We start from the raw sequence: 60,791 nt of genomic DNA on the forward strand, positions 1-60,791 counted from the left end.
TATTTGACATCAGAAGTGACATTCACTAGAATAACCCTGACTCACTGAAACATGGTAAAAGTATTGTTTGGGGAAAGGAAGGATGAGTGGATAAGAATTGATGAGCCATTGATGCCTGGATAGCCTCCAAGTCACTCACAGTATAAAGTAACAGCTGTGCTTTGATCAGTTACTAGAGGTAAAAGTTACCAATGGAATTTAGAAATGACAGACCTCACTCCTGAGGAATTGCCTCATTGGATGTATTAAAGTTCTCCAGAGAAACAGAACCAAATGAACGAAATATATACAAACACACACACACACACACACACACACACACACATATGATTTATTATAAGGAATTGGCTCATGCAATTATAGAGGCTGAGAAGTCTCACAATATGCTGTCTGCAAGTTAGAGATCCAGGAAAGCAGGTGGTATAAATTCCAGTCCAAATCTGAAGGATTGAGAACCAGGAGCATCAACGGTATACACACCCTTCCCCACCCCCCCACCCCACCCCCGGTTCAAAGGCAAGAGTAGACCAATGTCTCAGCTTAGTCAAGCAAAGAGAGTAAACTTCCCCATCCTCTGCCTTTTTGCTCTATGCATGTCCTCAACAGATTGGATGGGCCCATCCACACTGAAGAGGGCTCTCTGCTTTACTCAGCCCAAATACTGATCTAAATTTTAATCTCATCTGAAAATACCCTCACAGAAATACCCAAAAATAATGTTTAGCCAAATATCTGGGCACCCAGTGATTCAGTCAGGTTATCACATAAAATTAACCACCACACTTGAAATATAAGGATATGCAAAATAATAAGAAACAAGCTAAATATACAATCTCTTGGTTATTTTATCTGTAATAGCTAAAATGAAAGTAGGGTGTCAAAATAGATTATGACACTGTGCCAACTTTAGATTTCAACTGGTTTCAACTATAACTGCTAGCCTCAGTTCAGTTCAGTTCTGTCGCTCAGTCATGTCCGACTCTTTGCAACCCCGTGAATCACAGCACGCCAGGCCTCCCTGTCCATCACCAACTCCCGGAGTTCACTCAGACTCATGTCCATCGAGTCAGTGATGCCATCCAGCCATCTCATCCTCTGTCATCCCCTTCTCCTCCTGCCCCCAATCCCTCCCAGCATCAGAGTCTTTTCCAATAAGTCAACTCTTCGCATGAGGTGGTCAAAGTACTGGAGTTTCAGCTTTAGCATCATTCCTTCCAAAGAAATCCCAGGGCTGATCTCCTTCAGAATGGACTGGTTGGATCTCCTTGCAGTCCAAGGGACTCTCAAGAGTCTTCTCCAACACCACAGTTCAAAAGCATCAATTCTTCAGTGCTCAGCTTTCTTCACAGTCCAACTCTCACATCCATACATGACCACAGGAAAAACCATAGCCTTGACTAGACGGACCTTTGTTGGCAAAGTAATGTCTCTGCTTTTGAATATGCTATCTAGGTTGGTCATAACTTTCCTTCCAAGGAGTAAGCGTCTTTTAATTTCATGGCTGCAGTCACCATCTGCAGTGATTTTGGAGCCCAGAAAAATAAAGTCTGACACTGTTTCCACTGCTAGCCTCAGAGTCACTACCAAAGGAGAAAAAATATGCTTGGATAGACTCAGCAGTAAAGAATCCTCCTGCAATGCAGGAGACTCAGGCTCAATCCCTGGGTTAGGAAGATCCCCTGGAAAAGGGCATGGCATCCCACTCCAGTATTCTTGCCTGGAGAATCCCATGGACAGAGGAGCCTGGCAGGCTACAGTCCAGGAGTCACAAAGATTCAGACATGACTGAAGCAACTTGGCATGCACCAGATTGTATCTCTACAACCCGTGGTCACCAGGAAGGTAGTGCAGGTGGCAGGGAAGCAAAAGAAAGAAACTATTGACACCAGAGGGTACAGACTAAAGGAGTGTCAAGAGTTTAACTAAGCTGCTCCATAGTTTTGCTGCCTCAGCATCCATTTTGTTTGACCAAGCAGCCTGTGGGGGCCTTAAACTGTCACTAGCTCACTCATGCAAGTATGTACACTGATAACAGCCCACAGAATAGCAAGTAAATGTAAGTTCCTGATATGACTTCCTCAACAGCCCTTGTGATAAACAGTCTCCCCAGCTAGGACCTTCCCCTTGTGTACCCCTTAGATAAGACCCCTGTGGAACTTACCAAAACCCCATTTTTTTTTGTTTGAATTGATCAGTTCAGCCTTAGCCCAGAAACCCTAAAGCACTCTGCTCAACAGACCAGGTCCTGCCTCTCTCTCCACCTGCACCCTGTCTTGATCCACCACCCCCCAATGTGGCCCACAAATGTGTGCCCCCTCCAGGATGTATAAAAAATAAACCTCTTTAATTTCAATTTCTTTATTAAATCTAGGCTTTCCATTCAGCTCCCCAGGCCTCTATTTAACAAATTTTAATTTAACAAAGTCATAACAAGGACTTATCTCATTTTGTAGATCACTATCAACACCTTCCCTTTATGTATCTTACAGATATAAGAAAATTAGGGTGATTTACAAAAGAATGAAGAACTACAATAGGGAAAAGTCAAGGGACTTGTCCAAATAGGATGAACAAGTATCTTTATTTTTTTTTTTTTTTTATTCTTCCAATTTTATTTTATTTTTAAACTTTACATAATTGTATTAGTTTTGCCAAATATCAAAATGAATCCGCCACAGGTATACATGTGTTCCCCATCCCGAACCCTCCTCCCTCCTCCCTCCCCATACCATCCCTCTGGGCCGTCCCAGTGCACCAGCCCCAAGCATCCAGCATCATGCATCGAACCTGGACTGGCAACTCGTTTCCTACATGATATTTTACATGTTTCATTGCCATTCTCCCACATCTTCCCACCCTCTCCCTCTCCCACAGAGTCCATAAGACTGTTCTATACATCAGTGTCTCTTTTGCTGTCTCGTACACCGGGTTATTGTTACCATCTTTCTAAATTCCATATATATGCGTTAGTATACTGTATTTATGTTTTTCCTTCTGGCTTACTTCACTCTGTATAATAGGCTCCAGTTTCATCCACCTCATTAGAACTGATTCAAATGTATTCTTTTTAATGGCTGAGTAATACTCCATTGTGTATATGTATCTTTATATATTAATATATCTTTATATATAAACCTTTAAGCAGTTAATAAGAGGGGACTCAGCCACCTGTTCATGGACACTTCCCTGTAGCAACCGAGGTGTCAGGGCTGGGGCAGGGTGATCTTAGACCTACCTCTATGGCATGACCCTGCCAAGTGCTCACCCTCATCCTTTAGACTTTATCCAGCCCCAGGGGTGGTGCTGGGAGTAAGTAATAGTTGGGATGGCTGCCAGAGTGCTTATACTTGCCAATCCTCGGGTTTGGTTCAGTGATTTAACTCTGCAATAGCACCATGATGCACTATGCACTGTTTTACAGATACTGAAACTGAGATTCACAGTATGTTTTGTAATTGCGAGATGTGGAATAACAGTGGGGCAAAACTGAGTATAGAGAAAAGCAGATGGGACTTGACCTTCATAAGAAATAGACTTTGGGGACAGAGAGAGGGATGGACTGGGAGTTTGGGGTTGGTAAATGCAAACTATTACATTTAGAATGGATAAAAAACAAGGTCCTACTGTATAGTACAGGGAACTATATCCAATCTCCTGGGACACCACAATGGAAAAGAATATTTTAAAAGAATGTGTATATGTATTGTATAACTGAGTCACTTTGCTATACGGCAGAGATTGGCACAACATTGTAAATCAACTGTTCTTCAATTTTTAAAAAATCAAGAAAAAAGAAACAGTTATTAAAATGGGATTAATAAAAGAGACATTGATGGGGCCAAAATCAAGGCATTAATGCAGTTCTATTGGAGACTCTTGTGGACCAGTGTGGCCCTCTGCTTGACAACTGGAGCTGATTCATTAGAAAAGATCCTGATGCTGGGGAAAGATAGAAGGCAGGAGGAGAAGGGGACAACAGAGGATGAGATGGTTGAATGGCATCACTGACTCAATGGACATGAGTTTGAGCAAACTTCAGGAGATGGTGAAGGACAGGGAAGCCTGGCGTGCTGCAGTCCATGAGGTCACAAAGAGTCAGACACAACTGAGTATCTGACACAACAATACACTATAAGAGGAATGCAAGAAATTGTATTCACAAGCAGGCAGACTCTTAGGGCTGACTTTGAATGAGGAGCTGCCAAATCCTACTACCACAAGGATGCTGTCCTGTGAACAGCTCCCTATTAAATATCAGACAGCTACCTAGTTTGCTGATGGTGGTTCCAAAGTGGACAGATAGCACCCTGTTTGGGAGGCTACCACATTACAACTGACTCATAAAAGCTCCAAATGAAGATGGCAAGAACAAATTATTTTCGTGGTTGAATTGCATGCTATTTTTCTTGCAATAATGGAAGAATTGGACAAAGAAAAGAGCCACTGTGTTTGAATTTTTACTGACTAATGGGTAATGGCCAACGGTCTGGCCATGTGGTTAGATAGATGAGCAATAGAAAATTGGACTGTTGAAAGGATCCCCATATGGGGCACAGCTCTATGAAAAGCAATAGGGGAATTTAAATGGTGCTATAAACTAGAACATGTTGATAGCCATCAGAAGAACCTCTTTCCAGGAGCCAAAGGATTTGACAAGTAGATATTGATGTGCTTGCTTGAGATAGCCACCTGGGTCCATGAAATGAGTGGACAAGGAAAAGATACAGCAATGCAAGGATGAACTGATCACTGACATATTCCTCTAGCACCCACTGAGTCACAAAATGTCAACCAGAACTGCCCTGTCTGGCAAAGGAGGCAGAGATTTCAGATGACTATACATCAAGGCTGTATATTGCCACCCTGCTTATTTAACTTATATGCAGAGTACATCATGAGAAATGCTGGACTGGATGAAGAACAAGTCTTGAAGCACAAGACTGCTATGAGAAATATCAATAACCTCAGATATGCAGATGACACCACACTTATGGCAGAAAGTGAAGAACTAAAAAGCCTCTTGATGAAAGTGAAAGAGGAGAGTGAAAAAGTTGGCTTGAAACTCAACATTCAGAAAACTAAGATCATAGCATCTGGTCCCATCACTTCATGGCAAATAGATGAGGAAACAGCGGAAACAGTGGGTGACTTTGTTTTTTGGGGCTCCAAAATCACTGCAGATGGTAATTGCAGCCATGAAATTAAAAGATGCTTGCTCCTTGGAAGAAAATTTATGACCAACCTAGACAGCATATTAAAAAGCAGAGACATTACTTTGCCAGCAAAGGTCCATCTAGTTGAGGCTATGGTTTTTCCAGTAGTCATGGATGGATGTGAGAGTTGGACTGTAAAGAAAGCTGCGCGCCTAAGAATTGATGCTTTTGAATTGTGGTGTTGGAGAAGACTCTTGAGAGTCCCTTGGACAGCAAGGAGATCCACCCAGTCCATCCTAAAGGAGATCAGTCCTGGATGTTCACTGGAAAGACTGATGTTGAAGGTGAAACTCCAATACTTTGGCCACCTGATGCAAAGAGCTGACTCATTGGAAAAGACCCTAATACTGGGAACAATTGAAGGCGGGAGGAGAAGGGGACCACATGAGATGAGCTGGTTGGATGGCATTACCAACTCAATGGACATGAGTTTGAGTAAACTGCAGGAGTTGGTGATGGACAGGGAGGCCTGGTGTGCTGCAGTCTATGGGGTCGCAGAGTCAGACACGACTGAGCGACAGAACTGAACTGATGGGAGCAGAGTCCCTGGATGAAGGCCCCACACATAGCTGGCAAGCAGACTATGTCAGACTGCTGCTGATAGTTCCAGGGGGTTATAAATGGATCTTTAATTTTTTTTAAATTTAACTTAAAAAAACTTATTTGGCTGCGCCAGCTGTTAGTTGCAACATTCAAGATCGTCGATCTTTGTTGTGGCATGCAGGATCTTTTGTTGCAGCATGTGGGATCTAGTTCCCCCACCAGGGATCCAAATCAGGCCCTCTGCATTGAATGCAGAGTCTTAGCCACTGGACCACCAGGAACTCCTGGGATCTTTTTTTTTTTTTTAATTGGAGTATAATTGACATATAACATTTATGTAAGTTTAAGGTAGACAGTATGTTGACTTGGTACACATATATTGCAATATGTTACCACCTCTATGGCATCACATTAATGAGTCTTTTATAAATGTGACTTGACAGGAACACTCTACTGGGCTTTCAGTAGTAGAAGCAAATACTCAGAATACTATAAAAGGACTGGAATAGAAGCTACTGTAGCAACTTGGACCACAGTTACATTTTTTTCAAACCTAGGAATACACTTATAGCTATGTGTCACTATAGCTACACTTATAGCTTATGCTGCTGCTAAGTTGCTTCAGTCGTGTCCAACTCTGTGCGACCCCATAGATGGCAGCCCACCAGGCTCCACCATCCCTGGGATTCTCCAGGCAAGAACACTGGAGTGGGTTGGCATTTCCTTCTCCAGTGCATGAAAGTGAAAAGTGAAAGTGAAGTCGCTCAGTCGTTTCGGACTCTTAGCGACCCCATGGACTCCTCCATCCATGGGATTTTCCAGGCAACAGTACTGGAGTGGGGTGCCATTGCCTTCTCCCTTATAGCTTATAATAGTGTCCAAAAATGAGCACAGATATCACATTAAATGAATAGATCATGTTGCCTATATAGCTCAGAGAACTGGTTTGATCAAAAATTGGAATAGGCAGATGTCTAAAATAGGGGGGATAAAGGCATGAAGAGCTGGCTTGCATTCCTTTATGAATGTGTGCTCACATTTAACATAAGGGCCAAGGGACAGTCCCTGCTTGATGTATTCCTCCAATTTTCTGTGAGGTCTGGGGCAGAGAGAGCAAGGAAGATGCTGTTACTACTACACAATTCTTTCCCTCAACACCTCAACTTTCTTCTTTCCAACCTAATGTAGTGGTCTTGGGACCAAGGCTACAACTGCAGGCGCCAGGACCAAGGATGATCCCTAAATGAGAAACTGTAACTCTACCTTTAAACCTTTATGCCAGAATTCCGGAAATTCCCTAGTAGTCCAATGGTTAGAGCTCTCTGCTTCCACCGCAGTGGGCATGGGTTCAAACCCTGGTCTGGAAATTAAGATCCCGCCACAATTTGTAAGGACTTAATGGGATGGATTGTGCCCTTCACCTGTTATATAGATAGGTCAAAGATGGCCTTTACATATTGGCCCCAAAGTTGGTTATTTCTTCACTGCAGGCTGAGATTCAATAGCTCAAAAGCCTATTGATGCCAAACTGAAATGTGTACACATCCAATTATTTTACAAATAGCCCAAACAAGCAGATTTTTCACCATTTAGGGCCTACCTGCTTTGCATGCCCCATGAAACCTCACCCTACCTCTGTTGTCAATAGATAAGGCAAGTCCTGGGCTGTAAAAAACCCAAGTTGCTGCTGCCCTTCAGAGTTCTCTGACACAGAGACTCCCCACTTTATTGCTGAGTGACATCACCTAGATACATTAGCTCACTCTCTTAATCCCCAAGCCCCCAGCAGTTCCTTTGCCCTCCTCTTTTCTTAGTAGCCTCTGCGCGCGCACCTCCTGTTGTGAAGCACTTCCCCAGCCCACAAAGCCAATAAAGCTCATGTGTGCTACTGTCACCTTGTGGTCATGTTTTCTCTTGTTCAGTCGCTAAGTCATGTCCGACTCTGCGACCCCATAGATTCCTTGTCCTTCACTACTCCAGGAGTTTGCTCAAACTCATGTCCACTGAGTTGATGATGCCGTTCAACCATCTCATCTTCTGTCACCCCCTTCTCCTCCTGCCCTCAGTTTTTTGCAGCATCAGGGTCTTTTCCAACAAGTCAGCTCCACACATTGGGTGACCCAAGTATTGGAGCTTCAGCTTCAGCATCAGTCCTTTCAATGAATATTCAGGGTTGATTTCCTCTAGGATTCACTGGTTTGATCTCCTTGCTGTCCAAGGGACTTTCAAGAGTTTTCCACAGCACCACAGTTCAAAAGCATCAATTCTTTGCCACTCAGACTTCTTTATGGTCCAACTCTCACATCTGTACATGATTACTGGGAAAACCATAGGTTTGACTCTATAGACCTTTGTCTTCAAAGTGGTGTCTCTGCTTTTTAATATGCTGTCTAGGTTTATCATAGCTTTCCTTCCAAGGATCAAGCATCTTTTCATTTTATGGCTTAAGTCACCTTCCACAGTGATTTTGGAGCCGAAGAAAATAAAATCTGCCACTGTTTCCATTTTTTCCCCATCTATTTGCTATGAAGTGATGGGATCTTAGTTTTTTGAATGTTGAGTTTTAAGCCAACTTTTTCATTCTCCTCTTTCACCCTCATCAAGAGGCTCTTTAGTTTCTCTTCGCTTTCTGCCATTTTTTCTTTATCAACCCCCAAATACCTCAAACCCCTACAAGTGACAATGAAAAGGGGAGAATTTCTGGGGATGACCCGGAAATAGATATGGACACCACCCAGTCATCAGGAAAATCAATTAGCAAAAATCCTGGATGACCTCAAATGAGTGGAATTCAAAATTTGGGATGCCACTGCATCTGGGGCTGGGGCGGGCAGAGGGGCCTAGTTGTATGGGGTAGGAAGTCAGCCTGCTCACCTGGGAACCCATTAGGCAAATGGTGGATATTGTAAGACCTATGGGCCTGAACAGAAAAGAGGGAGGGGTATATGACTCTGAACTGAGGGAGGCTACCCCTGACCCCATAATGGGCTATAATGAGAGGAGCTCCCTGACACTGGCCAGCGATTCAGGGATAGTCTGTGACAAGAGGACGTCCTCATCACTGGGAGCCACTACAGCAGCTAAACAAGCCTATAAGGCAGAGGCATCAGACCAAGGTTAGTCCCCTAAGTGTTTGCATCTTTGCAAACAGCTAGCCTGACTCTCAGAGAAGGCAATGGCACCCCACTCCAGTACTGTTGCCTGGAAAATCCCATGGACGGAGGAGCCTGGTAGGCTGCAGTCCATGGAGTCGCTAAGAGTCGGACACGACTGAATGCCTTCCCTTTCACTTTTCACTTTCATGCATTGGAGAAGGAAATGCCAACCCACTCCAGTGTTCTTGCCTGGAGAATCCCAGGGACGGGGGAGCCTGGTGGGCTGCCATCTATGGGGTCGAACAGAGTCGGACACGACTGAAGTGACTTGGCAGCAGCCTGACTCTGATGCTATCACACGTGGATCTGCTGTTATCATTCTAGCCCCTCCCTGGAGGGGTATCGAGACCCCAACTTTTGGGTTGAGGCAGCTAAAGCACTACTTAAAGTGACAAAGACAAGGAAATCATCTTCCTGTCTCTCCTACGACTCCTAAACAAGGGGGCATCCTGCTGAACAAGAGAGGCAAGACAGAACTTCAATAACAATTGTCTTCACAGAACAGGATGGAAAAATGAATCCCTGCTAAGGGATCTTGCACAATTAGTGAGGAATGAGGGGTAGGGACCTCCAGAGGCAGCTTTGAACCCTGGTTCACATATACCTTGTTGATAAGGATTTTTTCTATGGAGGGCTACCCACCCAACATGAGGCCTCATAATCACCTGGGCAGGCTGTCAGTGGAAAACACCATCTGAGGCCAAAGATCTCCTCCATCAGCTAGGGATGCTGAAGTGGGCTTATCAGGTAACAGATGGTGTGCAGCAGGATGACTGAGCAAGTGGGAGGAGGGTGGATAGAGTCCTGAGTCCACAGAGTTGTTTCTCAGAGGGGCTCCTGACAAAGGTAAGTCCTCTTTACTGGCACTGATGGTTAACTACGAAAACAGTTCAAAATTCACAGCTGCTCTTCCATTTAATAGAAACTCAGGAAAGACAAACTCAGATACAAGTGTTTAAGCCACCTGGCCTATATCAGAATTACCATCGAGAGTGAAGCTGCCCCCCTCTAAGTCAACAAACCTACAGCTTGGCCTCTGCTTAAGCGTGAACTCTGAGAAAACAAAGGTTATATATTAGACAGAATTCTCCAGTGAAGCAGAACCAACAGGATGTATACATAAAAAGAATTTTTTTTTTTGTAAGGAGTTGGTTCACAGGGCTAGCCTGGCAGTCCTCAAGCTGGAGCCCCAGGAGAGATCATGATGTAGTTTCTGTCCAAAGACTCGCTGGCTGGGGGTCTAGGAAGAGACAGTGTGTCAATCTGAGTCCCAAAGCAGGAAAAAACCAAAGTACCAACTCAGGGCAGTCAGGCAGGAGGAACCGACTTCTTGTGACCCCATGGACTTTAGCCCACCAGGTTCCTCTGTCCATGGGATTCTCCAGGCAAGAATACTGGAGTGGGTTGCCATGCCCTCCTCCAGGGGATCTTCCCAACCCAGGGATTGAACCTATGTCTCTCACATCCCCTGCATTGGCAGGTGAGTTCTTTACCACTAATGTCACCTGGGAAGCCCTTACTTATGGGAGGGTCATCTTTTTGTTCTACTCAGGTCTTCACTGCTTGGATGAGACCCACCCACACAGGGGAGGGGGGGATCTGTTTTACTCAGCCTACCAACTCAAATATTAATTTCATCTCGAACCTCACAGACACGCCCATAATAATGTTTGACCTAAAGTCTTGGCACTCTTGACCCAGTCAGATTGACACATAAACTTAACTATCACAGGTTATATTGAACCCTAAAGGACAAGACAGTTCCACATCAGAGGTTCTCTGATACATCAGTGCAGCAATAGTACTACTTACTAGGGTTAGAGTACAAGCTGTGGCAGGCTTCTCTTCCAGAGGTAACCTCATCTTCAGTACTTACATCTGGTCTCTGCCACTGGCCAGGACAGCCCCCACGCAGGGGTCCAACAGTCACAGAAGTGGGGCCTCACCTGAAGACAGTTGCCCTTGTATCACATTAACTGTAGTTTGGGCTCCAGAACCCAAACACACTGGCTGGCTCTGTTGGACATAGGTGCTCAAACCTTCCTAATCCCAGGGAGCATTCATGCTTTAAAGGCCCCCCCCCCCCAAAAGAGGTGACTGGCTTGAGAGGACAATTAATTAAAAGAAAAATTACCCACTAATATGGATCTTTATAGTCAAAGCTATGGTTTTTCTAGTAGTCACCACTGGGGCTAACTCACCCAAACCCCAGAAATGCCTCCACCCCTTGCTCAGTGGGGACAGGAGGGAAGACAGTCAGCACCCTCAAAACAAGAAAAGCAATTATCTTCCTTTACTGATGGAGTGAGCATGGGGTGTTAAGGGACCAGACAACAGACAGCCACAGCCTATGACCATAAAATCCATACAGGGCACAGACCAAAGCACCCAATGAGCTGAGCAGCATGTAATAGTCCTAGCAATAGAGTATGCCTTTGACAAACATTTCCCCAACGTTCATATTCTACTGACTCCTGGTCAGTGTTCATGAGCTAACTTCTTGGTCAGCACATTGGCAAAATCAGGTATTTGGGATAAAGAGCTATGGGGCTAATTGCCACACTAGCTCCCACTCTGCCTATCTGGGTGCACCATACCTTGGCTTATACCAAACAAGACACAGAGGAGATACCTTAAGATGCCAAGCCTGATGAACTAACTGAACCACCAGAGCAGCTAGGGCTCTGGAAGGAGGGGGAGTCTCCCGACCTTTGAGAGGAGCCACCCCCACTTCTATCAGGGGGCACATGAGAGGTCAGGGCTTTGGAGCATCATGGGGTTATGAAAATGGATTGTTAGAGGAGTCAGATCAGCAGTGAGACAAACCATCAGGGACTGTAGCAGAAGCCAGAAATCTAGACATTGGGCATGCCTCACTGGAGGGAAAATTCACAGAGAAGGAGGGCCACATCAGAGATGGCAAAGTGATTTCACTGGGCCTCCCCAAGGAGCAACAGCAACATATATGTTAACACATGGTTAATAGTGGTGGATACCCACACAGGCCTTCCATTGCTCTCCCTGTGGGGGCCCCAACCTCTGTTAACATTACTGAAGGGTTAACATAGCAGCCTGACAGCCCTTGGGAGTGTTGCTAGTTACACAAATACATCAAGGTTCCCACTGCAAAGCAACAAACAGTGAGTAGTACAAAATCACATTGTGTGAGTTTTCACCTACCCCACTGTCTAGGAAGAATATAATGGTATTTAAAAACAAGGGCTGCTGAGAGAACCTGGAGTAAAATAGTCCCATAAGTTCAAAGGTGCAGTCCTAAGATATGACTGCACTGTATCAAAATTCACAACAAATGGAGTGACCACCCAAGGAGACGTTGTGACCTCTCCTGGTGGGCATGTCCACACTGCACACAACCCAATTACTAGTTTTCATGGACGTGGGAGCCTTGCATGCTGCCCGCAACAAAGGAACATCCACTTGATACTTTCATCTTTTCCCCTTCTTCCTCATAGAAAATCGAGAGCCTAGCAAACACTTCCCCTTTGATCCCGACAGGGACCTGCCATGGACCACCAACTTTGGGACCATACTCAAATGGGAGCTTCTGCTCCTCATCCAATGTAAGCTGAGCAAACCACTCACCACTATCTGGAGAGAAAAGCATCCTAATCTGCTGCCCAAATACTCCACTAAATCTCCATAGAACAACCTTGGAACAGCTCTTGACACCCAGGAGGTAGAATTAGTTACCCCTGGACTGGGTAATACCATTTGGATGATATCCAAGGGACAACCGAGCTTCCCCTGCTTACAATGCAGGAGCTGCAGGAGAGGTGAGTTCGATCCCTGGGTGGGAAAGATCCCCTGGAGGAGGACATGGCAACCCACTCCAGTATTCTTGTGTGGAGAATCCCATGGACAGAAGAGCCTGGTGGGCTACAGTCCATAGGGTCGCAAAGAGTTAGGCATGACTGAAGTGAGGTAGCACAGCATGGCATGGCATGGCAAGGGACAACCAGAGCTTCTACTGCTGCCCACAGATAATCTCTGACCTTCACCCTTACTCTCTTGCTGTACCCCTTCCATATTTGAGGTGTTCCTCCTTTACCAGTGTTGATTACACACCATTGATGGATCACCTTCCCCTGGCAAACTACACTCTAGTGCTGACAGTGTTCAGAAACAACATGCCTCTTACACAAAACAGGGAAACATACAACATGGGTCAGGATTGGAACCATGGGAAGCATGCTATTGGACATTCAGGTCAGTCAGTCCTACTAACATGACCACAGACACCATCACTAAGGCTAGCATTTCTCCTCCCATCTCTACTACTATCTGCAACACCCAATCTTGCTAAGCCAGGCTCTAAGATATGACTTGTGATTCACAGTACAGGTGTCTGTGGGTCAACTCTTACTTCAAATATGTGGCCAATCATGGGCTGAGCCCATAACAAATTGAGCTGACTCAGATGCTGAGTATGAGGTAGATAATATGCAGGTTTGCTTGGCTAGAAATTATAAACTCCTATTAACATCACCTTGAATTGCTCTAAGCTGTACAACTTGCCTTCACAGGAACACAGAATATGGGCAGCAGTGAGAGTCTTGGTGGGCCTGTAAGAGAATCCCTTGTAAAGGGCCTCCCCTATAACAAGCTTCCCCTTGTCCAACACTGGATACTGGGTTTGACTCAAAACTGCAGTAGATATTTACTCAGCAGCAGAACCTCGCAAGGACTTGCCCTCACCAACCACACTAGCCACAACTCTCCAATGCCACAATCTTTCCAAATATTGTCCTGATACTAACCACTTTAGGATCACTAATTGGTGGGTGGAAGGGCAGGAGAAACAGAGTATGTGCAGGACACCATGGCAGTGAAAGAAATACAGCCAGTCATGCCATAGCCACACAACTTAAAGTATCCCAGGAGAAACTGAGAAGGGAGGTAAAATTCACCCTTTTTGTGCTTTCTCAGGCTTGGGGGCAAGCAGAGTTCAGGAGCCTGTAGGAAGGAAGAAGGCTGACTAAAATTTGGTCAAGACAAAGCAGAGGGTAAGCAATAGGTAATTGTGAACACTTAGTGCCCCCCTCATTAAGTCAGACAAAATCTGTCCTTATGGAATAAGAGTTCCTGGGAAGTTGCTGCTGCTGCTGCTTTAGTCGCTTCAGTCATGTCCGACTGTGTGCAACCCTATGGACTGAAGCCTGCCAGGCTCCTCTGTCCATGGGATTCTCTAGGCAAGAGTACTAGAGTACTGACCCAGGGATTGAACCAGAGTATCCTGCTTTGTAGGCAGATTCTTAACCACTGAGCCACTAGGGAAGCCCCATTAGGAAGTTGAGTTAGGTCCAGATAGTTTTCAAGGGGGTGCTGGCCTTCATGTTCTTGTTATTCTTGAAGGACTGTGTGTCATCTGTTGATTGTTCTATTAGGCTGACAGCTGTTAAAGAATCTTGGGCTTCCCAGGTGGCACTAGTGGTAAAGAACCCACCTGCCAATGCAGGAGACATGAGACATTCGAGACAGTTTCGATCCCTGGGTTGGGAAGATCCCCTGGAGAAGGGCGTGGCAACCCACTCTAGTATTCTTGCCTGGAGACTCCCACAGAGAGAGGAGCCTGGTGGGCTACAGTCCATAGGGTCACAAAGAGTCAGACACAACTGAAGTGACTTAGCACGCATGCATACTTAGGAATAAAATAAAATAATAGTTATTAAAGGTTTAATAAGGGAGTAAATCTAAGATTTGATGTTCAGAGAGAACGAGTTGAGAAGATTCCTAGACATTGGGCCTGAAGGGTATTCAGAGAGTGAAGACGACAGTGAAAATCTGAAGAATTTTCTGGAATGTCTGGATGTTTTTGGTGATGGCATAGACATCAGAAAGATTTCAGGGAATACACACACAGCAAAGGCTTCCAATCACAAGTGCCCCACACCAGGATGGTGTCCAATGCCAGATAATTATGAAGATCCACTCACTGGAGTTCCTGTAGTTCTCAGGTAGTGATATTAGTGGTTTTGGTAAGATTATTCACAGTCATGGTTATTTCCTGTAGCAGAGCACAGAAGATGCAGGTGGCCAGATGAACTTCTAAGCAGCCCACACAACAGCAGTTCTAGGCATGCATGTAGCCCATACTTGACTTGCTGCAGCAAGTGTTTTTAGATTTACTCCCAGTCTCTTAGCCTCTTGTTTAAGTCTTCTTAAGTACCTGATGAGACAAGAGCACAGCCTCCTTCTGGGGCTTGGATTTTGCCTAAGCTTGTAGTTGTAACATGTTTCATAGACTTTTGGCTCATCTAGTGTCTGGAAAACTTAAATCAGAGGTAATAGAGTAGTTAAGGTGAGAAAAAAAAGGGAAGTCTGGTTAAGCATGGATTGCCCTTTTTGAAAAGTATTGAGGTTGAAGGAGATTCCTTTCGAAGTGTAGAGAAAAATGCTGAGTGACCCTGCTTTTTTCCCTAGACTAGGGAAAAGACTCTGAGTGAGAGCACAAAGGATCCCTTAAATATGAGATGGCATAGGGATTTAAGGGAAACTGGAAGTTTCCAAAGAAGAGGGAGAACATAACCTGCATTCTAAAGTGAGGTTGTGACAGACTGTACTATGAGTTGGGTGAAGGAAGGCTATGGATTCTGGGGTCCTTGCAGGGGTGGTGGAATTGTTAAAGGGGAGAATACCTTGGGTGAAGGGGGAAATGAAATAATACAAATGAAGGCTCATTATGGAAGTCTTCAGTTGTAAGGGAGGGGGAGTTATGTGGATAGTAAAGATGATGCTGGAGTAGATAGAGAAAAAAACATGATTCTGCAAGAACGGTAAAAATGGTGAGATTAGGAAGTACACAAGAGCATCCTACAGGGTCTTGTTTGGCATCTTGGGCAGAAGCTGACCACCTCATGGTGTCATCTCCTTGGTCTGATGTTCTTATAAAAGCAGTACCCCTTGTGGCAATGTCTGCTTCCAGGGGTTCTCAAGGGACTCTCAGTTTATTTTTTTTACAAGTTTAAATCATGTATTTAAAATACAATTTATAACATGCTTAATCTGCCAATTCAGCAGGGGGTAGGGTGGGCATTTGCCCACTAGACCAGCAGAGCAGGACGGCAGGGGTGTAGCCCTCTGTCCCATGCCCCTGTGTTCAGATACCCAAGGGGCTCATATGCACCCATGAAATCACATGGCCAAAAACAGGGCCCCAGAAGTTTCTAGAGTCTCTGCCTACCAGGGAGGCTGGGGCAGCCCCGCCACCCCACCCCCAAGCAGAGCATCCCCAGATGGGGCCAAGCAGTGTATGGCTGGGCTAGCCAGGGCTGTGCAGGGCAGTGGGCTCTGAAAGGGGCTGATGGTAGCAGATGGGGTGCTGACTCCTGCCTGCAAGTGGGGAGCACCCTGACTGAGTGGGTGAAGAAGGGTTGGTCCCAGGCCCAGCCCCCCAGCTCCTTTGGTTACAGGCCAACATCAGAGTAATGGCTTATGGGAAGTGGTTAGCTGGAAGGGCTGAGGCCTGGCTCCTGGGGTCATGGAGGAGCTGGGAGAAGGGGATAGTACTGTAAAGGCAGATAAAGGAGCAGCAGCCTCAGGTTTCTGCCCCCCACTCCCCTGAGGTTTTCCAAGCTAAAGCCTACAATTTACTTTAAAATTTAAAAAAAAAAAAAGAAAAGGAAAAGTACTTAAGGAGAGTTATAGACAACTATGATAAAACAAAAACCCACAAACACACACACACATGCAAAATCCAAACCATTCTCACATCTCCCCTCTCACCTCCCCCCAACACAATGATTTCCTGTTTTCTTTTTAAAATTTTGCCTGCCACCTCTCCATCTGGGAAGCCAGGATATGACTGCTGGTGTGATGACAAGCTCCCGGCAGACAGAGTCCCATCTTTAGCCAGAGGGAGGTGGGAACATCAGTCCCTACTACATTCTTGATTCACAGACACTCATCAGTCAGCCTTCCCTTGGTTCCCACTAGAGGAGGGGAGCAAGAACAGGTGGTCCCAACAGCTGAGCAACAAGCACTTCCAGTCTTCCCACCTGGCTTACCTCTGTACCTCCTCCAATGGGAAAGCATAGTCTCATCTGGGCCAGAAACCACTATTACAGGAGAGATGGATGATAACCGTTTAAAATGCGGAAACTTGGTCAGGGCAGTGGAACCGTAAAGACAGTAGCAACCTTTTCCTGTACCTATTCCTGGAGGTCATTTCCCCTCAGAACAGCCTGTGGGCACCATTCAACTTCCTGCGGGTTCTTACTGACTGAAGCTTTATTTCAGCTCTGCTCAAGAACAATTGCCTGCCTTCACACAATTGTAAGCCTGTGCTATGGACTAGTTGGAGATCCAACTGAGAGCAGACCTTTCCTCCTAAAAGGAAGATGTACTGGGCCAAGGCTTGCTGGGCCCGATTGACATCCCCACAGGACAGGCTGAGAGCCAGGCAATGCAAAGGTGGAGTGAGCCTGCAAGACCTGGCTTACCACCTTAGCCAGAGCAAGCTGCCCTAATCACAAATGTCACAACAGCCACTCCAAAACTCATCTGCTGAGTGAGGAGGTCATCTGACTGGCTGAGGGACATAAGGCAATGGAAAAGATCAGAAAGCCTGAGAGGAGACAGATTTATATACACACTGCTACCCTGGGCAGGGCCCCCTACATCTCTTCCACCTCAAAGAACCAAAGCAAATCTCCAGGATCCAAGGACAGAGGGGAAACTGCTTTCATTCCATGCCCTTTCTCTGGTGGAGGATAGACTAAGACTGTGGGAAACCAGTCTGTCATTACCAATCTTTACAATGCACAGCTTGTCTTTTCCCATGTGTATTCAGAATGGTTTGCTCATAAGGTGGTGATTTCACAAGGGAAATATACTGGATAGAGTTACCGAGCTGATGCCATCAACAGAGGCAGCACTCCACAGACCCTTAGGCATTCTAAGCCTTGCTGGAGTGGGAAGATCCACCTACCTTCTGACCACACTTGGCAGGAGGCTCAGAGTCCTGGAGTCAGACTGTCTCCTGGCTTTCCCTGTGCTGACAACAAAACACTGAGCAAGTCTTGCAGCCCTTACTCCTAAAGCCCGGGAGTGCAGCCTCACTCCCTGCCCTCTTCTAGAAGTAGCAAGCCTGGCTGGTGGGGAACCACCCTGAGGGGTTTTGGAAGAGGGAGTCTGTTCACTTTATCTATCGCCCAAAATACTAGACTAGGTGAGTGGTTGACACCCTCCCCAGGCTCTCTGAGCCTATAAAGCTAGTCCAGTCTCCAGGCAGGGCCAAGATGCCCTGGGACATAGCTGGGGATAGGGAGGTATAGGCTTGGGGTCTGTCCTGAGGACTACAGAGCCCTGCCCTTTTTCTGGGCTTCAGTAGGAATACAGAAGCTAAGCTCACCAAAATCCTATTGGTTAATGCTTCTAGTGAATTGCCCAGAAACATTTTTTTTTTACTCTATGCTACTCCTTTATTGAAACAACATCACTGGAAAAGCCATTTCAGTACAAATGGAAGATGAGTTGAAAAACGGATTTTTTAAATCAATTTTTTATTGAAGGAAAATTGCTTTATAGAATTTTGTTGTTTTCTGAATCAGCCATAGGTATACATATATCCCCTCCCTTTTGAATCTCCCTCCCATCTCCCTCCCCATCCCACACTCTAGGTTGATACGGAGCCCCTGTTTGAGTTTCCTGAGCCATACAGCAAATTCCTGTTGGCTGTCTATTTTACATATGGTAATGTTAAGTTTCCATGTTCCTCTTTCCATACATCTCACCCTCTCCTCCCCTCTCCCCATGTCCATAAGTCTATTCTCTTTGTCTGTTTCTCCATTGTTGCCCTGTAAGTAAATTCTTCAGTACCATTTTTCTAGATTCTATATATATGTGTTAGAATACAGTATTTATCTTTCTCTTTCTGACTCACTTCACTCTGTACAATAGGTTCTGGGTTCATCCACCTCATCAGAACTGACTCAAAGGCATTCTTTTTTATGGCTGAGTAATATTCCATTGTGTATATACCACAACTTCTGTATCCTTTTATCTGTCGATGGACATCTAAGTTGCTTCCATGTTCTAGGTATTGTAAATAGTGTGGCAGTGAGCAATGGGATACATGTGTCTCTTTTGATTTTGGTTTCCTCAAGGTATATGCCTAGCCCAGAAACATTTTTAAGTAGACTACCAAACTTTAATTGAGAAAGAATAGCTTGATAGCCCACTTAAAAATGTTTCTGGGCAATTTGCTAGAAACATTAACCAATGAATAGTTTGGTTGCTGCTGCTGCTAAGTCGCTTCAGTCGTGTCCGACTCTGTACGACCCCATAGACGGCAGCCCACCAGGCTCTCCCATCCCTGGGATTCTCCAGGCAAGAACACCCACTCCAGTGTTCTTGCCTGGAGAATCCCACTCCAGTGTTCTTGCCTGGAGAATCCCACTCCAGTGTTCTTGCCTGGAGAATCCCAAGGATGGGAGAGCCTGGTGGGCTGCCGTCTATGGAGTCACACAGAGTCGGACACGACTGAAGCGACTTAGCAGCAGCAGCAACCAAACTATTCACTGGTTAATGTTTCTAGCAAATTGCCCAGAAACATTTTTAAGTAGGCTATCAAACTATTCTTTCTCAATTAAAAACTCATTAAACTGCTAAAACCCCCCAGGCACTTTTTTTGGTAAATCAAATATTAGTATAAACAGGGACTTCCCTGGTGGTCCAGGGATTAAGAATCTGTCTTGCAATGCAGGGGACATGGGTTTGATCCATGGTCAGGAAGATCCCACATGCCACAGAGCAACTAAGCCCAGGCTCCACAAACTGAGTCAGTGCACCACAGCTACTGAAGCCCTTGGGCCTTAGAGCCTGTGCTCCACAACAATAGAAACCACCACAGTGGGAAGCTCATGTACTACTACTAGAGAGTAGCCCCCACTCACCCCAACTAGAGGAAGCTTCGAAGGCCCAGCACAGCCAATAAATAAATAATAATAAATAAAATTTATTTTTTAAAAATTTGTGTAAAGAAACAAAATTCAGAAGAAAAGAGAAAAACAGGATATTTTCAAATGGAACTTGGTTTTTTAATAATGAAGATGTGCACTTGAGGGTGTGTGGATGGGAGTTCTCAGTTGTGTTTTGAAATCTCAAGTTAATGAGCATGATGAACTATTATTGCTGACACTGACTTTATCCCAAGTAGCCAAGTGGTACTGTCTCTCTACTCGAGTCTTTGGTGGATCCCCCAACCCTCCTCTAACTCCCCACACTTTCCCTTCCCATTGAGTTGGGAAGCCCGTGTAGCCGCGCCAATCACAGTGGGAAGAGGGGGGAGGGAAGTCACAGCATATGGGGTTCATGGTCACAATGTGTGGAGCAAAGGGGATCAGAGTGCAAGTAAGCCAGGTCGTTCCCTCTGCTCAAGTCCAGCTGTCTGCCACAGCAGTGTGACCCGCAGCCGATGGCCCACTCAGGAAGTGATGACAGCAATATCCATTCCTGCCTGCATTTATCTGAGCTGTTTGAAGCTTTGTGACCCATCAGGACCCAAAGGCTATCTGATCACATTGCTGAGATACCTGCTGTCTTCGGGTTGGGAGATCCTGATTGGCCTGTTGAGGGTAGATTTCTCTTGATCCTCTTCAGGGCTGGTGCTGCCCAGGCTCTGCTACCTCCTGCTGCACTAGGGACTTGACACTAGGCCTGGCCTGCTGGTGGAGTTGGGGCTGCTGATCACACCAGTGCGGTTGGGCCTCTTGAGGATGCTGATCTGTAGAGGGGGCTCCTGGGAAGGCTGTCATCCTGAATCACAATATGCGCTCTGGAAGATTTGGACTTCCCCACCATCTGCCACCTCCTTCCAGCTCTCAGCAACTTCCTCATCTTCCATCTTACTGGCCACTTTCCAAGACCTTCAGTTTAGAGTCTGCAGTTGGGATGGATTTCCATTTAGAGTAGGTTTTCATATCTTTTCAGTTGAGAAACACCAATCCAGGATTTGACTCCCTGGGGTTTGGTGGTAGAGTTAATGATGTAGAGAGAATGATGAAAGGGCCCTGTTAATAAGACTCAAGGGGCTTCCTAAGTGGCACTAGTGGTAAAGAACCCACCTGCTAATGCAGGAGACATCAGAGACATGGGTTTGTTCCCTGGGTCAGGGAGATCCCCTGGAGAAGGGCATGGCAGCCCACTCCAGTATTCTTGCCTGAAGAATCCCCATGGACAGAGGAGCCTGGCAGGCTACAGTCCATAGAGTTGCAAAGAGCTGGACACGACTGAAGTGACATAGCACACACACACACACACACACACACAATAAGACTCAAGATTAGTCTTCTGGTTGCCTTGAAAGAATTAAGTCTCCAGTTTCTAGGTTATATAGTGGTATACATGGGAGAAATGGAGAAAAAGCAGCTTCAACTTGCCAAAGAGAAGTTTGGGAATAATGAACAAATTTCTTGCCAAATTTTAGAATGTCTGAATTGACCTAGTTAGAGACTTCAAGAGCCCAACAGAATAGAGAATTCTAAGGGCTAGCCCATAATTTTATAAGAGAACAGTTGGTATGACCCATCAGAAAGGACCAGGGAGCAATAAGGGATAAGGGTGAAACCCTTAGGCCATGGGAAATTGACTTCTTCCATCAGTTTAGCAAGTTTTTATTTTAATAGTCCATTACCTCTATCATTCCAAATGAGTAAGAGGATGACAAAGACAGTGTAATTTTTGTGATAAATGAAGAACTCATTGGATTTCTTGGATGACTTTACTCATGAAATGGGCCCTTCAGTCACTTGACAGAGCCAGTGTGGAACACTTGTCCTAATAAAAGTTTAGCAACCACAGTGGCAGCAGCCCTTTTACAAGGGAAAGTTTTAAGCCAGAGAGAAAACATATATGATAGTAAGAACATATTTATTTTATAACCATGAGATTTAGGAGCTGAAGAAAAGGTCCTACATATCTATCTATTAAGAAAACTCAAAAGGTGAGTGATGTAAACTTCCAAATGAAATTTACAATCCCCAGTTAGCGGATTTTGAAAAGTAAAATTGTGACCAAGTTAATGTTTTTCAAATAATTGAAAGTATTATTTATAAAATTGTATTGTTGCTACCTAAAATTAGGTAAGGGGCTTTCCCAGGTGCCAATGCAGGAGATCCAAGAGATGTGGGTTTGATCCCTGGGTCGGGAAGATTCCCTGGAGTAGGAGATGGCACCCCACTCCAGTCTTCTTGCCTGAGAAATCCCATGGACAGAGGGCCTTGGAGGGCTGTAGTCCATGGGGTTGCAAAGAGTCAGACATGACTGAGTGACTGAACATGTACACACACACAACATAAGGTAAAGCAACATGATGACACAAATAGAAATATATCAGAGACAGTGAGCACGATGACAAATCTCTAGGAAACTTACATAATTTTTGAACTATTTATATTAATAATATTTTACCCAAACAACTTTAATCTAGGGAAGGCTAAGTATTTTTTGACAACACTTTCCATGTAATTTATATAATCATTTATATAATATTAAATAAAGCTAATCATTTTTAGCACCTCTTTTTACAAGACTAAAGAACAAATCCTTTGTGATTTTCCAGTGGCCCTCTGGGAAACCCCAAAGTCAATTTTATAAAGTATAAAAAAGTATATAAAAGATATATAAAACTATATAAAAGATATCAAGTATATAAAAAATAAAAGATATCAAGTATATAAAAGATATCAATTTGGATTAGATTTGGGGAAGGCAAGATGTCAAAAGTTGTCAGGATATTTGAACAACTTGGTAACACTATCTGAAGGTCAGAAAAATATTACATAACATACAACATACATACATATGTGCGACCCCATAGATGGCAGCCCACGAGGCTCCCCCATCCCTGGGATTCTCCAGGCAAGAACACTGGAGTGGGTTGCCATTTCCTTCTCCAATGCATGAAAGTGAAAAGTGAAAGTGAAGTCGCTCAGTCATGTCCGACTTTTAGCGACCCCATGGACTACAGCCCACCAGGCCCTCCGTCCATGGGATTTTCCAGGCAAGAGTACTGGAGTGGGGTGCCATTGCCTTCTCCGATATAAACATACAGACAGATACAAATAAGGATATTATAGCTATCATTCTAAAATTTTAGTTGAGTCATGTATAAAAATAGAAATATAGAACTCCTTGGTTAATATAACACAGTTATGGCCCTTGTCTTTGTCCCCCTTTATATTTTTATCAGGATTATTCTGACAGATAGAACAAGTGAGTTTATCTGTTTAATATGAGGGCTTAGAGTTCCCACCATCTACTTTTGCCTGATGTGTAATGCTTATGGAGTTGTGTGCGTGCGTGCTCAGTCATGTCCAACTCTTTGCAACCCCATGGACTGTAGCCTGCACGCTCCTCTGTCAATGGGATTTTCAAAGCAAGAATACTGAAGTGGGTTGCCATTTTCTACTCTAGGAGATCTTCCAAACCCAGGGACCGAACCTGTGCCTCTTGTGGCTCCTGCGTTGGCAGGCAGATTCTTTACCACTGTGCCACGTGGGAAGCCCCAATCTTATGGAGGCTGTGGGAGGGATAAATATGGGAAGACAGGCCAAAGAGATACCCAGAAGCCACCTGAATGTCTCCAAAAATATCTGAGTGGATAAAATAGCCAGTCTGTTTTCAGTTAGCTTTCTCAGCTTTAGGTGGTTGCCTTTGGAGTCGGGAGTGACTATAGTCTAGTAATTACAGGAATCTGAGGGGCTGTATTAGGAAGAGAAAGATCAGGCAGGGATGTTGAAGGGAGACAAATCAAAGGACTTAAGGCAACTTCAGGGAAGAACAAAGGCAATAAGAGGAGGAAGAAGGAATGGAAGTGATGAGAAGGGGCAGGCCTTGGATGTGCCAGTTTGGGAAGGCCTCAAGTTTTCCAAAGAAGTCAGTGAAGTTCCAAATTGCCTTTGGTAAATTTTTGCCATTTATGAATTTATTAAATTAAGTAAGTGCAGTAATGGCAAAACATATAATAAGCAAAGAAGAAGAGTAGGGAAGACACCTGGCAGAATGAGATTTGTTGTTTTTACTGTTCAGTTGCTCAGTTGTGTCTGGCTCTCTGCAGTCCCATGGACTACAGCATGCCAGGCTTCTCTCAAGCTCATGTCCATTGAGTTAGTGATGCTGTCCAACCATCTCAACATCTGTTGGCCCCTTCTCCTCCTGCCCTCAATGTTTTCCAGCATCAGGCTCTTTTCCAATGAGTTGGCTCTTTGCATCAAGTGGCCAAAATATTGGAGCTTCAGCATCAGTCCTTCCAATGGAATAATCAGGATTGATTTCCTTTAGGATTAACTGGTTTGATATCCTTGCTGTCCAAGAGACTCTCAAGAGTCTTCTCCAGCACCACAGTTCAAAAGCATCAGTTATGAGATTAACAAATAGTCCATTCTGAAGGAGATCAGCCCTGGGATTTCTTTGGAAGGAATGATGCTAAAGCTGAAACTCCAGTACTTTGGCCACCTCATGCGAAGAGTTGACTCATTGGAAAAGACTCTGATGCTGGGAGGGATTGGGGGCAGGAGGAGAAGGGGACGACAGAGGATGAGATGGCTGGATGGCATCACTGACTCGATGGATGTGAGTCTGAGTGACCTCCGGGAGTTGGTGATGGACAGGGAGGCCTGGCGTGCTGCCATTCATGGGGTCACAAAGAGTGGGACACGACTGAGCGACTGATCTACTCTGATCTGATCTGAAAGCATGTTTGTATGCAGGTCAGGAAGCAACAGTTAGAACTGGACATGGAACAACAGAATGGTTCCAAATAGGAAAAGGAATACGTCAAGGCTGTATATTGTCACCCTGTTTATTTAACTTATATGCAGAGTACATCATGAGAAACGCTGGGCTGGAAGAAACACAAGCTGGAATCAAGATTGCCGGGAGAAATATCAATGACCTCAGATATGCAGATGACACCACCCTTATGGCAGAAAGTGAAGAGGAACTCAAAAGCTTCTTGATGACAGTGAAAGAGGAGAGTGAAAAAGTCAGCTTAAAGCTCAACATTCAGAAAACGAAGATAATGGCATCCGGTCCCATCACTTCATGGGAAATAGATGGGGAAACAGTGGATACAGTGTCAGACTTTATTTTGGGGGGCTCCAAAATCACTACAGATGGTGACTGCAGCCGTGAAATTAAAAGACGCTTACTCCTTGGAAGAAAAGTTATGACCAACCTAGATAGCATATTAAAAAGCAGAGACATTACTTTGCCAACAAAGGTCCGTCTAGTCAAGGCTATGGTTTTTCCTGTGGTCATGTATGGATGTGAGAGTTGGACTGTGAAGAAGGCTGAGTACCGAAGAATTGATGCTTTTGAATTGTGGTGTTGGAGAAGACTCTTGAGAGTCCCTTGGACTGCAAGGAGATCCAACCAGTCCATTCTGAAGGAGATCAGCCCTGGGATTTCTTTGGAAGGAATGATGCTAAAGCTGAAACTCCAGTACTTTGGCCACCTCATTCGAAGAGTTGACTCATTGGAAAAGACTCTGATGCTGGGAGGGATTGGGGGCAGGAGGAAAAGGGGACGACAGAGGATGAAACCGCTGGATGGCATCACTGACTCAATGGACGTGAGTCTGGGTGAACTCCAGGAGTTGGTGATGGACAGGGAGGCCTGGAGTGCTGCGATTCATGGGGTCACAAAGAGTCGGACACGACTGAGTGACTCAACTGAACTGAAAGCATGTTTCTGGTTATTGGATCTTCCAGAAAAAGCACATATTTAAAAGTTTTTTTTTTTAAGTTTAAAATTCTTGAGTTATTAGAAAGGCCATATGATGCCCTAAGAAAGACCCCATATCTGAGGAAGTTGGAGACTGATGGGAAGGATTTGAGGTGGCAGCCTGCCTCAGATATACCATTTGAAAATGAAAGTGTTAGTCGCTCAGTCGTGTCTGACTCTTTGCGACCCCATGGTTGGTCCATGGGATTCTCCAGGCAAGAATCCTGGAGTGGGTTGCCATTCCCTTCTGCATGGGAGCTTCCCGACCCAGGGATCAAACCCGGGTCTCCTGCATTGCAGCCAGATTCTTTACCATATGAGCTACCAGAGAAGCTAGATGTACCATTTATTAAAACCAAACAAACACACAACAGAGGGTAGAAAGAGGTAAGCTGAATGGAAAGGTAACATCTAAGCATCCGTGCTAATGGACCTATGGAAGGTGCAGTGGCCAACATCTGAGCATGCGTGCTAACGGACCTACGTAACTGGGAGTGGCCAGTTTTGATGGGAGGCAATCCTGCTTCAAGCAGGAAACTTCAAGTTTCCACCCACTTTGAAAAGGCACTCCTGTCCCTGGAGAGTGGACTGTTGCTGCTCCTTCTACTACTGCTAAGTTGCTTCAGTTGTGTCCGACTCTATGAGACCCCATAGACGGCAGCCCTCCAGGCTCCCCTGTCCCTGGGATTCTCCAGGCAAGAACACTGGAGTGGGTTGACATTTCCTTCTCCAATGCATGAAAGTGAAAAGTGAAAGTGAAGTCGCTTAGTCGTGTCCAACTCTTCGAAACCCCATGGACTGCAGCCTACCAGGCTCCTCCGCCCATGGGATTTTCCAGGCAAGAGTACTGGAGTGGGGTGCCGTTGTTAGGTGACCCCATTCCTGCCTCTCTTGCCCCGCCTACTCTCCTCATCTCTGATTGGCCAGATCAAGTTTGCTAACTGTTCTGATTTGTTGATTGTCCTTGGTCGGTTGAACTGTGGGATTTCGTCCCGATGTCTCATGGGATTTCGTCCCGATGTCGCATGGGATTTCATCCCGACATCTCGTGGGATTTCGTCCTGACGTCGAGTGGCACTTCGGCACCGCTTCGCGTCTGAGGTAAGCTCTCTCTCAGGGTCTCTCTAGACGGGTTAAGGGGAGCAAGTAAAAAAACTGGGACCTACTGTTGATAATTCAAACAAATGAATATTTTCTGTACCTCCTAACGTCCTCAAAATCGTTACGACTGAGAGACTACTTAAAGCCTTTTGGGGTGATTCCCCATTAGGCAGACATAAAACTAAAGTTATCTTCGGTCTGTGAGACTCCCTAATTGCTCTCCCTGAGGGAAGCAAAACTCCCCTCAGTCCGAGAAACCCACAAATGAGCCAGAAGCCCCTATATTTCCTCAACCAGAGAGGTTGCCTAAGGGACTCTTTTATTGCCTCCTCTGGTATAAAGACGGAGAAGGCAATGGCACCCCACTCCAGCACTCTTGCCTGGAAAATCTCATGGATGGAGGAGCCTGGTGGGCTGCAGTCCATGGGGTCGCTAAAAGTCAGACACGAATGAGCGACTTCACTTTCACTTTTAACGAATTGGAGAAGGAAATGGCAACCCACTCCAGTACTCTTGCCTGGAAAATCCCATGGACGGAGGAGCCTGGTAGGCTGCGGACCATGGGGTCGCGAAGAGTCGGACACGACTGGGCGACTTCACTTTAACTTTTCACTTTCATGCCTTGGAGAAGGAAATGGCAACCCACTTCAGTGTTCTTGCCTGGAGAATCCCAGGGACGGGGGAGCCTCGTGGGCTACCGTCTCTGGGGTCGCACAGAGTCAGACACGACTGAAGCGACTTAGGAGCAAGCAGCAGCAGCAGCTGGTATAAAGAATCAATGTTCTTGGCCTCAGACTCTCCCTGCCCTGAGAGAAACTCCCAAAGCTCTCCCCTCCTGAGAGAAACTCCCAATGCCATATTCTCAGCCTGAGTGATGGGTGATCCTATAGTGTCAGAGGTGCTAGCTCTCTTCACTTTAATAATTTTCAAAAAGGTAGTAAAAATCAAGATATATTGATTTACAATACATTAATTTCACACATACAACAAATTGATTCCATGTATTTATAGATTAAGTGAGTGAAGTCGCTCAGTCGTGTCCGACTCTTTGCGACCCCATGGACTGTAGCCCACCAGGCTTTTCTGTCCATGGGATTCTCTGTCCATGGGATTCTCCAGGCAAGAATCCTGGAGTGGGTTGCCATTTCCTTCTCCAGGGGTTCTTCCCGACCCAGGGATCGAACCCGGGTCTCCTGTATTGCAGGCAGACACTTTAACCTCTGAGCCACAGGGAAGCCCATTTATAGATTATACTTCCTTTAATGTTATTACAAAATAATGACTATGTTTTTTGTATTGTACAATATGTCCTTATTGCTTATTTATTTTATACATAGCAGTTTGTATCTCTTAATCTCCTATCCCTATCTTTCCCCTCCTGTCTTCTCTCCTCACTGATAAGCACTAATTTGTTCTGTTTATCTGTGAATCTGTTTTTTTTGTTGTTGTTGTTATGCTCATTTCTTTGTTGTTTTCTGTAAGATTCTGTGAATAAGTGATAACATATGGTATGTGTCTTCTTCTGTCTGATTTATTTCACTAACATAATACACGCCAAATCCATTTATGTTGCAAATGACAAGATTTTATTCTTTTTATGACTGAGTAGTATTCCCTTGTGTGTCACTCACACACATGCACATATATATATATATCACAGCTTCATCCATGATCTGTTTATAGATACTTAAGTTGCTTTCTATATCTTGGCTAGTATAAATAATGGTGCCATGCATATTAGGCTGTGTGTATCTTTTCAAATTAATGCTTTTGTTTTGTTTTGGATATATACCCTGGAATGGAATTTCTGGGTCTATTGTCATTCTATTTTTACTTTTTTGATGTACCTTCACACTGTTTTCCACAGTGACTATACCAATTTACATTCCCACCAACAATATACAAAAGTACCCTTTTTTCCACATCCTCCCCCAGTGTTTATGGTTTGTGGTCTTTTTGATGATAGCCATTCTGGGAGGTGTGAGGTGATATCTCATAGTGTTGGGTTTTTTTAATATTTATTTATTTGGCTGCACTGGGTCTTAGTTGTGGTACATGGGATCTTCAATCTTCATTGCTACATGCAGAATCTTTCGTTAAGGCATGCAAAATCTCTTTAGTTGCCATATGTGTACTCTTAGTTGTGGCATGTGAACTCTTAATTGAGGCACGTGAACTCTTAGTTGCAGCATGTGGAATCTAGTTCCCTGACTAGGAACTGAACCCAGGCCCCCTGCATTGGGCGCATGGAGTCTTAGCTGCTGGACCACCAGGGAAGTCCCTCTCATTGTGGTTTTGATTTGCATTTCTATGATGATTAGCAATATTGGGCATCTTTTCATTGACTTGGCTGTTTGCATGTCTTCTTCAGAAAAATGCCTTTTCAGTTATTCTGCCCATTTCTAAATGGGGTTGTTTGGTTTTTTAATATTTTTATAAGCTATTTATATAATTTAGAAATTAACCCTTTATCACTCATATCATTTGCAAATATTTCTCTCTTTCAGTAGGTTGTCTTTTTGTTTTGTCAGTGGTTTCCTTTGCTGTGAAAAAGCTTTTAAGTTTAATGAGGTACCATGTTTTGTTTTTGTTTAGTTTGCTGTAAGAGACAGGTCCAAAACATATTGCTACAATATATGTCAAAGAGTGTTCTGTCTGTGTTTTCTTCTAGGAGTTTTATGGTCTTATATTTAGGTCTGTAATCCATTTTGAGTTTATTTTTTATATGGTGTAAGAAAATGTTCTAATTTCATTATTTACATGCAGCTGTCCAATATTCCTAGCACCACTTATTGAAGGGAATTGTCTTTTCTCCCTTGTATATTTTTGTCTCCTTTGTCACAGATTAATTGACCATATGTGCATGGGTTTGTTTCTGGACTTTATAATCTGTTCCATCTATCTGTGTGTCTGGTTTTGTGCCAGTACTATATTGTTTTGATTACTGTAGCTTTGTAGTATAGTCTGAAGACACCTTCAGCTACTAGTTTGTGAGTGTGATACCTCCAGCTCTGTTCTTGTTTCTCAAGATTATTTTGGCTATTTGGGGTCTTTTGGGTTTCCACACAAAATTTAAAATTATTTGTTCTAGTTCTGTGAAAAATGCCATCTCTAGGTAATCTCTTATGATCCTTTATATTTATGTGGTGTTGGTTGTAACTTCTTCATTTCTGATTTTATTGATTTGGGCCTAGTAATACACTTTTTTTTAATTTAAATTTATTTATTTTAATTGGAGGCTAATTACTCTACAATATTCTATTGGTTTTCTCATACATCAACATAAATCCACCACAGGTGTACATGTGTTCCCAATCCTGAACCACCCTCCCACCTCCCTCCCCGTATCATCCCTCTGGGTCATCGCAGTGCACCAGTCCCAAGCATCCTGTATCCTGCATCAAACCTGGACTGGTAATTCGTTTCTTATATGATGTTATACATGTTTCAATGCCATTCTCCCAAATCTTCCCACCCTCCCCCTCTCCCACAGAGTCCAAAAGACTGTTTCATACATCTGTGTCTCATTTGCTGTCTCGCATACAGGGTTATCATTACCATCTTTCTAAATTCCATATATATGCATTGGTATACTGTATTGGTGTTTTTCTTTCTGGCTTACTTCACTCTGTATAATAGGCTCCAGTTTCATCCACCTTATCAGAACTGATTCAAATGTATTCTTTTTAATGGCTGAGTAATATTCCATTGTGTATATGTACCACTGCTTTCTTTATCCATTCATCTGCTGATGGACATCTAGGTTGCTTCCATGTCCTGGCTATTGTAAACAGTGCTGTGATGAACATTGGGGTACACGTGTCTCTTTCAATTCTGGTTTCCTCTGTGTGTATGCCCAGCAGTGGGATTGCTGGGTCATAAGGCAGTTCTAGTTCCAGTTTTTTAAGGAATCTCCACACTGTTCTCCATAGTGGCTGTACTAGTTTGCACTCCCACCAACAGTATAAGAGGGTTCCCTTTTCTCCACACCCTCTCCAGCATTTACTGCTTGTAGACTTTTGGATTGCAGCCATTCTGACTGGCATGAAATGGTACCTCATAGTGGTTTTGATTTGCATTTCTCTGACAATGAGTGATGTTGAGCATCTTTTCATGTGTTTGTTAGCCATCTGTATGTCTTCTTTGGAGAAATGTCTATTTAGTTCTTTGGCCCATTTTTTGATTGGGTCGTTTATTTTTCTGGAAGTGAGCTGCAGGAGTTGCTTATATATTTTTGAGATAAGTTGTTTGTCAGTTCCTTCATTTGCTATTATTTCTCCCATTCTGAAGGCTGTCTTTTCACCTTGCTTATAGTTTTATTTGTTGTGCAGAAGCTTTTAATTTTAATTAGGTCCCATTTGTTTATTTTTGTTTTATTTCCAATATTCTGGGAGGTGGGTCATAGAGGATCCTGCTGTGATTTATGTCAGAGAGTGTTTTGCCTATGTTCTCCTCTAGGAGTTTTATAGTTTCTGGTCTTATGTGTAGATCTTTAATCCATTTTGAGTTTATTTTTGTGTATGGTGTTAGAAAGTGTTCTAGTTTCATTCTTTTACAAGTGGTTGACCAGTTTTCCCAGCACCACTTGTTAAAGAGATTGTCTTTTCTCCATCGTATATTCTTGCCTCCTTTGTCAAAGATAAGGTGTCCATAGGTGTTTGGGTTTATCTCTGGGCTTTCTATTTTGTTCCATTGATTTATATTTCTGTCTTTGTGCCAGTACCATACTGTCTTGATGACTGTGGCTTTGTAGTAGAGCCTGAAGTCAGGCAGGTTGATTCCTCCAGTTCCATTCTTCTTTCTCAAGATTGCTTTGGCTATTCAAGGTTTTTTGTATTGTGAAATTATTTGTTCTACTTCTCTGAAAAATACCATTGGTAGGTTGATAGGGATTACACTGAATCTATAGATTGCTTTGGGTAGTATACTCTTTTTCACTATATTGATTCTTCCGATCCATGAACATGGTATATTTCTCCATCTATTAGTGTCCTCTTTGATTTCTTTCACCAGTGTTTTATAGTTTTCTATATATAGGTCTTTAGTTTCTTTAGGTAGATATATTCCTAAGTATTTTATTCTTTTCGTTGCAATGGTGAATGGAATTGTTTCCTTAATTTCTCTTTCTGTTTTTTCATGATTAGTGTATAGGAATGCAAGGGATTTCTGTGTATTGATTTTATATCCTGCAACTTTACTATATTCATTGATTAGTTCTAATAATTTTCTGGTGGAGTCTTTAGGGTTTTCTATGTAGAGGATCATGTCATCTGCAATCAGTTAGAGTTTTACTTCTTCTTTTCCAATTTGGATTTCTTTTATTTCTTTTTCTTCTTTGATTGCTGTGGCCAAAACCTCCAAAACTATGTTGAATAGTAGTGGTGAAAGTGGGCACCCTTGTCTTGTTCCTGACTTTAGAGGAAATGCTTTCAATTTTTCACCATTGAGGATAATGTTTGCTGTGGGTTTGTCAAATATAGCTTTTATTATGTTGAGGTATGTTCCTTCTATTCCTGCTTTCTGGAGAGTTTTTATCATAAATGGATGTTGAATTTTGTCAAAGGCTTTCTCTGCATCTATTGAGATAATCATATGGCTTTTATTTTTAAATTTGTTAATATGGTGTATTACATTGATTGATTTGTGGATATTGAAGAATCCTTGCATCCCTGGGATAAAGCCCACTTGGTCATGGTGTATGATCTTTTTAATGTGTTGTTGGATTCTGATTGCTAGAATTTTGTTAAGGATTTTTGCATCTATGTTCATCAGTGATATGGGCCTGTAGTTTTCTTTTTTTGTGGCGTCTTTGTCAGGTTTTGGTATTAGGGTGATGGTGGCCTCCTAGAATGAGTTTGGAAGTTTACCTTCCTCTGCAATTTTCTGGAAGAGTTTGAGTAGGATAAGCGTTAGCTCTTCTCTAAATTTTTGGTAGAATTCAGCTGTGAAGCCGTCTGGACCTGGGCTTTTGTTTCCTGGAAGATTTCTGATTACAGTTTCAATTTCCGTGCTTGTGATGGGTCTGTTAAGATTTTCTATTTCGTCCTGGTTCAGTTTTGGAAAGTTGTACTTTTCTAAGAATTTGTCCATTTCTTCCACGTTGTCCATTTTATTGCCATATAATTGCCGATAGTAGTCTCTTATGATCTTTTGTATTTCTGTGTTGTCTGTTGTGATCTCTCCATTTTCATTTCCAATTTTATTGATTTGACTTTTCTCCCTTTGTTTCTTGATGAGTCTGGCTAATGGTTTGTCAATTTTATGTATCCTTTCAAAGAACCAGCTTTTGGCTTTGTTGATGTTTGCTATGGTCTCTTTTGTTTCTTTTGCATTTATTTCTGCCCTAATTTTTAAGATTTCTTTCCTTCTACTAACCCTGGGGTTCTTCATTTCTTCCTTTCCTAGTTGCTTTAGGTGTAGACTTAGGTTATTTGACTTTTTTCTTTTTTCTTGAGGTATGCCTGTATTGCTATGAACTTTCCCCTTAGGACTGCTTTTACAGTATCCCACAGGCTTTGGGTTGTTGTGTTTTCATTTTCATTCATTTCTATGAAAATTTTTCTTTCTTTTTTGATTTCTTCTGTGATTTGTTGGTTATTCAGCAGCGTGTTGTTCAGCCTCCATATGTTGGAATTTTTAATAGTTTTTCTCCTGTAATTGAGATCTAATCTTACTGCATTGTGGTCAGAAAAGATGCTTGGAATGATTTCAATTTTTTTGAATTTACCAAGGCTAGATTTATGGCCCAGGATGTGATCTATCATGGAGAAGGTTCCATGTGCACTTGAGAAAAAGGTGAAATTCATTGTTTTGGGATGAAATGTCCTATAGATATCAATTAGGTCTAACTGGTCTATTGTATCATTTAAAGTTTGTGTTTCCTTGTTAATTTTCTGTTTAGTTGATCTATCCATAGGTGTGAGTGGAGTATTAAAGTCTCCCACTATTATTGTGTTATTGTTAATTTCCCTTTCATACTTGTTAGCATTTGTCTTACATATTGTGGTGCTCCTATGTTAGGTGCATATATATTTATAATTGTTATATCTTCTTCTTGGATTGATCCTTTGATCATTATGTAGTGTCCTTCTTTGTCTCTTTTCACAGCCTTTGCTTCAAAGCCTATTTTATCTGATATGAGTATTGCTACTCCTGCTTTCTTTTGGTCTCTATTTGCATGGAATATATTTTTCCAGCACTTCACTTTCAGTCTGTATATGTTCCTTGTTTTGAGGTGGGTCTGTTGTAGACAATATATATAGGGGTCTTGTTTTTGTATCCATTCAGCCAGTCTTTGTCTTTTGGTTGGGGCATTCAACCCATTTACATTTAATTATTGACAAGTATGATCCCGTTGCCATTTACTTTATTGTTTTGGGTTCGAGTTTATACACCCTTTCTGTGTTTCCTGTCTAGAGAAGATCCTTTAGCATTTGTTGGAGACCTGGTTTGGTGGTGCTGAATTCTCTCAGCTTTTGCTTGTCTGTAAAGCTTTTGACTTCTCCTTCATATTTGAATGAGATCCTTGCTGGGTACAGTAATCTGGGCTGTAGGTTATTTTCTTTCATCACTTTAAGTATGTCCTGCCATTCCCTCCTGGCCTGAAGAGTTTCTATTGAAAGATCAGCTGTTATCCTTATGGGAATCCCCTTGTGTGTTATTTGTTGTTTTTCCCTTGCTGCTTTTAATATTTGTTCTTTGTGTTTGATCTTTGTTAATTTGATTAATATGTGTCTTGGGGTGTTTCGCCTTGGGTTTATCCTGTTTGGGACTCTCTGGGTTTCTTGGACTTGGGTGATTATTTCCTTCCCCATCTTAGGGAAGTTTTCAACTATTATCTCCTCAAGTATTTTCTCATGGTCTTTCTTTTTGTCTTCTTCTTCTGGGATTCCTATGATTCAAATGTTGGGGCGTTTAATATTGTCCTCGAGGCCTCTGGGATTGTCCTCATTTTTTTTAATTCGTTTTTCTTTTTCCTCTCTGATTCATTTATTTCTACCATTCTATCTTCTACTTCACTAATCCTATCTTCTGCCTCTGTTATTCTACTATGTGTTGCCTCCAGAGTGTTTTTTTATCTCATTTATTGCATTATTCATTATATATTGACTCTTTTTTATTTCTTCTCGGTCCTTGTTAAACCTTTCTTGCATCTTCTCAATCCTTGTATCCAGGCTATTTATCTGTGATTCCATTTTGATTTCAACATGTTGGATCATTTTCACTATCATTATTTGGAATTCTTTATAGGTAGATTTCCTATCTCTTCCTCTTTTGTTTGGTTTGGTGGGCATTTATCCTGTTCATTTACCTGCTGTGTATTCCTCTGTATCTTCATCTTGTTTATATTGCTGAGTTTCAGGTGGCCTTTCTGTATTCTGGCAGTTTGTGGAGTTCTCTTTGTTGTGGAGTTTTCTCGCTGTGGGTGGGGTTGTAGTTCACTCATATTAGTGATCTTCATTTCTTTTCAACAGAGCAAAATCCCACATCCCTCTGCCTGAAAACTGAAACCTTTCAATCAGAGACACCATATGACCTCTGGGACTTAGCCCTCCTCCCCTCCTTTGCCTCAAAACAGCCCCCCTCAATAATACTATGCATTCACTTCACTACTTCCCCAACAAGTGTCTGATATCCATCCTTCAAAATAAGCCAAACCAGGCAAGCTACTAACAACAGTAACCAACCTCCCTCAAAGACGCAATGCTACTTTGATCATGACAGAAAACATGTCATCCCTAATCACTACTTCTCTCAGAGACCTCCAGCTTCCTGTTCTCATCTGATTTCCCCACCCTCATGTCCTTGCTCAAGGACAGATAAGCCAAGGATGTAGAAAGTGAAGTGAAGTGAAGTCGCTCAGTCATGTCCAACTCTTTGTGACCCTGTGGACTGTAGCTCACCAGGCTCCTCCATCCGTGGGATTCTCCAGGCAAGAATACTGGAGTGGGTTGCCATTTCCTTCCCCAGGGAGAAAAGTAGAACCTTAAAACAGGTGACTGAGTGTGGACTTCGTTCAACGCTTTATCCCCCGACAGAACCTTTGGCCTTGTGACTGGAGAGACCCAGGCTGTGTTCCTTCTAGATAAGCACCATGAACAGAGACAGCTTCTCCGAAAACCCCAGGGAAGATAGGAAGAAATTAGAGAAGAAATCCAAGTCGAGATTTCTGAGTTGATCTGGAGAGGGCAGAGGAGTGGCCCAGGGGACATTGTATGGTGACTAGATTTCTGGGCATTGGGGGTTGGGGGAGGGTCAGAAGCACTGGGGACAAGGAGCAGCATGTCAGGGGAAGATCCAGAGCTTCTGACCCTCATTCTGTCCTTGCCTGGTATCCTTGGGTAAAAGATCTGTGATCTTGCACTGGATTGGATGGTTCTCAGTCTATTCTGGAAGGTTAGAGAAGAGCATGCCATCAGCATTAAACACCTACTACATGCCAGACGGGAGCCTAGACAATGTTACCCATTTTCTCTGTTAGCCGTGACTAGAGAGGGTTTATTAGCTCTACTTTATAGATCTAACATGGAGGCCCTGCAGCCAAGGAAGAGTTCCTGGCTGAAAGTCAGACATATTTAGCTGAATCATTGCTGGGATTTATTTTTCTTTCTTTTTTAGACTTTGAAGAATATTTCCAAATACTTCTCTATGAAAGAGGGGGCACGTCTGGGATACTCGGAGAAAACCACCTATGTGAATATGAAGAGAAACTATGAAACCATGACTAGACTAGGTAATAGGAAGTTCTGGGTCCAGACAAGGCTGGAAACAAATGATGATTCCTCTTTACAAGCCATGGTTTATTCTTCTTAGGCTATGCCAAGTGTCCCACATTTGTCCTTTTCTGTGCGAAGAAATCCCAGGGCAGTTTTCAACCCTTCTGCTCTTTTAAATCCTGTGCAGGGCTGTGGGCTGAGAGTGGCCACAGAGATGCTCAGACCTGGATTCTATGCATTTCTCTCTCACTGGCCGTGGTTCAGATTCCCCCTGCCCAGCTGATGAGCTTTACTGTTGGTGCTGTGTCCCAGCATTTCCCCCTCCTCTCAGGTTGTTTGTTAAGAAATAAATATTTTGCATCTTTCTGGATCTCAAGGGTACCCCAGAAGCTCTCATGTGTCCTAACAATGGAGCCACAAAATCCAAGCATTGTGATTCTAAAACTAAGAACCCCAGGGAAAAGGGTAAGTGACAGGAAATGAGTCTCCTGAAGCCCATTTATGCTGGGTTCCAGATGGGGAAAGATTCTCAGGACTTTGTTCCCTCAAAAGCATCATGGTTAAGTGAAAAAAAAATGGAATGCAGAGGGTTAAGCACAGTCAGAGGCCATTCATATATAATCCTAAAACATGCAAAACGAGAATATATATATTTTTATGGATAGAAAGTATTTGGTAAATGTATAAAAACGTGAATGAGAATAAAACCCATCAAACTCTGGAGTGAAGAAGTGGAAAAGGAAGGAGGGTAGGGATCAGTGAGGGCCACACAGATGGCTTCAGCTGTGACTTGTCCATAGTGTTTTGTTATGTTTTGAATAAAGAGCTCAGAGCGATCTGAAGTAGTTGTGAGATAATGTTGAAATCCTACTAGACCCAATGGTAGATGCACGTTTCAAATATTATTGTCCATCATTTTATGCATGTTTGAAACATTTCTTTTTTAAAGGAGTTAGTTCTTGCTAAGCACCATTAATGAATCACAGGATGATTAAGAAAAATTTGAAGTGTAAATCCACCCAAAACTTCCAAAATAATAGTGCATAGGTATTGGGTAACTATCTTAAGAAAGTGATTAACATATTATGTAATGACATATGGCTGTTTGCTTGCGTTTTATCAAAACCAAATAGTTGTCTCACTCCTAATCGAACCTGGTTCTGTGTGTTGAGTTTGGAAGAGAGTTTAAGAGAGTAATCTTCCACACATTGACCTTTCCTACTGGTCAATGAGCAGAGGCAATGTAAGGTTTTAAAAAAGTGACAGAGTCTAGAAATCTGAGCAGTGTATGTACTCACTTAAAAAGGGGATGGGATGTGTTCATTTGCTCTTTTGCTCTGACAGCATAGTTGTGAGGAGACAGGGTGAGAATGTTCAAAATGTCTCCAGTAACCCTTTGACTCTCTAGTTTAACAGGCCGGATTCCACAAGCTCCCAAAATTACTGTAAGAGGGCTAAAAACCCAGTGCTTGAGTAGCTACAAGGTTTTTGATATTAAAGAGGTATCTTTATACTGGAAACATTCCATAACCACTGGACTAAATCATCCATGGTTCATTTCACACTTAACAGTTTCATTAAGGTGTAATTGACCTACTGTGAAATTCACCATTTTAAGTATAGAGTGATTTTTGGCTAAAGACCAATCAATTTACTTCTTTGGGGAAAAACGTAAGAAATACATAATAGGATAGGATAAGGCAGTGATGGGGTTTAGTTTACACTTTATAAACCATAGAAGAAAAATTCTGAATAGATGCTGCAAATAAATAGCAAAATCATTGTTATTCAGAGGCTGGTCTCAGAGTAACTCTTTGATAATGAGTGGACTCGTCACCCTCTGCTGCAGAAATCCCTGATACTACAGGAGTCTCTGCAGTTTGAGAATATTTACCAACAACAAAAACAAATTTCTGACTTGTCACCTCCTTTTAGATGAACCTCCTCAAGGGACTTCCAACATGCAAGGGGGAAAATGCCAGAAGGTGAGTGCCTCGCAAATCCAAAGGACCAGAGACTGTTTATCTCTCCGTAGATGTGAATATTGGGATAAAAGTGGGAAAATAGCCTGGCCCTCACTGCCTCCCTTTGCTGATCTCTTTATCACAGTTCCTGATGTAGTTCAGTTCAGTCGCTCAGTCGTGTCTGACTCTTTGCGACCCCATGAATCGCAGCACGCCAGGCCTCCCTGTTCACCACCATCTCCCGGAGTTCACTCAAACTTATGTCCATCGAGTCGGTTATGCCATCCAGCCATCTCATCCTCTGTCGTCCCCTTTTCCTCCTGCCCCCAATCCCTCCCAGCATCAGAGTCTTTTCCAATGAGTCAACTCTTCGCATGAGGTGGCCAAAGAACTGGAGTTTCAGCTTTAACATCATTTGTTCCAAAGAACACCCCAGGGCTGATCTTTAGAATGGACTGGTTGGATCTCCTTGCAGTCCAAGGGACTCTCAAGAGTCTTCTCCAACACCACAGTTCAAAAGCATCAATTCCTCGGCGCTCAGCTTTCTTCACAGTCCAACTCTCGCATCCATACATGACCACTGGAAAAACCATAGCCTTGACTAGATGGACCTTTGTTGGCAAAGTAATGTCTCTGCTTTTCAATATGCTACCTAGGTTGGTCATAACTTTTCGTCCAAGGAGTAAGCGTCTTTAAATTTCATGGCTGCAGTCCTGATGTAGTACCAAGAGCTAAATAATAATTAACAACAATTGTAATAGTTGTTACTTCTTTTGATTTCATAGTGATGACAGATACTATTTTAGGCAATTCACATGGATTAGTGTATTTAGCCCTTAAAACCTCTATGATGTTACTGCCATTTTATCCCCAAATAATAATGAAGTTATTATTAGTATTATTAAATACTACTACTCATAATAATGCAGATACTGTCGTACAGTGATGTTAAATAATCTGCTTGAGACCACAATGGCTGTTCTCTTCTCCAGAGGATCTTACTGACCCAGGGATCAGACCTGGATCTCTTGCATTGCAGGAAGATTCTTTACATCTGAGCCACCAGGGAAGCCCAACAGTGGCAGTGGTAGTAGTCTAATCCAAAGCCCCAAGCCATTTCCAAACCTATAAGCTTTTCCACACGTTTCTGAAGCTCAGGCGTTTCCCCTAAACTTTGCAGATGCTGCTGACACTTCTGTTTAGACACCCACTCTCACAACAGGGCCCCTTTTGTGTTGCTTGGGAATCACTTGAACTGTCAGCCTCTCTCTTCTGTGAGCTCCTTAGGGACCTTGTCTGCCCCTGAGGCATCTTTGAAGTCCCAGTTCCAGCCCAGGAAGACCCTTAGAGGTTTATTGAATGAGTTCTTCTGCAATTGCAGGTTAAACTATAGTTTAGAGGGTAAAGGGATCTGGTGGTTGGGTTACCAGTAGCAGTGTGGACACGGTTGAAGAGAGAATTCAAAGAGGGATCATAAAAGTGTTTGTTTTTATTGTTATCACATTTAAACAGCATTTATAGCCTTAGAAAGTTCTTTCACTTAGCTTGTTTTACAGTTATTGTTCACTGATGCATAAATAAGGGAGCTGATTATATAGTTATCGTTCACAGTTTTATAAACAAGAGCTGAATGAAGGTTGGCTTTAAGATCGTTGGTCAGCGACACACCCTGACACAAGTAGAATTGGTACAGGAACCACCTCACCTAATTCCACATGAAATGTTCTTGCCGAGGTAGGACAGGATGCAACATCTGGCACCACCTTCTTGGCTGTCTGCGTGAATTTATGTGAACCATTCTCTCTTCTCCTTTCCCTATATTCATCTCTCCCACACCATTTGCCAGCAGCGTTTTGTCCCCTCTGCACATTGTTCCATTTGCTCTCCCCACAGCTGTCAACCATCTTATCTTCAATCCCTTAGATTTTATAGAAGCCCCTCCTCATTTTCACAGACCTCATGGATCGTTAGAACGCTCTACTTTCCCAAATCTTCCGTGTACCACACTCCTGCTCACTTGGAGATTTCTCTTGGTGAGGGTGTCAGTCTGGAAAAAGCATGAAAACAAGCGTTCTAATCCTGGAAACGCCCTTCATTTAGACCATTCCATTTCCTTCTAACTTCCTAGATTCTTCGTAATTTAGGTACAGGTAATATAATGATCCCCCAGACTTGTTGAGGACGTTAATTAAGGTACTGCACAAGAAAACACTTTGTAAGCTCTAAAGCACTTGAGAAATGGATACTGATTGTATGTGACTTTCACGTTAAAAAGGTGATGCCCAAGAAGCCTGTAAAGGGAAAAAAACGTTCGAAGATAGTACCAGGAACATCAGGCCCAGAGCAGGCTCAGAGACAGCTGCACTCCCAGGCAAAAGCAAGTATCTCTGCTCAGCAGAGTAAGAAAACAGCAGGTAAGAGAAACCACTTTTCTTACTTGTTTGGGAACAACTCCTCTGTCTTCCCTGGCCATGTTCAAGTGAATGGGTTAGCCATGGGAGATGGATCCTGGACAGGCCTAGGGCCAGGCTGGGCTGAGAGCTTGCTCAGCTCCAGCTGAAACATTTGAGCTGACTTCCAGGGTCCTCATTGCTGGGGCCTGGGTTTGATCCCCGATCAAGGAACTAAGATCCCACAAACCACTTGGCATGGCCAAATTTGTTTTAAAAACGTGTAACTTACAGAATCACAGATCTGAGTTGTCATCCATATGAAAGCCATGTAACTGGGGGCAAGCCTTTCAAATTCTCTGAGCTCCAGATTCCTAGTCCATAAAATGGAAATAAAGAATCCAAGTTCACAGGCTGTTCAAAGGTGTTCAATTCAAGGGACTTCCCTGGCAGTCCAGTGGTTAAGACTGCACCTACTCTGCAGGGAGCATGGGTTCAATCCCTGGTGGGGGAACTCAGGTCATTCCATCTGTGATAACTTGGGAACACATCTTACTCAGAGTTTTATCCCCACCCTCAGCTCAATGCCTGACACACGATATGCCTTTAATATCTGCTGAGTGAAAGACGGTCGGAATAAATGTGGTAAGTAATCTGAATTACTTACTGGTGAAAGGAGCCAGAAGCTAAAACTCTAACTGCTGTTTGGTGTGTATTGGTGTGGGTCTAACCTCTCAGCCTCTTTGAGCCAGAAAGTGTGCAAAACAGACTGTGTAGAAGTCCTGTGGACACCTGGGGAGGGAGGAGGCATCTCCTTATCTCACAAAACAGGACCCGACACTCCCTAACCCACCCAACACCCATGTACCAACTCTTCTCCAGGATCCAAGAAAAAGAAGGTTTCTGCCATCAGACTGCGAGAAAGAAAACCGGTTGCCTACGAAGAGATCAGTGATCCTGAGGAAGAATCCAATGGAAACACGGTTGATGTGTGGGCCAACAGATGGCGAAAAAGAGAACCAGTTGCCCAAGAAGAGATCAGCGATCACGAGGAAGAATCCAATAGAAACACAGTTAATGTTTGGGCCAACAGACTGCGAAAAAGAAAACCAGTGGCCTATGAAGAGATCAGTGATCCCGAGGAAGAGGAAGATGAAGATGACTAAATCTGTAAGTAAGCTTTCTCTCCATCCCCACATCCCCACAAAAGGCACTGTTCTCTTATGTTAGTTGTATCCTGTCTTGTCACTTGTTCCTTTCTCCCAGTCCCTTGGGGGTGCAGCTCTGAGGCTAAATGAGAAGGATTCCCATGCTTTTTCTACTTCCTGCTCTGTATATCCAGAGATCTTCCCTCCCCAGGATGCTGTGGGCTCCCAAACCCCAGGTCAGCTTCTAGCATGTAGGCGACACATTCCTCTAGCCGAAAACCTCACTGGACAGTTGACAGAGTCGCTGCAGCCTGAACACAAGGTTGGTCTTCAGGAGCAGTGAGAGGTGCACATAGACCACAAGGCAGGATGGAATGGGAGTGCACAGGGGCCATGCAGGTCAAAATGAGGAGCTGAATAGTAATTTATCAGTCAGTGGGGGCTCATTGTCACTTATTTTCCTTCTCTTTCCTTGCCTCAGCCTCACGGATGTGACAAGTGCCCAAGATAAGAAGCAGAACTTGGTGGCTGTTCATGAACATGGCACGGCTATGAATTCCTAGCACATGAAATAAACAGTTCACAACAGTTAAACATGATTTTCCTTACTATGTGCCAAGCATTATTAGTTATTAAAGTTGTGTTAATGAGCAAGACATATACCTGCCGTGTGTTTCTGTCTGTGTATCCATGCTTCTAGGGCTTCCCAGGTGGTGCTAGTGGTAAAGAACCTGCCTGCCAATGCAGGAGGCAAGAGACGCAGGTTTGATCCCTGGGTCAGGGCAATCCCCTGGAGGAGGGCATTGGCAACCCACTCCAGTATTCTTGCCTAGAAAATCTGATGGACAGAGGAGTCTGGAAGGCTACATACAGTTCATGGGATCGCACAAAGTTGGACACGACTGAAGTGACTTAGCATGCACACACATCCATGCCGCTGCCTTAAAAATAAACAAATATTGTCAGATATTCTTTGTACAGAACAGCACTAACCTCCCCCTCTCCAGATGTAACTACTGAGGGCAGTTCTGTGTGTTTTATTGCAAACGGTTTTCTCTATATTTACACACATCCACAGGGTACCAATATGAGCATCTCTCACCTGCTTTTCCTCTTTAGCAGCATGTCCTGAACAAGTCTGTCTCACTCTGTTTCCTGTTCCACACATGCTCCAAACCTCCATTATTCATTCACTCAGCATCGGTCACTGACAATAGACATTTACAAGATTTTCCCAGTTGTTTGCTCTTCCCACTCTTGTGCACACAGCCCTGTGCACCTGTATCAGTGTTTCTTTAGCACATGTTCCTAGAAATGGAATTGTTGTATCAAAGTGTTCATTCATCCAACACCTAATGGGTCTGTACTGCATACTGAGCGCCATTCTAGGTCCTGGAGAGACATCAGGGACAAGATAAACAACAGTCCCTGCCCACGTGGAGGTGCCAGTCTAGTGGGGGCTGTTGCTAGTTTTTATTCTGATGGATGCTGTACCTGCCCTGTACCGGAGTGGGATTCTGCAGGTGGTTGGACACCTTGGCTGTTGCTCTCTCTAAGATCTTCGGGGTCATGGGGCTGGGACAGTCCATTTGAAAGTGTGTGGGGGGAGACAGAGATGAAACTGTCAATTGGGGAACATGGAAGAATAGGGAAGAAGAGGTCCAGTGTAGGGCCCGTCGTGAACAGGAAAGGAAGAGATCACTTAGTCATGATACAAGGGACCAAAGATGGAAAACTCCACTGGACAGAGGCAGGAAATTGCCCATGTCAGGTCCAAGGGCTTGGGAGCCAGGATGGGGGTCAAGTATTAATAATGGGACAGCCCTCTCCCAGATGGACCATCACAACCCACAGAGCTGGAACAGTCAGTTCTGGGGAAGGGAAGAGAAGAGTCTATTTTAGAGCAAATCATTGTGTGTGTTGGGGGACATTAAAGCTACCAACAGAAATCCAAGGTGACTTGCATGGGACATCAAACACCAGCCCCAGATGGCTGCAGTGTTGCACCATTTTGACCATCCACTGCCCATTGCCTTGGCCTCCTGGCTCTCATCCAGCCTTGGAAGGTCTCCACTCTCCTGCTGAAGCTGCCATCTCCCCTACCCTTGCCTTCATCCCACCTCTGGACTCGTCCCCCTCAACCCAACAGATTTGGATCAGAGATGGGAGAAACCATAAACCAGCAGAGGATGAGCTCCTGGACTCTGACTGGTCCCTGTAACTCCAGGTTGGAGCCATGGTTGCTGGGCCAGAATTGCTGGGCCAGTGTTTCTCCTACAAACACTCTATGACAGCTTCAGGGTCACAGGATTGCTGTCCACACAGCAGCCCTGGGGCTAGGCCTGGGTCTGGTCTCCTAAAGACCTTGGGGGTGGGGGACGCTGCATAAAAGGAGCTTGTCCTAGGAGTCTGAGGATCTCTAGACCTAAGAGGTGGCATAGACCATGACAGACAGGTGGGAAAGGAAGCATGGCTGGGGTATGGACAGATGTGGACACCCACATAAACCCTCTCTGACCAGCATGTTCTGAGAGACACTCTTCCTCACAGGGATGACCCTCCCAGCAGTGGCTGCATGGCAAGGGCCTCCCAGTTTATCTGAGTCCCCACCTACTCCTCCAGGAATAACAATGTCTTGTCGTTCAAGGTCATACCTTTGTGTGAGACAAGTCCCAGGCCCAGGAGTCTGCATCCCAGGCCAGGAACAATGTCTGCAAGAAGGAAAGAGGTGTGGTCCCTTGGGGTCTCCCCTCTCAGCCCACCTTCCATAATAACCATAGGAAGTACAATTAACATTCATCTTATGCTTGCAAAGTGCCTGGGGTGATACTAAGCATCTTGTATGGATTTCCCCACTTATCTCCACAATCAACCTCTGTGCACAGACAGACACTATCATATAGCTAGAGAGAGGTAATGAGAGACAGAGACACCAACAGACCTGCAGCTTCATGCCAGAGTTCCTCCAGCTGGCACATGCAGGGAGAGCTGAGCGTGGAGCTCACTGTGACTTCAGAGACACTAAGGCAGATAGGTACAAATTTCGGGGGTGGAGAGACTTGAATGACCTCTGAATTCTGCCTCAAATCTAGGGAAGAGGATGTGGACCAGGAACCCTAGAGACAGAGTATGCCCAGAGGGACAGGCAGATCTGGTGCTAGGCGGGGCAGGGAAGGACAGAGATACACAGGGTGGGTGGAAGTGGGTCTGGCAGGGAGGCAAGGGAGACCCAGGGCCAAGTGAGGGTTATCACAGCCTTGAGGGGTCAGGTGGTTAGGGGCAGAGGTCCCCTAGAACTGTCAGCACACCCTTCCTGATGCTGCAGGGAGACGTGGGTGCTGCCCAGGTCAGTGAGGTCACTCTACCTGTGCCTCAGGCCAACTTGCTAGCTTTTATTTTGACAAATGCTGTATCCCAGCCCCCAGTCCTGGAGCAGGATTCTGCAGGTGGTTGGATACCTTGGCCTTTGCTGTAAGAAGAAATAAATTCTATTTTACCCCAGTTTCATTCTTCATTACTCAAATTTAATAATCTGCTAACGAACATTGTGTACCTTATTGTCCATGCAGATACAGAAGAGGACGTCCAAAAGAGATACAGAAAGATTTTATTTTCCTTTCTCCTGAAGAAGATTGGATGAACCAGCTGAATTTCCCAGCAGAGGAGACGGGTGCAGGGAAGGGTGGCTTGAAAGCACTCTGGGGTCATGACGAGCATTTTCCCTTAGGTTCCCTGGGTAGATACAGCTCCTTCCCTCCCTCCTTTTCCTCCTTCTCTTCCTCCTCCCCCTCCTCCTCCATTTGACAAATCAAATTTTTGAGATGCAGGGAGACTATGGCTTTGCCTGATGCCAGAAGTCAGCCTCTATGTGGCCCCAGGTGCGCCCCGAATCAAGCCTGGAGTCCAAGGTGGATGCATGTGCTCTCCTGATGAGCGTCCAAAATGACTTTCTTTCTTTCTTTTTTTACTTCCTGGCTTTCTTGTTTCTCTTCCAGCAATTTTTAAGATTCGTTATAAAGCAAAATTCTGGGAATTCCGTGGCAGTCCAGAGGTTAGGACTCTGTGCTTTCACTGCCAAGGTCCTGAGTTCAATCCCTGGTCAGGGAACTAAGATCCCACAAGTCACAGAGTGGGAAAAAACAATGAATCCTATTCCTAGTAAAGAATTGGGAAAACGCAAGGACGTGTGAAAGAGCAGTACATCCATCACAAGAAAACACTTCTGAGCTTTATTCACCAAGACCCACAGTAAAGAACACATTGTACAAGTGACTCTAAAGCAAATGCTTCACAGAACAATACTGACCCTTATATATGTGATATTCACCAATATTGTCTATTCTGTTTGTGATGTGCTATGTTATTTCATTCTAATTCATTTAAAATGCACAATTCTTTTCAGAATCCTTAAAATATTCTATTGGCCATGAATCACAACCTGAAGTTTGGAAAGTCCTTCTCCAGGGTCCCAGTGTGTGTCAAACAGGTGACTTGCTGCTTTGAGTCCTGCAGGGAAGGTTCAAGGAAACCTCATGATGCCCCTCTGAGCCAGGGTCCCCTGGAAGGTGTAACCTAGAGGCTTCCTGCTCCCAGGCTTGGCCCAGGCTTGACCTGGGTAGGGGTGGGCCATCCCAGATGTCTGGGGAAAACACTCTTATGTCTCTTTTTCACTCTCACACTACTACCACACTCACAGCGCTTCTGGGATGTGTGGGTTTTTTCCTCACACCAAAGAAATTCTCGGCGTCATCAGCTGGGTGTCCTACAATTCCATTCAATCTTGACACTAACAGGAGTTTGTGCAGACAAGTTAAGAGCTCAGTCCCACAAGACTGTCCCTTCCACCTCAGATGCCAGTTCATAGTCCCAGGTTGTCACCTGTACTTCTGACCAACCAGCTATAAATCAGAGGTTCCTATGACCCCCTTCTCAAATTCAGTCATTTGCTATAATAGGTCACAGAACTCAGGGAAGCACTTACCTACATTGACTGGTTTATTATATAATAAAAGGACGTGATAAAGGACACAGATGAACAGCCAGATGTGGAGAAACCGGGGGTAAGTTCTGGAAGGATTCAGGGCGCAACAGCTTGTGTCTCTGTGACATGGGGGTGCCCACTCTCTCAGCATGGATGTGTTTACCCACACGGAAGCTCCTGGAACTCCACGCTAATGGGATTTTATGGAAGCTTCCTCACGTAGGCATGATCAAATATTAACTCCTTTTCCAGCCCTCTCCCTTCTCTGGAGGATGGGGGTTGGGGCTGAAAATTCCAAGCCTGTAATCATAGCTTGGTCTTTCTGGTGACAAGGACCCTACACAGAGTTGCCTCATTAGAACAAAAGATGCTGTTAGTGCTCTTACCACGTAGGAAATTACACTGGTTTTGGAGCTCTGTTCCAGGAACCCAGGGCAGAGGCCAATATACATTTTTTTCTATTTCACAACAGGTGGAGGGAGATGCCAGCTCAGGCTCTCTCCTTTTGGTGGACAGAGATGCCAGCTCAGGGTAGATTGGGTTATAAACAAATGACAGACAATCAGAGTTTATTTCTCACGGATGCTGCACGCCCACTGCAGGTAGACTGGGGCTCTTCTGCACATTATCAACACACTCATGCCAGATCTCAAGGACACAGAGTAGCCCCATGGGTGGCCCAGCAGAGAGAAAAGGGAGTGACTAAGCATGAACCAGCTCATCAAATGGCCAATGGCCAACTCTGACCCTCAAAGGGGTGAAAGTGTGCAGTCCTATGGAAGCATAGGATATTTGTGAACATTCTAAAGTCAACTACAAGGAGGGTATGACATCACAAAAGAGAGTATGGTGTGGGAGAACTGCCTAATCCAGTGGTTCTCAATGGGAGAGGGCAAGTGTGGATCTTGTCCCCTTAGGGGACACTCAACAGTGTCTGGAAACATTTTTGGCTGTCATGACTTGATAGGGGGATAGGCTACTGGCATCTAGTGGACAGAGATCAAGGATGCTGCTAAACAACTTTCAATGCAGAGAACAGTGCCCCCCAAGAAAAATAATCCAACCCCCCTCAAATGTCAATGGTGCCAAGGTTGAAACCCTTAGCTAAAGGAATGTTGTTTAAATGGAGAGATTTCAGGCATTAGACAGAGGCAATCTCTCAGCGAGGGTAGGCAAATAGTACAATTCTTCTCACTCAATTTATCATCAGGCTCCTATTAAGCCTTGACTGTGTACAAAGCTCTATGAGAAAGGCTGACAAGGTGAGAGACGGGTTCCTCTCATCCTCTTAAGGGAGAAAGTTGATGATGAATGAGTCTTCTTGTTCCCCCTGCTCTGAGGGCCACCTCAGCTTAATGTCAAGGGTATTCGTGTGTGGTTCTGCTTCTCTGCTTTCTTTTCTGTCCCAGGATCAATCTGCTAATCCCTGTGCCAGCACCATCCCGTGTCATGGACAATAGCTCCACAATAGGATTGACTGTTCAGAAGGCAAGTGCTTCCTCTTTGTACTTCTTTAGGTCCTTTGAACTCCTGGGTACATTTTAGAATCTACTGGTCAAGTTCCATGATTGGAAAAAAAAAAAGGGGGTCCCTGTTGGGATTCTGACTGGAATTTCAGTTAATTCATAGATCAATTTGGGGGTTAATGACATCTTTATGTAGTTGAGCCTTCCTATCTCCATTTTTAAGGTCTTTCTTAAGTCTTCCATAAAGTTTTATAATTTATTGTATCCACATTCTGTCCATTTTTGTTAGCTTTATTTTCTATTATAGTCTCTCTCAAAAGAGCCTACATGATTGGTAGGGGGCCTGAGACTCAGGGGAGTGGCCAGACCCTGCTATCCAGTTCACATCTGAAGGAACTGCTAAAGGGGACAGATTTACCCTTCCATTAGAGACAGAGGGCTTGGGGTACACTGCTAGGGGCAGACACCTTTTGCCTTGAAAATCAGCCAACCAACTACACTGTAAAAGAAATTATATGGGAACCATGGTAAACGTATTTCTACTTTTGATGAAACACTAGACTTTAGAAATCAGGAAGGTATTGGATGGGGGACAAAGGCAGAAAGGAGACTGGGAGACAATGAGAAAACTATACTGTCTTCATAATATTGCTGTGGATTGAGTCCAGTTCACTTTATTCTCTTGGTTTAGTAAATGGATTTATTCTCCTTTAGGGAGACACATGTTCTTGTAGGGACAGTTTTTCAACGCTTGGCATAGGATAATGTTGCTTTGAACAATGTTTTATGTGTTTTACAGTTTTATCTGCATGTGGTATTCACAAAATGCATGGATTGAGGTATCACCCATTCAGACTCTCCATAAGTGTGTAAGACACCTGAGGATCCTGTTTGCTTTGGGGTGATTGGCCATGGAGCACACAGACTGGAAGTGATCCCCTCTCTACAGATGTGTTTCTGTCTTTCACTATTACTGTGGAGGCTGAAGGTGCCTCAGGCTCTAATTTGCTTCCTTCTCAGAATTCCCCACACCTAACCTCAGGCCCTTCCCAGGCGGCAAGTAGGGAGTTCACCATTATTAGAAGTCAGTAGAGTGCTGTCTACCCATGTAAGGGTGTTGATGATGCAACTAGCCCTGTAGTTCTGGGGGCAGTTCTTGCTCTTTCTATGTATTTACCCTCCACCTGGGGTTTCTCTGGATACACTCTTACTTTCTTAGTTGCTTCCACCTGCTCCTCTGGGCTTCTGGTTCTCTTCACCCTTGTAAACCTTATGTGCACTGCTTTCTTTTTTAGAAATCCTTCACAATTCCTGGTTCCTGGATGGCACCCTTTCTTCTTTTCCAGGAATTAATGAAACCTTTCCATCACTTCAGTGGTGCAGTGGGGAGGTAGACAAGTTTGTTCAAACAGCCATCTTCAGACAGTCTTTAAGGGTGTTTTTTAAAGTTCCTAGAGAAAAAGTTGTTTTCATTTTATTATATTGTGTTCAGAGAATGTCCCTTGGATTCTACATTTTGCCAGGGCTGATGGCAGTGGTGGTAGAATGTATCAAGATTGCATCTGTGGCCTGTTGTGAGTATTATGGGCTTCCCAAGTGGCACTCGTGGTAAAGAACCTGCCTGCCAATGCAGGAGACATAAGAGACTCGGGTTCGATCCCTGAGTCGGGAAGATCCCCTGGAGGAGGGCATGGCAACCCACTCCAGTATTCTTGCCTGGAGAATCCCATGGACAGAGGAGCCTGGTGGGCTACACTCCATGGGGTCACAAAGAGTCGGACACGACTGAAGCGACTTAGCACGCATGGATGCCTGGGTATTATAAGAAAGTTGGGCAGATTTTTCACTTTCTTCAATAAGCAATTCTTAGAGTTTCACCTGATCGGCAAAAGTGATTGATACCAGTCAATCTGTGAGGTGTTGGAGTGGAGTGTACAGTTCAGTTCAGTCGCTCAGTCATGTCCGACTCTTTGTGACCCCATGGACTGCAGCACACCAGGCCTCCCTGCCCATCACCAACTCCCAGAACTTGCTCAAACTCATATCCATCGAGTCAGTGATGCCATCCAACCATCTCATCCTCTGGCGTCCTCTTCTCTTCCTGCCTTTAATCTTTCCCAGCATCAGGGTCTTTTCCAAGGAGTCAGTTCTTTGAATCAGGTGGCCAAAGTACTGGAGTTTCAGATTCAGTGTCAGTCCTTCCAATGAACATTTAGGACTGATTTCCTTTAGGTTTGATCTTCTTGCAGTCCAAGGGACTCTCAAGAGTCTTCTCCAACACCGCAATTCAAAAGCATCAATTCTTCAGCGCTCAGCTTTGTTGATACTCCAACTCTCACATCCATACGTGACTACTGAAAAAACCATAGCCTTGACTACATGGACCTTTGTTGGCAAAGTAATGTCTCTGCTTTCTAATATGTTGTCTAGGTTGGTTATAGCTTTCCTTCCAAGGAGTAAGCGTCTTTTAATTTCATGGCTGCAGTCACCATCTGCAGTGATTTTGGAGCCCCCAAAAGATAAAGTCAGCTACTGTTTCCACTGTTTCCCCATCTATTTGCCATGAAGTGATGGGACCAGATGCCATGATCTTAGTTTTCTGAATGTTGAGCTTTAAGCCAACATTTTCACTCTTCTCTTTCACTTTCATCAAAAGGCTCTTTAGTTCTTCTTCACTTTCTGCCATAAAGGTGATGTCATCTGCATATCTGAGGTTATTGATATTTCTCCCAGCAATCTTGAGTCCAGCTTGTGCTTCATCCAGCCCAGCGCTTCTCATGATGTACTCTGCATATAAGTTAAATAAGCAGGGTGACAATACACAGCCTTGACGTACTCCTTCTCCTATTTGGGACCAGCCTGTTGTTCCATGTCCAGTTCTAACTGTTGCTTCCTGACCTGCATACAGATTTCTCAAGAGGAAGGTCAGGCGGTCTGGTATTCCTATCTGTTAAAAGTTTTCCACAGTTTATTGTGATCCACACAGTCAAAGGCTTTGGCGTAGTAAAAAAAGCAGAAGTAGATGTTTTTCTGGCATTCTCTTGCTTTTTCAATGATCCAGCGGATGTTGGCAATTTGATCTCTGGTTCCTCTGCCTTTTCTAAAACCAGCTTGAACATCTGGAAGTTCACGGTTCGCGTATTGCTGAAGCCTGGCTTGGAGAATTTTGAGCATTACTTTTATATTACCACATTACCATCACCTTATGCATGTACAGAATGTGGAAAAGCCTTCTCTCAGAAGTCACCTCTTATCATACACCAGAGTGTGAGATGAGTGCAATTGTGCAGTAGGTGGAGTATTCCTTGGCGTTGCCTTTCTTTGGGATTGGAATGAAAACTGACTTTTCCGGTCCCGTGGCCACTGCTGAGTTTTCCAAATTTGCTGGCATATTGAGTGCAGCACTTTCATAGCATCATCTTTTAGGATTTGAAATAGCTCAACTGGAATTCCATCACCTCCACTAGCTTACCACACTCACTGAATCCAAAGGGCTTCTCTCTGGTATGAACTCTCTGATGTATAATGAGATGTGTCTTCTAGGAGAAGGCCTTTTGACACTCCAAACATTCATAAGGTTTCTCTCCAATGTGGACTCTCTGATGAACAATGAAGAGAGACTTCTGGGGGAAGGCCCTCCCACACTCAGAACATTCATAGGATTTCTCCCCAGTGTGAATCCTCTGATGCACAGTGAGGTGTGATTTCTCAATGAAGGCTCTTCCACAATCTCCACATACATACAGTTTCTCCCTAGTATGAACTCTTTGATGTATAACAAGCTGTGACTTCTTAATAAAGCCCTTCCCCCACACACTACAAACATTTTGTTTCTCCCCAACTTGAACTTTCTTATACTGAATATGGGCTTGCTTATGATTTATAACTTTTTCGCATTGACTGTGTGCATGGGATTTCATTCCAATGTGAATTTTCTCAGGCACTGAACAAAATGAACTATAGCTAAGTGGTTTCCCACATCCAAATCTCTCAATGGGGTTCTTTCTTATATAGCTCCTATTACAAGTCAGTGAGTCTAAATTAGATTTCGAGCTCTTTTCACATGAATCAAAGTGATGGAGTGTTTTACTTGAAGGATCAAGGTCTATGCATCCACTGAATATTTTTCCAAATACATTACATTTAGGGCCTCTCTTCTTGGTCATTGTTTCATGGCTGAAGACGGTGATCTGCCTCAAAACGCTGCCTTGGTTTCCTCGATATCTATCTAGCTGACCATCAATATACCAGACTTTAAAGACAGAGCAATGAATTATCCTTTGGGGCTCTTTCCAGTATCTCCATTTGAAATGAAAGTTCCCCAGAAATGATCTGCTGACAAGAATCAGAGCTTTTCTCTCTACCTGAAAGAAGAGAAAGGTAAAATAGACACCAAAAAGAAAACAGGAATGAACAGACATTCTAAGAAGGAGGCTGATGGATATTAAAAAGGAGGACTAACAAATTTTAAGGAAGAGAGGAAGCCACTCATGTCAGGGAAGAAGAAAATGTTCTATAAGCCATTTCCCCAATTCTCACTTACCTGAATAGGTCCACCTTGACAACTCACTCTCTATAGTCCACGGGTCCTTTCCATGTTCCAACTTGGAGATTATGTCTAGTTTTAAATATGAACACCCTGTTAAGGAAAAATTACAATCACCTTGGTCTTGGCAGCTCAGAAACTCATGAGGAGAAAAAAGGGAACTCCCAGCAAAGATAGATCTTTAACTCTCAAAAATCAATTCCAAATATAGCAAAAATATAAACATAAAAAACTGAAATGATAAAACATCCTGTTTGTAAAAAATCATAAAGGTCATGGTCTTGACATTTCTGAAAGATGAAGAGGATTTCACTCATTGTTATACAGAGAATTTTCCCTTACCCACAGAGACCAGGTGGCTATAGATCTCCAGCATTACATCCCTGTGTAGGGTCTTTTGAGCAGGGGCCAGCTGCTGCCACTCCTCCTGGGTGAAGTCCACAGCCACATCCTCAAATGTCACTGGTTCCTGTAACAGCATATTCCTGTACAATCTGCTCATTCTGATCATTTTTACCACAGCAATACCTGTAGGATGCCTACTTTGTACTTTGTGTAGCATAGTTAATGAGAAAAAGAATGTGAAACCCTGCCATTAGCAAGAATAGTTAGCAGGACAGAGTAGAGAGCCTAAGCTGCCGCCGCCACTGCTGCTAAGTCACTTCAGTCATGTCCAACTCTGTGCGACCCCATAGATGGCAGCCCACCAGGCTCCTCTGTCCCTGGGATTCTCCAGGCAAGAACACTGGAGTGGGTTGCCATTTCCTTCTCCAATGCATGCATGCATGCTAAGTCGCTTCAGTCATGTCCAACTCTGTGGACCCTATGGACAGCAGCCCATCAGGCTCCTCTGTCCACAGGATTCTCTAGGTAAGAATACTGGAGTGGGTTGCCATTTCCTTCTCCAAGACAGCCTAAAAATAGATGCAAATAAAAGTGGAAAATTTAATACATAATAAAGGTAGCACTTCAAATAAGTATAGAAAAGATAAATTACTCAAAACTGGGCAGTTATCAGAAAGAAATGTAAAGTTGAATTCTCTATTTAATTCTGTACCCATAAAAAAAAAAAATTAGATCTAACAAAAGTTTAAACAAAGAAAAAGGGAAGCCATAAAATAAAGACAGGAGAGATGGATTTGCTTTAAATATATATATATATATATATATATATATATATATATAATAATAATTTTAAAGTGGAGAAGACTCTTCTAACAAAGCATGCTACAAAACACAGGTGCCACAAAGGAAAACTGATAAATTTGACTACTTTCTATACTGCATGGCGAAATATATCATAGCTCAAAGAACAAGCAATGAACTGGAGAGAAGATATGGGCACAGCACACAGGATGGACAAAAGTTAATGTCCTCAGCAGAGTGAGAGAGCTCCTACAAAGCAAGAATAAAAAGACCAACAACTTAACTTAAAAAAATAGTCAAAGGACAGGACTACCAATTCACAAAAAAGAGGATGCAAATTGATCCTAAGCATGTAAAATGATGCTTGGCTTTATTTGCATGAAGAGAAATGCAAATTAAAAGAAGACATCACATTTCCTTTATATTTTATTGAAGATTGAAGTTTGATAAGTCACTGAGTTGGTGAAAATGTCAAGCACACTCAAATTGTGGGTATACGCTAGTACAATATATTTTAAGGGCAATTAATTTGGCAATAGTCATCATAATTCTACATGTACATATCCTCTGACTAGCAATTCCATTTCTAGAAATTATTTTATATAAATACTCATAGACATGAGCAAAATAGCACATGTGAAGATATTGCACTATAGTACTGTTTATAGTAGCAAAAGCATGTAAACAGCCTCATGGGGGGTTGGATGAATCAATTATGCTTCAATCCCCACGAGGAAATACCATATGGAGTCATAAAAAGCAGTAAGGAAACTACATAGATTCACATGCAACAATCTCTAAAATATATTGTTAAGTGAAAAACGCATTCATCCACTCAACAAGCAGTTATTGAGCACCTGCTGAATACCAGGCAATGTCTAAGGACAGGGGATACAATAGGAAAGAAACCTGGTTAAAATACCTTCCCTCGAGGAGCTTGCATTCTAGTGAGAACCGACAAAAAGGTTGAGAGATAAATCCCCACCTAGCCAGAAAAAAGTTTTAATGTGTACTTCAAAATTCATATTCAGATCAGATCAGTCACTCAGTCGTGTCCGACTCTCTGCGACCCCATGAATGGCAGCACGCCAGGCCTCCCTGTCCATCACCAACTCCCGGAGGTCACTCAGACTCACGTCCATCGAGTCAGTGATGCCATCCAGCCATCTCATCCTCTGTCGTCCCCTTCTCCTCCTGCCCCCAATCCCTCCCAGCATCAGAGTCTTTTCCAATGAGTCAACTCTTCGCATGAGGTGGCCAAAGTACTGGAGTTTCAGCTTCAGCATCATTCCTTCCAAAGAAATCCCAGGGCTGATCTCCTTCAGAATGGACTGGTTGGATCTCCTTGCAGTCCAAGGGACTGTCAAGACTCTTCTCCAACACCACAGTTCAAAGGCATCAATTCTTCGGCGCTCAGCCTCCTTCACAGTCCAACTCTCACATCCATACATGACCACAGGAAAAACCATAGCCTTGACTAGACGGACCTTTGTTGGCAAAGTAATGTCTCTGCTTTTGAATACGCTATCTAGGTTGGTCATAACTTTTCTTCCAAGGAGTAAGCGTCTTTTAATTTCATGGCTGCAGTCACCATCTGCAGTGATTTTGGAGCCCAGAAAAATAAAGTCTGACACTGTTTCCACTGTTTCCCCATCTATTTCCCATGAAGTGGTGGGACCGGATGCCATGATCTTCGTTTTCTGAATGTTGAGCTTTAAGCCAACTTTTTCACTCTCCACTTTCACTTTCATCAAGAGGCTTTTGAGTTCCTCTTCACTTTCTGCCATAAGGGTGGTGTCATCTGCATATCTGAGGTTATTGATATTTCTCCCGGCAATCTTGATTCCAGCTTGTGTTTCTAGCTGTTAGAAAGCAATAAGCAAAAGACAAAGAAGGAAATGGAAGATTTACAGGGAAACACAAAATGGCGAATACAAACGTGAAAAGATGCTGATGCTCATTTAATCATTAAAGAAAAGCAGATGAAAAGAAGATATAACGTTCAACCTTAAAAACAACAAGCATGAAAAACACTGATGCTATCTGGTAGTGGATAAAATATTGGGAAGTGGCCCTCCTTGTAAACGATTTTTAACTACATGTAGAAGCTGATTATACAATATCAAAATAGAATTTAAGAAATACTCTTTACATTTTAAATATGCTTGCTCCCTAACCTAGCATACTTATGTCTAAGAATTTGACCTATACAAATATGCAAAGAAATTTTTATAAGGTTGTTCCCTTATTTATGACTTCACTGCTTTAGAGTTCTGTCTAGACCATGTACTAGCTGCGCCTCAGTCTATTCATCTGAAAAATGGGGATAATAATAGGACCTAGCACAAAGCATTTCTGGGTATATTAGATGAGTTAATTCCATTAGAATTTATTATAATGGTGCCTGGCACACAGTAGATGTGAATATTCTTATTATAATTCTCACTATTGTATATCAAAGAATTTTGAAATAAGGAGTTCACGATCTGAGCCAAAGTCAGCTCCTGGTCTTGTTTTTGCAGACTGTACAGAGCTTCTCCATCTTTAAAAAAAAAAATCAATCTGATTTTGGTATTGGCCATCTGGTGATGTCCATGTGTAGAGTCTTCTCTTGTGTTGTTGAAAGAGAGTGTTTGCTATGATCAGTGCATTCTCTTGGCAAAACTCTGTTAGCTTTTCCCCTGCTTCATTCTGTACTCCAAGGCCAAGTTTGCCTGTTACTCCAGGTATCTCTTGACTTCCTACTTTTGCATTCAAGTCCCCTATGATGAAAAGACATCTTTTTTTTTTTTTTTTTGGGGGGGGGTGTTATTTCTAGAAGGTCTTGTTAGGTCTTCATAGAACCGTTCAACTTCAGCTTCATCAGCATCAGTGGTTGGAGCATAGACTTGGATTACTGTGATACTGAATAGTTTGCCTTGGAAACGAACAGAGATCATTCTGTCATTTTTGAGATTGCACCCAAGTACTGCATTTCAGACTCTTTTGTTGACTATGAGGGTTACTCCATTTCTTCTTCTCTGGTGGCTCAGACGGTAAAGCATCTGCCTACAATGCGGGAGCCTGGGTCAGGAAGATCTCCTGGAGAAGGAAATGGCAATCCACTCCAGTATTCTTGCCTGGAAAATCCCATGGATGGAGAAGGCTACAGTCCATGGGGTCGCAAAGAGTCGGACACGACTGAGCGACTTCACTTTCACTTTTTTCCATTTCTTCTAAGGAATTCTTGCCCATGGTAGTGGATATTACGGTCATCTGAACTAAATTCGCCCATTCCAGTCCATTTTAGTTCACTAATTCCTAAAATGTCGATGTTCACTCCTGCCATCTCCTGTTTGACCACTTCCAATTTATTTTGATCCATGGACCTAACATTCCAGGTTCCTATGCAATATTGTTCTTTCCAGCATCGAAATTTACTTCCATCACCAGTCACATCCACTACTGGGTATTGTTTTTGGTTTTGGCTCCGTCTCTTCATTCTTTCTGGAGTTATTTCTCCACTGGCCTCCAGTAGCATATTGGGCACCTACTGACCTGGGGAGTTCATCTTTCAGTGTCCTATCTTTTTGCCTTTTCATACTATTCATGGGGTTCTCAAGGCAAGAATACTGAAGTGGTTTGCCGGTCCCTTCTCCAGTGCACCACGTTTTGTCAGAACTCTCCACCATGACCTGTCCATCCTGGGTAGCCCTACAGGGCATGGCTCATTGCTTCATTGGGTTAAACAAGGCTGCAATTCATGTGACCAGTTTGGTTAGTTTTCTGTGATTGTGGTTTTCATTCTGTCTGCCCTCTGATGGATAAGGATGAGAGGCTTCTGGAAGCTTCCTGATGGGAGAGACTGACTGTGGAGGAGTCTGGGTCTTGTTCTGATGGGCAGGGCCATGCTCAGTAAATCTTAAATCCAGTTTTCTGTTGATGGGTGGAGCTGTGTTCCCTCCATGTTGTTTGGCTTGAGGCCAAACTATGGTAATGGTAACCTCCTTCAAAAGGACTTATGTACCCACTGTTTTATTCAGTTTCCCTGACCCCACAGCAGGCCACTGTTGATCCACACCTCCGCTGGAGACTCCTGGACACTCACAGGCAAGTCTGGCTCAGTCTCTTGTGGGGACACTGCTCCTGGTGTGCACAAGGTTTTCTTTGTGCCCTCCCAGAGTCTGTTTCCCCAGTCCTGTGGAAGTTCTGTAATCAAATCACACTGGCCTCTAGAGTCAAATTCCCTGGGGGTTCTAAGTCCCTTTGTCAGATCCCCAGGTTGGGAAATCTGTTCCAGGTCCTAGAACGTCCTTAACAGTGTGAGAATTTCTTTGGTATTCAAAGCCACATAAGGAAAAGAGAAACCAAAAATTAAGGAGATAGTTGCAAAACACATATCACAAGTAAAAGAGTGGTATCCGACTATATGAAACCAACTCCTACAAACCAATAAGGAAAAAGCAAGGGATGCAAAATAAAAATGAGCTAAAGATCTGACTAGGCACCTCACAAAATAGGATCTCCAAGTAATCAATGCATATATGAAAAGGTAGTCATCAGGGAAAATAAATCAAAACTTCAGTGACTGACTCTTCCACTGGAATGCTGAAACCACAAGGGCGGGGATTTTTGTTTATTAATGGATGTATTTACTATTGGTCTAAAAGAGCCACCTGGTCCCAAAGAATCGCAACATGACATCCCTACACATTCCCATTCCTGTCCCCATAGAACCTCACCACTCATCTTATAGACCTCCTATTGCTCACCTCACAGGCCCCCCATCACTTTCCCGAAACAGACCCTCCATCACTCATCCCAAGTCCCTTTCACTCACCCTATAGACCTCCTTTGCTCACCCCTTGAAATCCCAGCATTCACCCTGCTACTGCTGCTGCTGCTAAGTCGTTTCAGTCGTGTCCGACTCTGTGCGACCCCATAGATGGCAACCCACCAGGCTCCCCGTCCCTGGGATTCTCCAGGCAAGAACACTGAAGTGAGTTGCCATTTCCTTCTCCAAGGCATGAAAGTGAAAGTGAAGTCGCTCAGTCGTGTCCGACTCTTAGGAACCCCATGGACTGCAGCCTACCAGGCTCCTCCATCCATGGGATTTTCCAGGCAAGAGTACTGGAGTGGGGTGCCATCGCCTTCTCCGATCATTCACCCTACAGACAGCAATTCTCACCTAACAAATCCCCCTAACTTATCCCCATTAAACTCCCTATCACATATCCCACGCATCGTTATGCCTGATCCTCCAGACTCCCCTATCACTGTTGTTCACATCATTCAGTCCAAAGGACCCCTCATTAGTCCTTCCACATGCCCCATCGCTGTCCACACAGATGCCCATCACTCAGCTGGGCCCCTCACTTTGGCTCTGCAATCAGGACCCAGAATCTTCCCAAGCCAGGCTTGGCTCCCCGTTTGCACAAAAGGGCACAACATCCCTTGAAACTCCCTTGTCTGGATGGCGTATCATCTTATCTTCCGCCCACTCAGAACCAGCTGCGGAGCCCAGCTCTGCCAGTAACAAAAATAGCATCACTCGCTCTGCGACAGCAACTTGCTTGTGAACCGGGAAATGGATAGTGCCCCCCACGACTTCTGGGGACTGCCATTCCAGCCAGAGGATATATGTGTTTTTGAGTCCGGGCAGTCCTCGTGGAATTTCAGAGGCAAGATAATTGCACTTGGTGCTCTGAAAGCAGTGTGAGGCTCCGAACGGCCGCGACTGTCCTGGGAGGAAGAATGGGTGTTCCCGGCCCTGAGCTGAGTCACCGCCAGAGCAAAGGCGTGGAGATGCGGCCGATTAGGCTGTTCTGTGCGAACCGGCGGCGAGGCGGGTAATGCTAACGCGGGATAGTGGAATCAAGGCCTGAGAGACTGCTCTGCAGAAGCCTCCTTTCTAGAGCGTCTGGAGAAAGTGAAGAGTACTTTGACACAATGTTTGTATTCATTTAGGTGCTTAGACTACACTCCTCGCGCACCACTCCTTGCCTAGCGTCCTCGCCCTCCTGCGTCCTATTGCTCCTTCCCCAGGTCAGGGTCCGCCCGCTCCTGTCACTCACAGTCTGCCATGGGCTCCTTCGAACACAGAGGGTCCCGCCCACTCCTGTCACTCACAGCCTGGACTTACTGCCCGCGTCACTTAAAGTGGGCAGAAGCAGCATTTTGCAGTTCCTATCAAAGTCAAAAGAATTTAATAGAGGTTCAAAGTAAACCCTAAGGGGCATTGATTTTAGAAAATGTAACAAAGGGCTAGATTGAGGTTGGCCAAGAGCGGGACTGTATAATTAAGAAAGGCATAGGTTCTATATTGAGGCTCGCTTAAGGAAGCAAGCAAGCCACCAAGGGGTGACTCAGATGGTAAAGAATCTGCCTGCAGTGCAGGAGACCTGGATTCAATCCCTGGGTGGGAAAGATTTCCTGGTGAAGGGAATGGCCACTCACTCCAGTATTCTTGCCTGGAGAATCGTTTGGACATAGGAGCCTAGCGGGCTACAGTCCATGGAGTCGCAAAGAGTCAGACACAACTGAGTGACTAACACTGGTGGTATAGTATTTAAGAATGTCCTAGGATTCAAGACCTCTAACAGGGTGCATGGGTGAAGAAAACAACAAAAGCCTCGCTTTCAAAGTCAAACCAGAAGGGCCCTGATAGTGGAATGTTGGCCCAGTTCCAAAGTCCTTCCAG

General features: G+C 43.9%; 2 protein-coding genes across 2 annotated transcripts; one reads left to right on the plus strand and one right to left on the minus strand.

Annotated features, from left to right (window-relative positions):
- Positions 1-20,393: 20,393 nt before the first annotated feature.
- SZRD1 (SUZ RNA binding domain containing 1) lies at positions 20,394-20,774 on the minus strand. The gene is given in 3 exon segments (XM_061408676.1): positions 20,394-20,668; positions 20,671-20,717; positions 20,719-20,774. Coding segments are annotated over 3 exon segments (378 nt in total).
- A 14,323-nt stretch (positions 20,775-35,097) lies between these two features.
- Positions 35,098-42,631, plus strand: LOC133243272 (protein SSX1-like). The gene is made up of 8 exons (XM_061409960.1): positions 35,098-35,914; position 36,009; positions 36,374-36,489; positions 36,842-36,936; positions 38,407-38,456; positions 40,711-40,849; positions 41,708-41,995; positions 42,455-42,631. The coding sequence occupies exons 1-7, from the start codon at positions 35,850-35,852 to the stop codon at positions 41,989-41,991; spliced, it is 750 nt and encodes a 249-aa protein (XP_061265944.1). The 5' UTR covers positions 35,098-35,849; the 3' UTR covers positions 41,992-41,995; positions 42,455-42,631.
- Positions 42,632-60,791: the final 18,160 nt, after the last annotated feature.

The sequence above is a fragment of the Bos javanicus genome, chromosome X, assembly GCF_032452875.1.
Source record: "Bos javanicus breed banteng chromosome X, ARS-OSU_banteng_1.0, whole genome shotgun sequence".
Taxonomy (NCBI): domain Eukaryota; kingdom Metazoa; phylum Chordata; class Mammalia; order Artiodactyla; family Bovidae; genus Bos; species Bos javanicus.

Bases quoted from the DNA above. Each gene is read 5' to 3' on its own strand.
- LOC133243272 (XM_061409960.1), top strand. From the start codon at position 35,850: ATGAACAGAGACAGCTTCTCCGAAAACCCCAGGGAAGATAGGAAGAAA. The intron at 36,490-36,841 runs TAATAGGAAGTT...CATCTTTCTGGA, and splicing joins GAAACCATGACTAGACTAGG to TCTCAAGGGTACCCCAGAAG. The intron at 38,457-40,710 runs GTGAGTGCCTCG...CACGTTAAAAAG, and splicing joins AAGGGGGAAAATGCCAGAAG to GTGATGCCCAAGAAGCCTGT.